Source organism: Dermacentor andersoni, chromosome 3 (assembly GCF_023375885.2).
Source record: "Dermacentor andersoni chromosome 3, qqDerAnde1_hic_scaffold, whole genome shotgun sequence".
NCBI lineage: Eukaryota > Metazoa > Arthropoda > Arachnida > Ixodida > Ixodidae > Dermacentor > Dermacentor andersoni.
In genome coordinates, this window is record NC_092816.1 from 141,154,910 (window position 1) to 141,226,998 (window position 72,089).

General features: G+C 47.8%; 1 long non-coding RNA gene across 1 annotated transcript; it reads right to left on the reverse strand.

The window, feature by feature from the left end:
* Positions 1-12,620: 12,620 nt before the first annotated feature.
* LOC129383197 (uncharacterized) lies at positions 12,621-56,488 on the reverse strand. Its single transcript, XR_011893101.1, has 2 exons — positions 55,371-56,488; positions 12,621-12,794 (listed from the first exon to the last, which is right to left on the reverse strand). It is a non-coding gene; the product is annotated as an uncharacterized lncRNA (long non-coding RNA).
* Positions 56,489-72,089: the final 15,601 nt, after the last annotated feature.

A 72,089-nucleotide genomic window follows, 5' to 3' on the forward strand; every position in this document is an offset into this window, starting at 1 on the left:
CTGCAGTAAAAAAGGGCCCAGGCACATTGAGACTGCTTACGTGTCGGAACGTGACAGCAGCTTTGGTCAACCAGATGGCTGCAATGGCGGAAATGGCACATGCACTAGGCACACCTAAGGACAGCCAGAACCAAACAGCCACTGTGACATCACGGGAGCGTGCTCGTTTCCCATCCCAGGTTCTATTCCCACCCAGTCCACCAAACTTCCTTATTAAAACAGTTAATTTCTTTTCTTTACAGAAACCTACTTGAGAAATATAATATGTATCCAAGGACTTTTTACGCCTTTGTATTGTTTGCGCAAGCGGCCATTGGTTTTATGTCATTCAGTGCTAGTAGAAAAAAGAAGTATGCCTAACTGTGCGATAAATGTAACCGGAAAGAGCAGGCACGTCAGGTGGCATTAGTGTAGGGACTGCACACAAAATTATATGGCTTACCTCTATTTGCAAATAACTTACAAATAGACTATGCAAACAATACATAAGCAGTTTCAGTGAGCCCAAGTCGAGTCTTTCAGCTGTGTGAAGTGGAGAAATTGATAAAGATTGTACCAGCCAACCAGAAGAACAGTTCTCCTAGTATCCGCCTTTAATCACCTTCTGAGTAATTAGTGGTAGCCAAATGCAGCTTGTATCTCGAGAACTCTTTGATTGTGCTATGAAGTTATCATTACATAAACCATAAATGCAGAAGGATATATTAGCATCTTTTATAGAAAGCCAGGTTAGTACTATACTGACTGCAAGTGACACAACTAATAAGAATGTTCTGGCTGAAAACATTTCGATTTTATAAGTAACGACTGACGACTAACTGAGAAAGTTGTTGCATGTTCATGCTTAACTTTTGAGTGTGACATAATAAAGGACAGAAGGGATACCACAGGGCCCAAAAGCTATCAATTCAATGCTAATTTTAACGGAAGGAATAAACAAAATATTTACACTGCATGTAGATTTGTATTGCACAAACGTTCTCTAAGAAAGAGAGAAAAAGTTACAATGCGAGTGTACTTGCATAAAAAGAAAATAAAGAAGAACAGAGTGATTGCTATTCCAGGCCATTTAGAGACTGTTCTTCTTTGTCATACAATAATGGGGAGCACGGACTGACGCATGTTGCCCAATTCGTTTATGCGGTCTTTCTCACTATGTTTGTTGGTCAGTCGGTTGCTGTAGATGATCAAAAGATATAAACAATATAAATCTGACGCACAGCACCAGTTATGTCAAGGCATTGCCAAGTGGGACGAGCATACTTGTCCCTGGTTTGAATTATGCTGCTCTCCTGAGTGTATGTTTAGGCACCAGCCAGTCTTCCCAAAATACATATATACATATACCAAATATACATATGAATAGACTACACTACCCCTGGCAAACACAAAACAAATTAGGTGGTATCTTTAACTAATCAAGCCTCCCTTGCGTAGGTGCCTTTGTCAATTCGCTTGTGGAGTGCTAAGCATACACATTTTCGGTGAAATATAAAGTACGCAAGATATGCACAAATGTCCACAAGTGAACTGAGAAAGGCTAGCAGGCATTCGAGGTTTGTTTGGTTAAAGGTACCACCAAATTTGTCTAGTGTTTTTGTCTGTGTGCGATAGGCGGTGTACTACACTCCTTTGACATGTGGTTAAACGTACACAGGGCAGGGTGCCACTAACTTAATGTGCCAAATATATGCCAAAGAAATTACTATATTTCACTCAAAAGCCCAGTACGCTCGTCCAACTTGGCCGTGCATTACCACGATAGGGCTTCCGGGTTGAATAAGATTGTTCATCTGTTTTCCCCCACAGTGAAATATTGACAATAGAAATCAGTAAGGCAAACCACATAAATAAGATATGTGTCAGCCAGCCCTCATTATTACTGCAAGAAAAAAAACAAACGTCCTTTCTAGATCAAAAGGGATAGACATTAGTATGCACATATTTACTTTCTTTTTAAGCAAATACCTTTTATCGTGGTTTTATGCCTTTATATCATAACTTACGTCTTTCCTGAGAAAGAAATTGTGCACAATATAAGCAGACATCCAGTGTTATTGGTTATTCATTTCTTTCATCAAAATAAAGAGTCAGTTGTTAGCAGCAGTCCATGTTGTGTTGTCTCCCTTCCCTCACTGTGTAAATTTGTCCTGAAAAGTTACCTGAACTGACCGGCTAACTCATAAGGACTCAACTAATTTCACCTAGCGAACACGGCTGGTTCTAAAAAATGCCCAAGATGGCCATCGTTGGCATACAGTAGCAATAGTAGATGCAAGCTAGCTTAGGCATTGCTGCACTACTTCAGCTTTCACACCATTACAGTGCTTAAGAGACGGCAGAAGTGTAAGTGCGCAAAACAAGAACAAGCAGGCGCATCAACCATAAATTTGATTTCAGCAGTCACAACATAGGCTGTTTTGTGTAGCTAAACACTCGCTAATATGTAGAAAGTATGTGCACAGGCATAGTTAGCTATAGATACTTGCGTAGCTAACTTAAAGCTATGAGTTGTAGTGCATATGATGCTTGTTCTGGACACTCGTAGGTTTGTCAAAATTCGTTTAGAATGAGATAAAATGCTTTCAACTCATTTGCCCAGTAATCTAAGTCTTACTGATGGCATTGTAACTTGGGCCTGCTGGTTGAACATATTCTGATCTGAACAGAACCAAGCAGAACGAACAGAAGACTTGCCACTGTACTGAGCAAATACGTAGGATGAAACAGAACACATCGAAAGGGACCCAAATTATTAAAAATAATATTTAAAATTACGCTAGTGCCAATAAAAATGTTCTGTGTGGTGCTGTTGAAATCAAATTCGTTTGATGAGCAACATTACAACAACGAGCAAACGCCATAACAAGAGCAGGCAAATAATTTAGCACTATGTGCAAAATAGCGTTCTTATGCTATGGTTGAGCATCAACACAGTGAACTATCTATCAGCTAACTAGGTGGTCTATGCTTATTGACTTAAAGTGACAAATAATGTAATTGGACACGGAGTCGCAACTCCTACAATGCCTACTTGTATTAATGGCAATAGCTTGCGAAGAATGTAAATAAAATGGGAGAGAAAAATTGAGCTTAGTAGAAAACACCTTAGTATAGTAGTAATTGCAGCACAGCGAATAATGGCCTTCATGTATCATTCTAAGTTCAAGCTCATCAAATGTGTATTTGCCAGTGGCAGTTATTCTGGCAACAAGAGAGAAATAACTGTGAGTATGAATGTTAATCAATAGTGGGCACGCCGGACGATTAGACTTGCGACATATTTGGCCAACTACATTTTCAATTCTTACATGCGGAGAAACTGCACTAGCGTAAAGCATAGAAAAAAAATCGGAAATAATAGTTATAGCATAGGAAACTGTTTCAAAAGAATAAAATCAAAATAAAAAAGGATGCATACAGTGTTTACCAAGCAAGAATAACCTTTCACTTGGAGCCAAAGGATTGATGCAAGAAAAATAACCAATATTAGGACATGTCAGGTCTACTTTTATGTAGAAAACGACAATGTGTTAATAAAAGCTTTGAACACAAAGAAGCAACAAGTTGCATAAATATTGAACCTTATTTGTAAGTTGCGTTGAGTAATATGTTGATGAAGTTATCCACGAATGACATCGAGATCCTACTTTTCGGAACCCGTACGCTTCACATATCTGACCGAACGATCCAGCTTACACATTGTGCTAATGCAGCCATCGAAGGGTTCTCTGAACTCTGGTTGATCCTCCGTCATCTAGACACTGTTGTGAGTCATGGCCTTGGCACTATAAAAATAAATTCTGTGTTAATTCATAACAGTGGCACATCAAATTTGTCATGTTGTGAACTAATGCAAGGAGCATCTAAAGATAGTCATAAAAACAGTGTTTGTACTAGTGAAGGAAGGGAGAAGAGGGACCCCTTCATCGCACCAAAATTTTTAACAGACACCCAGCAGCAGCACATTACAAAGAAGTGTTTGTTTACATAACAATTCATTTTTTCATAACTAAATTTAAGCAACTTTCTCGTGTCATGTTTAGTTATATATAAGTTATGCCAACACATGTCTCAAAAAGTAAGATGTACTAGTAGCAAGCTTTGATTGCTAAAATTTTTTTTTTTATAAAACTGTTCGCATACCGAAAACATCATAAGCAGAGATTATTTACAGCATCGAATAATTTATAAGCGAGGAAATGTCATTGCAGTAAGATTCAGTGAAGAGGCAGATGAGTCGTTATTATGCAACTTCAGCAGAAAAGTGGAAGCGTGCACAGACGCACGCGATGAACACGATTATTTCCGAACGCAATATTTCTCATCGGAAGAAGACGCCTATCAAGATTTTCAACTTAACATTGAGGCAATAAACTTGTGTAACTAAACTCTGACAACCAGCGCTCAGCAATCATCAGCATAGGTTTCGCTGTTATCGTGGAAGTTCTATTTCCAACGTTCGCGCACTCTATGAACACACGAGAAGCATGCACAATACGCGTGTGGTTAGCAAGCACGATTACTTATCTTTCGAATGTTATGACGCGGTTGAAAAGGGCTCTCCAACTTACCGGGGCTCCGTCAACGATGTTACTCCCAGCATACAGGCCGATGCTCGGAGGTTTGCACGAGCAAAGAGTTAAAATACCGAAATGTTATGTGCTTTTCCTAGCTTCTTCTAGTCGACCCGACGTGGCGTTAGGCCGCAAAGGCGCCTTTCCATCGTATTGCAGACCGTTCCAGACGCGTTACATTACTTTTGGCTGTCTGCTGTCTCCTTAGCTGTTTCATAGGGTGTCTCTGATGCGGCCCTGAATTGGAATACACCCTAAACGCACTTTCAGTTAGAAAACTGCGTGTGCTTCCGAAGGTATTTTGGCCTTACCTTATGCTTTCCTGTATTTGTGCGCGATACCTTGCAGATATTAATAGTGTTTGGCTATCTGCAGTACAAGTTTTGAATGCTCTTCGTGCATTTATTGTTCATTGTTAATTTCGTTACTGTGTCTGTATATGTCTTAGGCATTATGGCGGGTTCGGGCCATTAGGGCAACAATTTGTTCTTTGGCGCCTTGTGTCGCCGGCTGCTGGGTGCAGCCGGCCCACGCTCACTTTTGATTGCGTGTCAATAATAAGTAACGAGAACCACCGCAAACGCGCATCGTGGCTGAGATATGATTTGGTAAATGTCTCGGAGGAGTCTCTGCAGGTTTCATTTGGCTGCTGTGCGGCCCTTAGTCGGGGGCAGGAACTAAAAAAAAGGAGAGAAGTATCACGATCCTTAGGATAATTCCTTACTGCTGCTGCAATTTTTGCTGCTTCACAATGAGCATCCCTAAAACCACAGTGGCACACCAGAAGCGTAGCATTAAAGTCCCTGCTCCATTCAAACTCCTCTTCGTTAGGTGTTTGAAGACTAAATATTCGGTGAATTACACTACATATGTGTTAATTATATGTTACGGACAATCCGATGCCGCATGCGCTACCTGTCCCGTGCTTTTAAGCCGAAAAATGATATTATGGGGTTTTACGTGCCAAAACCACTTTCTGATTATGAGGCACGCCGTAGTGGAGGACTCAGGAAATTTCGACCACCTGGCGTTCTTTAAAGTGCACCTAAATCTAAGTACACGGGTGTTTTCGCATTTCGCCCCCATCGAAATGCCGCCGCCGTGGCCGCGATTCGATCCCGCGACCTCGTGCTCAGCAGTCCAACACCATAGCCACTGAGCTTTAAGAGGAAGCTTTAGCTCGGGCACAACTCCGACGCGGCCTATTCAAATACATGTAAAATGCAAAAAAAAACGTTTTTGTGAGATAACCCCTATACCGATTTTAATGAAACTTGTTGCATTTGAAAGAGAAAGTTAAATTCTAGTGACTGTTTGAAGCGGAATTTCGATTTAGGGCTGGAATTTTGCTAAAGAGATTTTCAACTATATGACTGTTTGAAAAAAAATAGAAGCACGAAGTTTACAAACTCATAGCTCTGCATCAAGACCTGATATCGCGGTTCTCTAAACGGCATCCATTAGATCATTCAAAGCGGACAAATTCGATATGTCATTTTACATCTTTCGTGAATTTCTTGCGTTGGTTACAAGGGTTCTGCAAAAGTTGTATTTCCATATTACTAATTTTTTTTATATTTATGTGTAATAACAATTTTCTCCGCTTTAGATGTACTATTAGATGCAATTTGCAGAATAGTATTATTTTATTTCGTTCTTGAGTTACAGAGTTGTAAACTTGATAGTTTCGTTTTTTTTGAAAAATGTTCAATATTTGCCAATATTTAATAAAAATTTCACGACCTAACTGAAAAATTCCAAACCAACACTCACTAGATATTAAGTTTTTCTTTTAAATGCAACAAACCTCGTCAAATGTGGTGCAGTAGTTGCCGAGAAAAACGAATTCTCCTTTTACATGTATTAAGATAGGAGCACCCGAGCTAAAGCTTCCTCTTAAAGCCGAGAGCATTACTTGGCTCATCGTACGACACCGCCTTCATCAGAAAGCCGTGACAGAAAAACGGTGGTCAAATTACGTGATCTTCATCTAACTGAAACAAAAAGTCGCCACGGTAAGAATTCGATACTCCGTCCCACTGGCACTACTACAGCTTCGTAGCTGAGCACGCTAACCACTGCGCCACCGTTCCAACAGACGATGCGATGAATGTCTTCGAGGCTGTGCAGGTGATTGGGCTCTGTCTGGCGGGCGATTCACTAGATAGCGCATGATGGGCGTTGGGCTCTGTCAGTGCTATGGAGACTTCATCGTTATAAGTTTAGTCGCTCGCCTCCACTTCACCTTAGGCTCCAGTTCACTACCGACGAAGTCGGAGACCATCGCATCGCAGCAAAACGTGAGAAGCGAGCTCTTGCAGCAAAACAATGTTCACCAACCAAGACCCCGGCAGCGCGAAAGGCAGACCGAGCGGCTAAGGAGCGAGCACCGCGACCTGCAGCGGCTGCAGCGGCTGCAGCGAGGTAACCTCAGACATCATAGACGTCATAAGAATTTCTTATTTGGCACCCATATAGAATTTTTAAGCAGCACAGGCGCCGATTCAAATTTCCCGGCCTAGTGGTATATTTGTACGTTCGGGTGTCTCTTAGAGGGTCACGCTACGTGTACATTTGCCATATACTGCAATTAAAATGTGAGGGTAAATATAGTTTTCTCGGCAAAGTACTGAATTTTATTCGAGTGATTTCGTAAAAGGGTGCCGTTTTGAGGCGGGATAAAATTTTGTACATTTGAACCAAAGCGCGACACTTTGGGCCCTGTTTCTATAACAAAGGCTGATGTTTGCATTTTACCAGGGGACACACAGGCAGTTGTTCAAAAAGGAAGACGCAAGTATTTTGGGTTTGTCTCCTGTTATGTCTTCTGGGAACAGCATTGTCACTGTAGAGGAACGAGCGCCACCAAGATATAAGCACGCCAAGAGGCCACGTCCAAAACAAAACGAGTGTTCGCCTAAAATTAAATACCACACAACGCGCCAAAGAACAAACTATTGCCCTTATGGCCCGAACCCACCATAATAGCTAAGACATATACAGACACAATAACGGAATTAAAGCATACAAGATTTGCGCGTTTGTTCAAGCTCGCAATTTTTCTACCTTAAACATTGATATTATTGTGCACATACCCTTACACCGCATTCAATGTTTTGAGAGCTCTGTAATTACGCTTGCCAGTGCATTACAACTAAGTGCTTCCTAAAAACAGTTACGTTACAGACCTGAGAAGCCTGCAGCAGTTTTTTAGTGGGGTGCAACGGGTAGACTTGTAGAACGTGTAGAATATTTAGTCAGTGATAAACATAAAAGGCTGTTTCTGAGCAACTTGATGACACTTGACTTGCTATATGTTAGCACAGCACCACGCAGAATGCAAATGTGCTCAGTCCAATAGTTCTCTTTGCTTATTTGGATATTTCGTTGTTCGTTAATCATCGGACCTTTAGCCCAACTATTCACTTGCGCCGGAAGTTAGTTACTCTGGGACACAAAGTAAGGTATACACGCTATGCGACTCTGGCACTTGCCAGTGTGCTTGCTCTGTTATCTTAACGATTCAGGATACCCGCACGCCCTCAGCGCGCGCCGCACGGCGCCATGCCACCGCACCTCAACCTCTCCACAAGAGGCCTCCCCTTCTCCTTCAGGCTGCCAGTACAAATAGAGCGTGGCATTTGCCGTCGCAATGACATAAAAGACATACCGCTTGAGAATCTGCTTTTACACGGCCGAAGGGGAAGTTGCGTAGCATAGACAAGAAACGGCGAATTCGCATGCCACCGATTGCAAAAAACTCGTTGTGCATTGCTCGCTTCATTGCTATTGCGCTATGCGCAGCCCACACTAACGGCGACAAGATGGGCACTGTTTGGGAATGAAGACGCCAACTGACACGAAGAAAAACTGACACGCGCAATACTAAACGTGCACAAACTAGCACAATTCATCTCTATGTTAATTGCCCGGTTGTTTGAAAAGTGCTGCAGACTTATAGAGTTACTTCCATTTCATACCGGCTTGTCTCCAGCATCTGTCATGCTACACAATTGTCGCTGTGCGCTGCATTGTTTCAGTCGTGGGTGGAGTCATATGCTAACGCACCTTGGTTTCCATATGTATTGTTAAACTCAAAGGTGACTTCTCCTCGTATTCTTCTTCCTGCCACCTCCGATTCAAGGGTTGTTCAGTGAGCCTAGCACGAGTTTTACAACACTTGCTACTACATCCTTAGGAAAAGAGCTGCCAAACGCAATTTAGATAAAGATTCATTTGCTGCTGATAGCGTGAGCAATCTGTGGGCCGGAAATAAAGAGCGCATTGTGAGTAATAGTTAGCGAGGAGTGAAATGAATCTAACTTGCGGAGTAAAGGCAATGAAATTCATGGAGCTGTTGTCAAGCGTGAACGTTTATTGAGGATAACTGTGGAAAGCGAACGTCGACAGGGAGCGTTAGCTGAAACAGGCGATTATAATTTATGGTCATCGATATCGGTCATCGTTTCATAAATCAGGTGCAATGCTGTGGAAGCTACGCAAGTAGTGCGGTCTCCAAATTTTATCACTCCATGCGTTCCGTCTATATTTCGCTGCGCGCCAGCGGCGTTTGCTCGCGCAAGCATGCACGTGAGGCTGCCGCTACGAGCTGCAAATAAAAATGAACTAAAAGCAAATTGATATAAAAACGTGTTGTTAGCAGCCGCCTGATTTGTTTGTTTCTAAGGGTAAATTCTTATTTTCATTCAGAACCGACCTTATACACAGAACATTTTCACAAAAATCCGTCAAAAGACACCGAACTGTTTGTAAGTGCGAACGCAACCACTGCAAAAAGTATTTCAAACCTCCACAACGTTGCGCCTTATATATAAAACGGAGCATGGTACGATCTTCAGCAGACGACAGAGGCCGCGACTGCGGCTGCGTACACAGCGCTGAAAGAAACGTGCAAACCTTGTGGCTGCAGAGTAACGCAAAGCTTGCAAAATTGGCGAAAGTGCTGCGTCACTACATGAAAAAAAAAAGAACAGTGCTATCAGATCAGTCAGATCTACGCTATGTCCTACTCCGTGCTCTGGGATCAGTGAATTCAAAACGGTTTAAATGAGAAATAGCCACACTGCCAGACTCACAACATACGCGTGAGGCTTCCCGGCCAGCTTTCTGGTGCTATGCGTGAAGCACGGTCAAAGTAAGTATATGGAACTGTTGCTATTGGAGGTGTTGTGCCTGCTTATCGCTAAGACGCTGATTTTGGACTCTCTCTTCTCGTGACTATTTACAATAAAAAAAAGCGGTAGCTTAGAACAGTACGGCATACAGCGGTACGTCCCTCAAAAAGGACGTGTGGCTGCGGCAAAAACTGCAACTGCATGTAGAGAGCTGCCGCGCAGCGGAAATGCTCAACGTGGCGAGCGTGTTCCTGGAGCATTTCAGCAATTTACTACGCTCGGCTACCTACCATGTGAGGGACTGACAACACATACTCTAAACATTGTCACGGCGCTCTCGTCATTCAAAAATGCAACTGCTCCTGCAATGGCCTCTCGCTCACGCTCAAATGCAGAAGCCTCTATTTATTAAGGCGATAGCATTAAAGGCGTAATTCACCCACTTCGTTGTAATCTCTCTAACAGAAAACGTGGACCAATCGTGGAAACAGTGCAATAGAAGTGCACTGAATAGAGATACAAAATTAATGTTGGGGTTTTGCCTACCAGAACGACAAAATAATGTGGAGGCACACCGTAGATGGGATGCAGGTTAATATTGAACAGTTGGGTTTATTTGATGTGCACCCAAACCACACTCATTCTTGAAGTCCCTGTTTTTCTCGACAGGCAATGTGTAAGTGTACATGCTGTTTCCTTGGACCTTTCTCCTGCGGGCTTCTTCAATGCAGCTTGAATACATAGCCTAACTATTTGTTGACAATGTGCGAAATGAACAAAAAAGTGCGTGTAGAACTGGGTGATCAGGTGTGGAGCAGGTCATTGAATCGAAAGGCTTTGAGAGACTGCTCGACTGAAAATTGGTGCGCGAGACATTGGTTCATGTAGTTCATATGGGAGATTGGGTCATGCATTGGGTCATTGGAGATGATACGATGTCTTACTGAGTGTTCTTCTTAACACGTGGAATAGGGCAAAACTCGGCACTGAGGCCATGGTATGGTGGCGTACAGCTTCAAGGCCCGCATCTGGCACTGCACTGCTGAAGCTGGGCGGCTTTGCTGGTGAGAAGGTTCCCACTTTGGTTGTTTCTTAATCGCGCTACAAGACTATAGTGACTGCAGTTCTGCACAATATTCGTTTATCTCCGTCAGGCATCCGGGCTGAGTGTGCCGTTATGCTGACTCTGATCGGGGTCTGATTCTCGTTTTTCCTGATGGCAAATCTTCAACCTTCTTTCCGCATGTTGACCAACTGTAGCTTCTTTTTTGAAGAGAATTTTTTTTTTTTTAGTTTTTAACCTCTTCAGGAATATCAGGTGAAGAGAGGACATATCTCCAGGGATCATTAAACAAAGGTTTAGGGAATAGAAAAAATAGATAATGAAGCTTTGCTCCTTTAGATAATTTTTGCTCAAACATTTTGCAAGAAGTCTTGCGCAATATTCAATAGCACTCCAAGAGATAGTCAATTGCAAATGAATAAAAAACTCCTAGCGACTTTTTTAAGGACACCCACCGACTCTGCAAATGTTCGGCACCTCTCCCTGATATGCTTGGAAGTTCGCAATGCAAACCGTCAGTTTTTCAGACCACCTAGTCTTTACGTCGTTGTGCTGTATTTACGCTTTCTGAAAGAGAAGCCATTGAACGAGCCGTAGGATCATTTAAATGCATGTATTATGAATTTTAGAACGAAGGTTGAACGCTTGTAATTACAACAATATTTTAAAAAGAATATATATTGTAGAAGTCGCGCGTGGGATCGACGTAAAGAAAACTGTCTGATGCCGAAAACGAACTGACCGTACGCTATCTCTGCCAGGCCGGCGTTGAACATAGCTTGATTTATTTTGTGTCGTTGTCATTTATATTTCTTTTCGTAAACACAATTGTTACCGGTTGTCATTAATAGCAGCCTTTTTGTTGTCCTTTCTATAAGCCGGAATGAACTGCTATCAGTCCGCGGTTTGTTTTGTGTTCTGAGTATTTTGAATGAGGGCCATTTATCCCCATAGTAAGGCGCCGGTCGGCCCAGTAGGTAAGAAATAAATTATCCGAGAAGTCAAAATTACGGTAAGAAAAATATATAATTGGTTCGGCTACATCACGTATTACTGGTTTTCTAGCGTTCGATCTGCAGCGGAACCCATGCGCTGACTGTTACTGACGGCTGGCCAGGAGACACTGTCGTTAAATGCAAGCGCCCGCCAATGGTAACTGCATACCTGCAGCGATCCAATGATAAGTAAGCTACGTGTGTGGCGCGTGCCAACGGGAACTGACAGTAGAGAGAGAACAATGAGTTCTGAGTTGAATAGGACAAGAGAAAAAATGGCTTTGGTGATTTTGTTAAAGTTCTTACAATTAGGCTACGCCATACTTGGGAAACTGAGTAGGAAACACCGGATGCTCGACCTAATGTAGTGTGTAATTCTTGTCGACAAAACTGTACCACTGAGTACAGCTATGGTTTGCGCAATTGAGCAAAAACTGTTGGTTTGAAGTATGTACATCAAACGATGGCACCTACATATCTAGAAAGTACGGACTTATATCTGTGGGAGAGCACGCGACAATGAACAGTTTATTTCATTTTTTCTGTTTTGGTTACCACTTTGCGTGTTCAATTGCTATGAACCCTATTTATTTCACAATCCATCAGAATTTATATGCACTCAAATGACATGCCGGGCATAGAAGAAAGCGTATTTATATTTAGGTCGTACTTTTAGTGCATAAATCTCATACTAGTATTGTTCTCTTGACAAACATAATCTGAGCGACATCGCCGCATCGTCGACAGAAGAAATAATAACCATCGCATTTAAATGCAGATCAATTTAATTAACAACTTGAGCGACGGCTCGCAGTGTTTGCAATGAAGATACAGTAAAAAAAAGCCGTGCTTTGTAAATCCTACACATGTATCACATTTCATTTATTGAGCCAAAAATAGCAGCTCGAAGCTGGGTTTTCTTTGGTCCACCACATCTGTCTGTCCTTGCCTTTGCGCAAACCAGGAGAGCGACGGTCATTGTGGTCATCCAGTCCTCGTTGTTAGGCCACCTCGCCATCCTCAGCTGCACATAAGGAGAAAAAGAGAGCTTTGTCTACGTTCTCAACAGCATTGCTCACACTTTAGATAAGGGAGGCCCCAGAAAATAGAATCCTACAAGATGTTCCAGCTAACGTGAACCAAGTTCTTTTTAGAAAAGAAAGGGCTACAGGATACGACGATAGGACGCACGATATTTTTTACGCGGTCACCTTGAGCGAACTTTTGTTTTTTTGTTGTCATTGATCAATGACCTAGTCAAAATAATTGCATAAATCGATAACTACACATGTAATTGCGGAAGTTTGACGGCCAAATTGTGCATTGCCTTCGTAAAAACAAAAATCAACACGCTACCTGCGTTTTCCATTAGTATATATTCTGTGCGTTCATAGCTATTGCAGAAATGGGGAAAAAAGCTAAATCAAAGCTGGGCCTCGCGTATCGCCTGGTAAGGCTACCCACGCACATGTAGCCATGTAGCTGTTTGCTGCTGCTACGAAGGATCTGCAGTGTGACACTGTTTGCTGGAGCATTGCGCATCGGTGCATGACCACGAAAAAAGGTATGGACGAAAGTAAGCAAAGAAAAACAATTTACTGTGATAGCAATTATATGGACACCCCAGGCGAATTTCTGCTGCCAGCGTGAGGTTCCGTGTGAGTGAAAGTATGTAACGGTGAGCCGCCGAATGCGGTTCAGTCTCGCGTGCGCGAGCGAGGAACGCGGCCCGGATGCGCGCCTTATCCTGTTGCGCGCGAGGCAAGGCAGTGACGCGAGGCAAGAGGGACGTTTTTCTCCGGCGGCTGCTACGGTGCTTCGATGTACTCCTCGCCTGCCGCTCCGTACAGAGTGGAGACAACCGCGGCGCCTACTATGGCGTTGGCCACGCGATTCGCGTACACCGTAGTTGACGCCTTTGGCCGACCTCGTAGGAACGCGTTGCGGCGCTTGTGTGTCTTGAAAGCGGTCTGCGACTTGGCTAAAGTGCATGCCCGTGCGGGCCTCATCTTCAAAGTCATCTGGAATGTTTGCATAATGTGCATAGTGCCGGTAGTTTCGTATGCGCTGAGCTTTCGACGTTTCGTCCGCGTTGAAGCGACATATGCACGGAGGTCAATTGGCTCGCGGTTGCTGCCGCGATTCCTAAGTCTAGAGTTTTCACAGACAGTTTCCGCTGTCATCGAGCGATGTGTATTCATGTTTACCTATGCGCGCGTGACACCATGATGATTAATTTTGTTAAAACACCTTGACGGGCTAGTTGTAGAATCCACGATAGAATGTGTGAGCGTGACTGAACAAAGACGTAGAAAGAAGCAGACACTCAAAGGCAGCGCTGTCCCTGTGTGTCTCTTTCTACGTCCTCGTTGAGTAACGCTTACGCAATCTATCACTGTTAATTTAGTTATTAAGCGAATGTTTACAAGCTTATACGGCCGATAAAATCACTATGCTAACTTCGTACAGCTATCTACTAATTTACTGTCGCAATCGGTGCTCGCCTTTCAGGAGGAACTGCGAATTATATTTAGGGGCACGAGCATCGATTGACACTCTTGTTCCTTGCGCAGCACTTTGGTTCACGTCCTGAGAAGACCAGGGTCGAGATTAAAATTAAAACAGAAAAAAATTTGAAACGAAAAGCACAGTACAAGGTTCGTGGGTGTCATTATAAATATGATATAAGCTCATTAGTTTACGTACTAGTTGAGTTGGTGAACTATTTAGAATAATTAGAATTAATTAGAAATACTAATTACTGCAGACTAAAGCACAGAATCGTAGACTTTAGAGAGAGAAGTGGTTCTTGAGGGGAAGGAGAAAAGGCTAGCGCTATATGTCATATGAGCATGACTTTGGCGAAAGTTCTGGAAACCCGCAAGGAGAAAGCAGTAGTAAAGACTTCACTAATGACGTCACGCATAAGATGGAGGCCTGATATTTAACCGGGTAATTAAAGGAGAACAGTTGCCGGGTATAAATTGAACATCCACCTAGCACAGTGGATGCGACGTCACTTGCTCCTTTCTCGCTTCCCTACCGGCGCTCACCTGCGTGCTCGCTTGCTTGCAACAGCTGCGCGGACGCTGTCGTTACATGCTCTGACGTCATCACCGGAGAGAGTGCGTAAGTTGCGTCTCGGGGGGTGCGCCGCTCGCTAGTGGGCTACGCCCCGCCAGGTGGCGCGTGCTGCGCATCCTCCTCGTCGTCCCTCGCTCCGCGCTCGCATATGCCAGGAGAAAAACGTTCGCTCGATTAACGTGAGGAGCACCAACGCCGAGGTGCGAGTGCCACTAAGAGGCACCTAAACCAAAGATTAGGGTGGCCTACCATCTTTCTTGAAAAAATTAAAGGGGAAGGGGAGAAGGAAGGCGGTTGGAGATGCTCTTCAAGTTGCGTTGCAAGACCAAGTTGCAAATATGAAAATCAATTAAATGCTGGGGCCTTACGCGCGAAAATTGACGTTTAATAAGAGCGACGTTGTAGTAGAAAATCTGGAGTCATTTTCACCACCTGTTTCTTTCTGTTGTACAGCCGATGCACGGTGCGACATCGTTTTTTATACCGGCCCCATCGGAATGCGGTCCCTGCGGCTGGGGTCGCACCCGCGACAGCATATCAAGCAGCGTAACGCTGCTACTTCGGGGCTACCGTGGCCAGTTGCTAGTAGAATTGAAACGGTTAAGTACATAAAATAATCTCCAGCAAATTATTGGAAGGGGTAGTATAGTATCAAAACTACCTATTTGACTTTGACTCCAATTCCTGTCGCCAATTACTCAAGCATGGGCTAAGGCCCGTTTCTGCTCCAGATAGATTGGCTGCACATTCATTTGGGGCCCGTTACTGGTGAAACAGACGTGTCGTACTCTCAAGAAGACAAAAAAACTTTCGCAGCTTGCGCTAGTCGTGTAAGGCTGGAGTGAACAGCGGAGCTTGTGACCACCTAGCTTTTACTTTGCTTGCCTAAGTTGTGTGTATGTGTTGTGAGGCTATGCTAGGCTTTGCTAAGTTGTTGGTAGGCTTGGCTAAGTCGTGTCTAGGTTTTGCGAGGTTCTGGTAGACTTGTCTAAGTTGTTTCTAGGTTTTGCTACTCTGTTGTCTCGGCGGGCTTGACGCTCGAAGTTTTCGAGCAGTCGCAAGCCGGGATCGCTTTACCTGCGACATCCAGTGTCCAGGCGCCGACTTTTGCGTTTCCTGGAATTTTATCGCCGAATTTTTATCGGCGGATAGTGCTAAAAAGTACCGATCACTGTTTTAGAGGGAGATTATTGAAGCTGGGGCCCTATAAGGTAAAACTATTCCAATGTGTTTTTATTCGAATCACCTGACGTCAAATATGCGTAACCGACTACGCAAGCATCGGGCGATCACCCGCAGGGTTGTCTCAGCAGACCATTCAAACGTTCTTCTCGTTCATAGGAGGTCACTTTTCTTTGCTTGAAAAACGAATAACATTGCCTACACTGAGCTTATCTAGTCTTATCTAATTGGCTCACAAGAGGCGAGGAGCACGCTCAAGTGGAGAGGAATTCCATGGGGCCGAGCCACTGCATTGAAAGTCGATAACCGGTTGAAAAGGGTGGTGCGGGCGTCTGCGATTGGTTTGCTTTCCGTTGCTTAGCTTGCTGTGGCTGTTCGAAAATCGCTGCGGCATGCAACGAAAGCTTAAGAATGAGGTTAAAACGGATCCTCAGCAAAGAAGAGTTGGCAGAACGAGGTCGCAAACGTGTTGAAAGTGCTAGAAAACGTTAACGGCCACGCAGAAAGTTTTATTACACGCAAATAAACCCATGCTCTCCGGCAGGAGCGAGTAGCCAGTTCCTGATCAATCGGTGGCAGCCACCAATTATTCCTTTCGGAACGGGGCAGCCTGCGGCTATTTAAAAGGAAATTCCGTTTTGTTCGGCGTATTAATGCATCTTTAACGCGTACACGTCACTTTGATGCGGTGAGTTTTTGCGGTTTTGTGACGTCGCGTGAAAGCAGGGGAAGTCGGTGCAGCCGGAAAACTTTTGACCAATAGCCGAGGGCTAATGGCGAAATGGGGTCGAATCAGAAATAACTATTATTATTTTGTTCGGTGAAAACATGCAATCAGTGCGTACATGTCATAGCAGATGGGGGGCTGTCGCGATTTTCGTGACGTCGCGTGAGAAACAGGTGAAGTGGGGGTGGTCCAAAAACGTTTTTCAGCAATCGCGCAGGGCTGTTTGCAGAATTGGAAAAGTTTGGAATAGTCTTACGTTATAGCGCCCCTGATGTCATAGCAAGGGCTGGCAGCGCGTGTGTTAGCGCGCCATCTTTGTGCCTATCTTCACCCGAAGTAAGATTTCTAGATCAGTTTAGCCGTGCATGACAGAATTGCGCGCCCTGTGACTCATGATGGTGGGACGTTTTGTGAAGTATTGTGACGGCATTTCGTGATGCTTTCTTGTAGCTATATATTGAGTGCAATTTTCCAATAAGCCAGTTGGAAGGCAGCGCTCTCTTCTTTTATCTGGCTGGTTTGGCTTGTGTCTTCCTTTATATGTCGCGCTGCACCAGTTTTCGAATGCAGCACCAACTCGCCCCATCCTCTTCCCCAGTGCACCACGGCAAAGCATCGCTCGAAAATATCCCCCTTGAGTGCAATTTACCTTTGAAAGTTTCCTTCAATTTTCTTGCGGCATCACGGCATATAGTACTTATAATCGACCCGGGAAAGCGTTTGCCAAGCAAATATTGATGGGTCAGTGACTGCGCTGTTGAAATGTAGCTTGTGCAGCTTCTTCGACTGTAGTTTCGTGCTTTGTGCTAGTTGGCTGGTCCAAAGCCCCTAATTAAAATAAATGTAGCACCACGCCACCTCTCTCCTCTTGCGATGGCGTTCGTTCTATGTTCCGTCGATCATGGCTCCCCCTACGCTGTGTTGAACTAGCAGACGTTCTCCAAAGACGCCCTCTGCAATCCCTGCGCTTCTCCAACCCTGAGTAAGCGGCGAGAACACATAGCGCGAAGCTATTCAGCAGTCGGCACTCTTTGTGGGCATTGCAAATCGCTTTCAAGGTACCGTCCCCGAAGCGGTACCGCTGCCTGAGTACGCTTGATCATGGTTCATAACGATTCGACGCCGATGAATAACGCTCTTGAGAGCGATAACGGCTTATTATGATCGGAACGTCATCGGCGCAACTATTTGCCTAGGTACCGCCGCTGCTCCATAGCGTAGCATACGGCACTTAGGAGAGTGAAAAGCTAACGAAGCCGCATACAACATGTGGCAGCATATGAGATTAGTGATGAGCGAAGATTCACTAGCTTACCTCACACAGGCCGGACCATCGCCTTGGGTTCAAATAAGCCCGGCTGATTCTTTAAAGCCAGACCTTCCTCCATGCCGTGTCTCGTGTCGCACATGGAACACGGAACAGTCACTTGCCGTCCATTTCACTTGCGGCGCACCCGAAGACATAGCAACGCGGCATCGCGAACAAGCAACTACGTTACAAAAGCACAAAGGAGGCGCGAAACGTACATCTTTATGCCATGCGCAATGTTTGGCACCACGATGGCGGGGGAAGCAAATAAACGTGCAAGAAAAAAGCGCGTGAGTGCACGCGCGCGAGAGTGCAGGAGAGGATGACGGAAGCAATGTTGGAAGGGTGGCACTGCTTTTCATTTTTGTTGAGGGATTTTCGGCTGGTCCGCTTCGCGCTTGCCTGCCGCGTGAAGGTGCACGCTTTCGCTCTGAAAGCTGGGACAGAACAGACGTGTTCGGCCTTAAAGCACTGAGCGTTGTCAACTGCACAGCCATTCGTTGTGCTAGAGTACGTATTCGAGCACCCCGTGCTCACGCAACTCATTGGCATTGTCAACGTAAAGCACTAGCGCAACAGGGAGAACACGCACCAAGAGACGCCCGTCAACTCGTAAATGATGAGCGAGCAATGCGACTGGCTGCCTATGCATTTTTATAGGCGCAAAATCGTGCAACTGAGAGATCAAAAGTTGCGTACGGTTCTTCAATGTTCGCCATATCTCCATCGCTGCCGCTTTGCCGCCAGGTGCCCGCGTCGTCTACATAGACGCTACTTGGTAGCTGATAATAACAAAATTAGGCAACTACTTGCCATGTGGCTGTTCCAAGAATACCTTAAGTGTATACGCTCCGCATTTATAGCCAGTTAAGCCCAAGTGAAATGTTGTTGCTGTTGACCTTTAGGGCTTTCGCCTTAAAACACCGCCGCGATCACTAAGTAATTCTTGAAGTGCTCCATGGTGTAAGATTACGTTATTAAGGATAAAACTGGCAACGTGTCTTGCTCTGGCAGATGACAACAACGAAGTTTCAACGTACCGTGTAAGGTGATCAATGACAAAAATACCCAGCAGTTGCCGTTTGTGGTTCTAGGAATGCGACAGTAAAGGTCAATGCCAAAGTGGTCGAATGCTCTGGGTGGACACTGCAATGGCTTCAATGGACTGGCGGCATAGTGTCGGGGACTTTCGCGTTATTGGCACTTGGGGCATGACGGGGTGTACTCGCTAACGAAACGGTGAATTCAGCGCTAGTCGTACCAATGCTGGTTTCGAAAGTATGTCTCTAACCTACCAAAGTGGTCGCATTGTGAATCATCATGCTAAGTAGCGCAAATGTCTTAGCGGGTGCGTCGGCGAATAACAAGCAGCCATTTACGGTAAAGCAGTGGATGCGGAACGGTTAAGTGGTTTTCTTGTCGCCGAAGCCTCCTAGAAGCGAGAGCTGGCGTCCGGTTAGAAATGAGGTCGGGAAGCAAAAGGACCGATGAATCCTTGTACGGCACCGGTGCCATATCGACGATATTGAGGGTGGAGGCACTACAGCGGGAAATAGACAAGCAGACACGCTCAAAAGGCACTAATGAACGGGGTAACTAGTCTGTGTCTGAATGCTCCTAGCACAAGCAATGAACGTCGCGGATTTGCATTTCTTGTAGGCATATTGCCCGATGAGCGAGTCGACTGCTTGTACCTTTTAGTAAAGATAACTAACGTAACGTACGAAGTTATCTCACCATTTCGAAAGGATGCCCATACAGGTTAGGCAAGAATTTTCCGATCACACAAATGATGGCCCCACATTCTTTTTCAATAACGAAGTAGTTCGCCTCATCTTTGGTAAGGGTGCAACCTGATACACGCCGCAGCGTACTCTTCAAAGCGATTTTTGCGATGGGCAACAATAGCACATAGCCCTACGCTACTGGCGTCTGCGTGGATCTCAGATGGTGCTGACTGATTTAAATGTTGCACTATTGGAGGTAAGGTGAGCGGGTGGTACAGTGCAGCATACCAGAGACCAGGCCGACAGCTCCGAACTGCAGCGAAGCTTAGTCAACGGGGCGATGAAGCAAGTGAAATTGAAAACGAAGCTTTGCAAACATGAGCATAGGCCTATAAAAATGAAAAACTCTGCCGGGGTAGTGATTTTTGGAAGCGCACAGATGGCACTAAGTTGTATAGAATCCGCCTGTCCGTTCAAACCACGTGATCAAGAAATATTTTCTTGCGAGTGCCGAAGTGGCATTTTTTAACATGCATTTGCAAACCTGTGGTAGACAGACACACAAGAACTTGCTCGAGAGGGCTAAAGTCGGTTGCAAAGAGGTAGTGAAGACGACAATGTCAAGTGAAAAACGAAAGTAGCAAAATCCCATATTCTATTTCAGAATACGGGAAGGGTATTCATTATTCATTCTAAAGTGACGGGTGCGTTGCATTAGCCGAAGAGTGTGACGGTGATTTCATTTAACCCTTTAGGCTACGGTAGAAAGGGCATTTGTGGACAAACGGCCTCTACCATCGACACCTGTGAGTACTGGGTGCGCGCATTCACCGAAGAAAATATTTCTGCTGTATGCTGGCAGTCTAAGACATCGTCATTGTTTAGGAGAGGATAAACAGCCTTGCGCGTTACTCTGTTGAGACGCCAATAATTGACGCAGAAAATGATGGAGCTGTCTGTTTCTTAACGGTCACACCCGGAGAAGCTGAGGCACTGTTAGAGGGTACAAATATGGATGCCACATTCCAGCATGTAGTCAACCTGTTGCTTGATGACATGACCTTCAGCGGCCGGCACATGGTATAGATGCTGGAGCAATGGAGCTTATTCTTCGGTAGAGATGAGGTAAACGACTGCTGTGGCGCCTAAGATGGCGTTCTTGGCATGGTATCCACCAAGCCCATCCACTACTACGTCAGGTTGTAGAAGGTGATGGAAACAGGGTTTACTAGCTCAGTTACACGGCGCCAGTTACGGAAGCCTATTTCATGCAGGAGCACGTTAAACGTCCAAGTTCACATCAGGAACTTATGCCCTCCCTCTCGAAAACCTGCATTTAATACCGTCTTCTTCCCTAGGTGAGTCGAGTAGGGAATGTGAAGGCTGTCCAGCAGCAAATCTCCATCGTACCACGCCCATGTTCGTAAAAACCAGAAATAACTCCAGCAACGAAGAAACTGGTTTGGAATCTGAGGAAAGAAATCAACCAGTGAGACCTAGTTCGTTCATCAGGCTGCCAGGTAAAGGGAGGTGTGAAGGCTTTGCGTGGAACACTGCAACCGCCGGTTTACACGCTGTCTTGACGGTTGGATAAGTGTTAAGGGATGGGTGGTGATTTGACTCGTCGGAAACTTCTAATGAACTGCTCCTCTCAATGCATTGTCGTGGTGCATTCGTTTTCATAATTTGCTCAGGTTTCCAGGTTATGGTGGGGTGAGCGCCGTTCAACCGTCAGTGGCCACCCTGCGTTTTTATCTGGATAGTAGGTGCACTGGTGCGCCATGTGGCGAACGTTAAATTACCACATTAGATATATATATTAATTACCACACACACACATATATATATATATATATATATATATATATATATATATATATATATATATATATATATATATATAAGGAGCACTGTGGCTGTGGCTATGAGACAGAGAACGACGACGAGAGAGCGAAACCTTGTTTCGGTGGTCGATCGGCTGTACTACCTCTCGCTGCTCTCTGGACAAGCTTGGTGCTCTCTGGTCAAGAAAAGGGTTTCTTGGACTTGTTGCTCCTGCATAACTCAAGGTAAAGTGCGATAGGGAGCGCAGGGCGCCAGCGCCAACGGCGGCAGTATTCTGGACAAAATCTCTCTCTGATACGCAGGTGTGAGAAGGGATCGCGGCACTGGATAAGCCACCCACAAGTGGCATTGTGGAGGATCAAGGAGGATCAGGTAGGGAGGAGGAGGAGGGGAGGATCAGGTAACAGCAGATTTGTTGAAGGATGGTGGGCAGATTGTTCTAGAAAAACTTGCCCCTCTGTATAGGCAATGACTCATGACTTCGAGCGTACCGGAATCTTGGAAGAACACTAACATAATCATAATCCATAGGAAAGAGGACGCCAAAAACAACTGGGACTCCGACGACAAGTTGCGGCATGTCTACTTCGCCTTAGAAGACGCCGCCAGAACTTGGTTTGAGAACAGGGAATCGACCTTGACAACGTGGGACCTGTTCCGTAGCGGCTTCCTGCGCACCTTTACAAGCGTCGTGCGCAAGGAAAGGGCTGAAGCTATACTGAACGCCCGAGTGCAGCTACCAAACGAGAACGTTGCCATCTTTACGGAAGAAATGAGCAGCCTATTCCGCGAAGCCGACTCGAAAATGCCTGAGGAAAAGAAAGTCCGGCTACTGATGCGTGGTGTAAAGGAGGAACTTTTCGCCGGTATGGTACAAAGCCCACCGAAGACCGTCGACGAGTTTCTTCGCGAGGCCACTAGCATCGAAAGTATGGGGTTTTACGTGCCAAAACCACTTTCTGATTATGAGGCACGCCGTAGTGGGGGACTCCGGAAATTTCGACTACCTGGGGTTCTTTAACGTGCACCTAAATCTAAGTACACGGGTGTTTTCGCATTTCGCCCCCATCGAAATGCGGCCGCCGTAGCGGGGATTCGATCCCGCGACCTCGTGCTCAGCAGCCTAACACCATAGCCACTGAGCAACCACGGCGGGTGCGACTAGCATCGAGAAGACACTCGAGATGCGAAACCGGCAATTCGACCGCCGCACCGACTCTACAAACTATGCCGGCGTTCAATCGCTGGCCTCCGACGACGTCCGCGAGGCTATCAGGGCAGTCGTACGAGAGGAGCTCCAGAAGCTCATCCCGTCGTCGCAGCCTCAAGTGGCCTCGATCGCTGACATCGTCAAAGATGAGGTTCAGCGGTCGCTAGGGGTTCCAGAGGTGCAACCTCAATTACCGCAACCCCAGCCAGAAGCGATGACCTACGCCGCCGTCGCACGCCGTCAAGGTCCTCCTCCGCGACCGCGACAGGGCGCTGTAACACCGCAATTCCGTCGACCACCCCCGCCGCCAGCACGCCCACCCGTCGCCCAGTGCAGCTACCCGAGGAAGACAGACGTATGGCGCGCTCCTGACCACCGCCCGCTGTGCTACCACTGCGGAGAAGCGGGTCACGTCTACCGACGATGTCCATACCGGGAGATGGGACTGCGAGGTTTCGCCGTCAACGCTCCGCGCCCACCGCAAGGTGAACGCCCTCGCGATATCGCTGACTACCTCGCGGCTACTCAGTGGAGCTCTCGACGACCGTCGCGTTCGCCATCACCAGGCGGCTACCTGTCGCCGCAGCGCCGACCATTCACTGGCCCAGCCCGGGGCCGGTCAGCGAGCCCATATCCGGAAAACTAAAAGCAGCAACCGATGGAGGTGCGGTTGCTGTCCGTCGAACTGACGAAGACCCTCCGCCGCCGACGAAGACGCCGAAGAAACTACCTCGACGACATAACGACACGCCGCCGTCCCGATGAAGTCTGGAAAGAAAGAATGCGACGACGAAAGACGACCTGACGACGTCACATACCAGCCACAGGTCAACGCGACGCAGCCGTGATCCGACGCCAAGACCTAGCTGCGACGCCAGACAAAGAATCACCGACCTCGAGGTGCTTCTGGACGGCCACGCAGTTACCGCCTTAGTGGACACAGGGGCTGATTACTCCGTAATGAGTGGACACATCGCCGCCCAGTTGAAGAAAGTTAAGACCGCATTGGAAAGCCCTCAAATTCTGACCGCTGGAGGACACCTCATCCCGCCGACAGGAATCTGCACGGCAAGAATAACCATTCATGACCGGACTTACCCTGCCACCTTCGTTATCCTCCAACAGTGTTCACGAGACGTCATTCTCGGTATGTACTTCCTGGACCAACACGGCGAAATCATCGACCTGAAGTCAAAATCGTCAACGCTGTCTGAAGATCAAGCGATGCCGCCGGAGAGCCCTCGTAGTCACCACGCCTTGAGTGTGCTCGAAGATCAAGTGAGCATCCCGCCTCGCTCCAGCATTGTTATTTCGGTCAGCACCGAAACACCCGCTGACGTAGAAGGCGTCATCGAAGGCGATCAACGTCTACTGCTAGACCGTGCAATTTGCGTCGCAAGAGGGATCGCTCGACTGCATAGAGGGAAAACTGAAATCTTGCTGACAAACTTCAGCCGGGAGTTCAAGCACATCAACAAGGGCACGACGATCGCGTACATCGAGGAAATTCTGGAAACCAGCAACGCGTTTGTCCTCTCAGATTCCGCCGCATCTACCCCGACAACCATGGTTCCCGAACCAGACTACGACATTATTTCCAAGTTTCCCCGTGATTAAGCAACAGCAGCTCAGATGTCTGCTCCGACGGTACAAAGGCTGCTTTTCGATGTCATCGAGGATTCGACAAACACCAGTCGCCAAGCATCGCATAATCACCGAGGAGTGCGCTCGACCACTCCGACAGAGCCTTTACCGAGTTTCGCCGCGAGAACGTGAAGCTATAAGAAAACAAGTCGACGAAATGCTGCGCCACGACATCATCCAGCCGTCGAAAAGCCCGTGGGCATCCCCTGCTGTCCTGGTGAAGAAAAAAGGCGGAACCCTACGTTTCTGAGTCGATTATGGTCGTCTGAACAAGATCACGAAGAAGGACGTATACCCCCTTCCACGGATAGACGACGCATTGGATCGGCTTTGCAACGCTAAATACTTCTCGTCGATGGACCTCAAGTCAGGCTATTGGCAAATAGAAGTCGACGAAAGAGATCGCGAAAAGACCGCCTTCATCACCCCAGACGGCCTCTACGAGTTCAAGGTTATGCCATTTGGACTGTGCTCGGCGCCTGCAACGTTCCAACGCGTGATGGACACGGTTTTAGCAGGATCGAAGTGGCTGACCTGTCTCGTATACTTGGATGACGTCGTCGTCTTCGCCGGAAATTTCGACGTTCACCTTAGGCGGGTTGCAACAGTACTAGAGGCCATCAGGTCATCAGGACTTACTCTGAAGCCGGAAAAGTGCCGCTTCGCTTACGAGGAGCTTCTATTTTTAGGCCACGTCATCAGCGAATCTGGAGTCCGCCCCGACCCGCAGAATACAGCTGCCATAGCAAAGTTCCCACAGCGTATCGACAAGAAGGCAGTGCGTAGATTTCTTGGCATGTGTGCCTACTACAGGCGATTTGTCAAGGACTTTTCACGCATCGCTGAGCCGCTGACGCAGCTAACAAAATGTGACGTCGAGTTCAAGTGGGAAACGCCGCACGCCGACGCATTTCAAGAACTCAAACGACGCATGCAGTCGCCGCCCGTACTTGCGCACTTCGACGAGCACGCCGATACCGAAATCCACATTGACGCCAGTAGCCTAGGCCTCGGTGCCGTCCTAGTCCAGAGAAAAGATGGACATGAACACGTGATATCTTACGGTAGCCGGTCGTTGTCAAAAGCGCAAGGCAATTATTCTACAACCGAAAAGGAATGCCTCGCCATCGTTTGGGCTACAGCGAAATTTCGCCCTTACCTATATGGCAGGCCATTCAAAGTCGTCAGCGACCATCACGCCTTGTGTTGGCTAGCGAATTTAAAGGATCCCTCAGTACGGCTGGCACGGTGGAGCCTCAGGCTACAAGAATACGGCATCACTGTAACATATAAGTCCGGACGAAAACACTCAGATGCCGATTGCCTATCACGCGCCCCCATTGACCCGCCGCCGCAAGATGACGAGGATGATGACGCCTTCCTTGGAATAATAAGCGCGAAAGACTTCGCCGAACAACAACAAGCGGACGCGGAGCTTAACGGCCTCGTCGATTATTTGGATGGGCACACCGACGCTGTCCCTAGGGCATTTAAGCGTGGATTATCTTCGTTCACGCTTCAAAACAACCTACTCGTGAAGAAGAACTTCTCACCAGTCCGCGCCAACTACCTTCTTGTTGTTCCGTCGGCGCTGCGTCCAGAAGTACTGCACGCCTTACACGGCGATCCTACCGCTGGGCACCTAGGATTCTCCCGGACGCTGTCAAGGATACAGGAAAGGTATTACTGGCCGCGTCTGACCGCCGACGTCGCCCGTTACGTCAAGACATGCCGAGACTGTCAACGACGCAAGACACCATCCACAAGGCCGGCGGGATTACTACAGCCGATCAAGCCTCCTCACCGACCTTTTCAGCAGATCGGGATGGACTTGCTAGGACCGTTTCCGACATCAACTTCCGGAAATAAGTGGATCGTCGTGGCGACGGACTATCTTACCCGCTTCGCTGAAACTAAAGCTCTACCGAAAGGCAGCGCATCCGAAGTGGCGAAATTTTTCGTCGAGAAGATCCTGCTGCGACATGGTGCTCCAGAAGTCCTCATCACAGACAGAGGAACGGCTTTTACAGCAGAGCTCACCCAAGCCATTCTGCAATACAGTCAGACAAGCCACAGGAGGACAACTGCCTACCACCCGCAGACAAATGGTCTCACGGAGCGCCTGAACAAGAGCCTCGCCGACATGCTAGCAATGTACGTCGACGTCGAACACAAGACCTGGGATGCTGTCCTGCCGTACGTAACATTCGCTTACAACACGGCGGTGCAAGAAACAACACAGATCACGCCGTTTAAGCTGGTTTACGGCAGGGACGCGACGACGATGCTCGACGCATTGCTGCCGCACGTCACTGACGAAGATAATCTTGACGTCGCTGCCTATCTCCAGCGCGCCGAAGAGGCTCGATAGCTTGCCCGCCTACGGATCAAGCACCAGCAGCGTACCGACAGCCGAAACTACAACCTCCGACGACGCTTCGTCGAGTACCAGCCCGGTAACCGTGTTTGGGTTTGGACCCCTATACGCCGACGAGGACTGAGCGAGAAGCTTTTGCGTCGCTATTTCGGACCGTACAAGATCACCCGACGTATTGGCGCACTGGACTATGAGGTCGTGCAAGACGGCATTTCGCTATCACAGCGGCGCCGCTCACGACCTGAAATAGTCCACGTTGTGCGACTCAAGCCTTACTACCAGCGTTAATGAACTTTGGGGCTTCGCGTAACTGACCTTTGGACTTCGTATCTTTTCGTTGTTTTGTTACTTATGTTTAATAAGTGTCCTTTTGTGTTTCCCTCTCTTATATTTGTAGCATCGGGACGATGCTTCTTAAGAGGGGGGTATTTACACGTGTACTTATCTTTATCGGGCAACCACGTTTCGCCGTCTAACAAATGTAATCGCACAGCGTGGGACGCGCCTGCATGTATCCGAAGTTTCTGGAAAGTTATCGATGCTTCTATCCGCTGTCTGTTGTCGTCGAACCTAATGTTATCTTATTTCATCACCTGACGCGAATGATGTAGAACTTTGTGGAAGGCACGCGGATGCGAACGATTAGTCTGGAACATTCGACGACTGCTCTATAAAAGCCGATGCACTTGACCCGCTGATCAGATTTTCGACGATCGCCGACCGTGTTCGCCGCTATCGTTGTGCTATAAGTGTAGCCTGTTTTTGTGGGCACAGGTTCGCCCAATAAAAGCTAGTTTTGTATTCCACCGTATTGCTGCTTTCTTCACCGTCACTACCACGTGACAACACTATCAATCAGATGATAGAGAAATGTGCGGAATACCACCAACCGTTATATATAGCTTTCATTGATTACGCGAAAGCGTTTGATTCACTCGAAACATCAGCAGTCATGGAGGCAATACGAAACCAGGCTGTAGACGAGCCGTATGTAAAACTACTGAAAGATATCTATAGCGGCTCCACAGCCACCGTAGTCCTCCATAAAGAAAGCAAAAAAACCCCAATAAAGAAAGGGGTCAGGCAGGGAGATACGATCTCTCCAATGCTATTCACAGCGCCTTTACAGGAGGTATTCAGAGACCTGGATTGGGAGGAATAAGGGATAAGAGTTAATGGAGTATACCTTAGTAACTTGCGATTCGCTGATTATATTGCCTTGCTTAGTAACTCGGGGTACCAATTGCAATGCATGCTCACTGATCTGAAGAGGCAAAGCAGAAGGGTGGGTCAAAAAATTAATCTGCAGATAACAGAAGTAATGTTTAACAGTCTCGGTAGAGGAGAGTAGTTTACGATAGGTAGCGAGGCACTGTAGGTGGTAAGGGAATACATCTACTTAGGGCAGGTAGTGACCCCGGATCCGGATCATGAGGCTGAAGTAATCAGAAGAATCAGAATGGGCTGGGGTGCGTTTGGCAGGCATTCTCAGATCACAACAGTAGGTTGCCATTATTCCCTCAAGAGAAAAGTGCATAACAGCTGTATCTTACCAGTACTCACGTACGGGGGAGAAACCTGGAGTCTTACGAAAAGCGTTCTACTTAAATTGAGGACGACGCATCGAGCTATGGAAAGACGAATGATGGGTGTAACTTTAAGAGATAAGAAAAGAGCAGATTGGGTGAGGGAACAAACGCGAGTTAATGATATCTTAGTTGAAATAAAGAAAAATGGCTGTGGCTTAGCTAAGGTTAAGCCCAGGATGCGAAGCATACTAGCCTTTATTTTAGTTTTAGCCCAGATGTGACCGAAGGTGACAAGGTCGAGAACATCTTGAAAGGCATAGAAGATGACGCATACCAAATGCTCTTGGCAAAGAATCCTCAGACGGTGAACGACCCCATAGTGCTTTGCCAGAGCTATGTGGAGCTACGCAAATAACGGTTTTCTACGCACCCAGCTCTCGCCCCGGAAGTCGCGCTTTCAGCTCTCAGTGATGGTGTTAGTGTTACCCCTTGCAGTTCAGCCATGTTTCACCAAATCAAGCAATTTGTACGAGAAGAACAGGCACGCCAAATCCCTCTTCTACCAGTCAGTCCAACGTCAGTAATAACGCTTCTTTTAACGAGGAGAGGAAGGTGTTTACCATTTTTGTCATGGACAATGAGGGCAGTGTCGTTAACGCTGCTACCGTTTCGACTGATAAGCCAGAGGTCGCGGAGCAAGCGGCCATTGCGCTCGCCCTGGTTGACAGGCGCAGGCCTTTTGTATATAGCGATTCAAAGTCGGCCGTAAGGGCCTTTGAAAAGGGCTCGGTGGTTAAGGTTCGTTTTAAAATTATGCAGGCATGTGAGACCTTTCAACACTACTTATGTTGGTTCCCTGCTCACCTGGGGATGATTGACGGAGCCCCTCAGGATGTCAATGAGTCGGCTCATGAGGCAGCGCGAGATCTTACCCTCCGCTCTGCCCCGCGCCACGGCGTGGCGGTACTCCCTGAGAACAGAGACTCCCCTTCCACATACAATGAAATCACAAAGTATTACATTCATAATCGCAGGGTTTACGGTTTGCCGCATCCTAAAGTAAACAGGGCTCAGGCACACTTACATTACGATTACTACAGACTGGTACTTATCCTTGCCCACGGATGCTGAACATGTTTTATTCGGAGACGTATACAGAGCCTTATTGCCAAGATTGTGGTGCTTTAGCCACGCTCGAACGCATGCTCTGGTCTTGTGAAAGAATTGAAGACTCGGCGATCAAGGACGCGTCTAGGTAAGAGGCTGCAATTCGCAGCCCGGACCTGCATGAACAATTCTGGGCTGTCCAGCAGGCTCAGGACGTGGCCGTGAGGCTTGGCCTTCCGGTCCTGACGTGGGAGTGGCCCGCTTAGTGGTTAATTATCAGTACTTGCTGGACCAAATAGTTTTACATCCATCCATCCCGATATCCGTCAGGTGATACAAGAACAAGTCGCTAACGCCGTACCAATTGCTCATCAACCGCCTCCTATGCCTGTCCCATTTACCGTTGTCGCGAATCCAAGGCCTCCGTCTGCAATTATTGTATCCAGACTTACCAGCACTTCCCTCACCTCCACAAGCAACTACAACATATGCACCTAGAAGCAGCTACTGGTCGCCACAGCAGCTCCTGCGCGCACCTCGCCAATATTTTCATCAGTCTCCGCCCGATGTTCTCAATGCATGGTGCACCCATGACAACCGACCTATCTGTTATTCGTGCGGCCTGCCTGGACATGTATTACAGCTTTGCCGCCGGTGCGGATAATAGCCTTCGAATTCTCCGAGGGCACAAAGCAACAGTTTCGACGCCCGTCCCGTACTGCTACTGCCGCTCAGCCCTTCGAAGCTTCCCAAACCTTCAATACCTGTTGGTCTCCGTCTTCCCGTAGGCGTCGTCTGTCGCCGCTTATCCGTCGCCCTGAGGCTATTCGAGATTGAAACTTAGGACCGCAGTTCCGGAGGCAAGAACTGCGATCTCAGCGAACTCCTCAAGACCTCATTTATTTCCTGCGAAGATCCTTCAAGTTTATGCAGAAGACATTGGCGTTCATGCGCTTGTAGACACGAGAGCAGCAATATCAGTGGTTTCGGACCAGCTTTGTCTTAACCTTAGAAAAGTCGTGACGCCATACTCTGCCATTTCATTACGTACAGCAAACGCTGCGCCGAATGAACCCTTAGGGAACTGTTTCGTGCATGTTGTTATAAGCCGCACTTTATACCATGTTGGGTTCGTTGTTCTGCCTCGCTGATCCCATGCCATGATTGTAGGATAGGACTTTCGGTCCTCTCATCATGCCGTTATAGATTGTGCCCGTGCTGAACTGAAGAACGTTTTTGAAGATACTGTTGACGCTTCCGGTGGTGTGTTCGTCACCGCCGACACCGAGATTCCTCCATAGTCTGCCGCACTTGTACCCATTTCCTGCGTTGGCTTTTCCAACTCCACATATCTTTTCACGCCGTCTAAGGTTGTGGCTCGCCGTCATCCCTTCTTTTTTCCTTTGCCTTTCTTGTAATTCGACAAGGTTCCAGCACACTTTATGTATCGAACCTGTTTCCTTGCCCTGCTAGTCTACTACACGATGAGTGTCTTGGTTATGCTGACGAAATCGAACCAAGGTTCCTCTACGATGTGACTGTGGACACCCGGCTTCTCCTCCGGTTGACGCTCTGGCCCTTCAAGTTTCTTCTCCCACGCCGCCGCGTGACGCAACATTGTCCCGGTGTATTGATCCCAACCTCACTCCAGGTCAGCACGCCCAGGTCGTCGATCTCCTTGACCGCTTTCGGACGTCACTCGACATACGACAATCTTGCTTAGGCCGTACATCTACTGTTGTCCATCACACCGACACCGGCAACCATGCACTTTTACGCCACAGGCCGTATCGTGTATCCGTAATGGAGCGTAGCATCATCACTGAGGAAGTTGGAGACATACTCAAACGCGGTGTCATACAACATTCGCACAATCCCTGGGCTTCTCCTGTAGTGGTGGTCAAAAGAAAGATGACACAATTCGCTTTTGCGTGGACTACCGGCGACTCAATAAGATTACCCGCAAGGACGTTTATCGACTACCCCGTATTGACGACGCGCTAGACTGCCTTCATGGCGCCGAATTTTTCTCATCTTTAGACTTGTGATCCGGGTTACTCGTATGTGCCAGTGGCTGAGACAGACCGTCCAAAACCGGCCTTCATCACACCTGACGGTTTATTTGTATTCATTCGCCGTGATGCCATTTGCCCTGTGTAACGTGCCTACCACATTTGAAAGAATGATGGACAACTTCTTGCGTGGCCTCAAATGGCTGATATGCCTGTGTTATCTGGAGGACATCGTTATCTTTTCACCGGACTTTCCTTCTCACTTACTCCGACTTGAACGTGTCCTCAAGTGCATCGCCGATGCTGGCCTCCAGCTTAACTTGAAGAAGTGTCGCTTTGCTGCCCGGCCGTTGGTCATCCTCGGCCACGTCGTGTCGAAAGAAGGTGTACTCTCTAATCCGGCGAAACTACAAGCTGTTGCCCAGTTTCCACGACCATCACGACCAACGACCTTGAAAGAACTGCGCAGCTTCATTGGGTTAGCGGCATACTTGCGCCGTTTCATCCACAATTTCACCACCGCAATACAACCTTTAACGCAGCTTCTTGGTGGTGGCCACAACCTTTCGACCTGGTCAACGGATTGCAATGCCGCATTCACAAAGCTGCGTCGTCTCTTAACTTCTAACACCAATCCGGCACCATTTCGACCCAAGCGCTCTAACTGAAATAGGCATGGATGCCGGTGCCGTCGGCCTTGGTGCCGTTCTCGCTCAGAGAAAGGCTGGCTTCCATGAGTACGTCGTCGCCTTTGCCAGTCGTGCACTCACTAAACCTGAATCGAACTCCTCTGTAACCGAAAAAGAATGCCTGGCTATAATGTGGTTTATAACCAAATTTCCTCCATATCTCTATGGCCGCCCATTTGACGTGATAACTGATCACCATTCGCTGTGATGGCTGTTGTCCTTAAAACAACCATCCGGTCGACTTGCTCGATGGGCCCTTCGATGACAGGAGTACGACATTCGAGTGCTGTACCATCCTGGCCGAAAACACTCGTATGCGAATGCCTTGTCTCGCTCGTCACTAACAGACGAGGTTAGCTCCCCGAAGGCCTCATTGTCTGAGTCTTCCCTTGCTGCCATGGACATTCTTGTGGAGCAGAAGAAAGACCCATGAATTGTGTCCATGCTGAGTATCTTGTCCACCCCATCAACATCCACTACCAGTCACGTATTACGTCGCCAAGCGCATCACTTCTCCACTCGCGACAGGCTCTTGTACGTCGTAACTACCTCCCGGATGGCCGCAAATGATTGCCTGTCATCCCTCGGCATCTGCGTTCGGATATTTGTGCAGCGTTCTACGACAACCCCCAGTGCGCGCATGCAGGTGTACTAAACAACTACGCCTGTTTGCGCCTTCGTTACTACTGGTGGGGCATATATCGATTCATCCGTCATTATGTCCGCTCCTGTCTCGTTCGTCAACGCCGCAAATATCCCCCTCATCGTCCAACCACCATATTGCAGCCTTTGCAATGCCCAGCGCATGCTTTTGAACGAGCAGGCACCGACATTTATGGACCTCTGCCAAACCAGATAAGGCGGCAATCACTGGGTAATAGTGGCCATCGATCATTTTACGCGCTATGCGGAAACTTCCCCTTTGTCCAGCGCCTCTTCACGTGACTTCGCCTGGTTTCTCCTGCGCCACATCATCTTTCGCCACGAAGCTCACAGGGAATTACTCAGTCAGATAGGCCGCGTCTTCCTCTCCGGCTTCATCGAGACTATCCTCAAACAATGCCGCATCATTCATCACACCACTACTGCATATCATCCGCAGACTAACGGCATGATAAACACCGGTAAACACCGTGCCCTGATCCAGTCAGATCAGGGCACGGTGTTTACGAGCGCTTTGACGACAGCCTTTCTCGAAAGGTGCGGGGTAAAGCTGTTAGACAGCTCAATGTACCACCCACAGTCGAATTCCGTTGAGAAGCTCCACTCCGTCATGAAGCGCGTGTTGAGAGCATTGTGTTTTGAACATCAAACTGACTGGGAGCTCTGTCTGCCTGGGGTGACGTTGGCATTAAAGACCGCGCCGCATGTGGCTACGGGGTTTTCGTCAGGTGAGCTAGTGTACGGTCGCTCGCTGCGATCTCCGCTTCGCATGCTTCGATGCGGATCACTGCCCTCTCCAATGGCTGCAGACCATCTCTTTCACAAATGGCCGCCTCCTGCGCTGGAGCCTCGCTTTGCAACAACATTCCTTTGAGGTGCGTTACAAAAAGGGGAGTCTCAACGGTAACGCCGATGGCTTAAGTCGAAGCCCCTAACGTGGGAATCAGCCTCAAAATTGTTTATTACTGATGTTTTTCTTCCTGAGGCAGGATTTTTAACATATTGCTTTTGTGTAGTGTTTCAAAGTGATGATGTGCTTTCTAGTGCAATTTTCCGATTTGTAGACGCGTTCTGAGTGCTGCTAGACTACTGTAAGGAACTAGGCAGTAGTATAAAAGGGGAAAGAGCCTGGCATGGCTTAGTGAGGGTTGTGCCGTGCTTGCTGACTGAGCGGCTGAGTTTCGGCGCATTTCTAACGCTTGCTGGGAACGAGAACAAAAATGGCAACTCTCCCGAAGTCACTTTGCAGTGTCCTGTGTGAACCTGAACGTGAGAACGAGGCCTTCTCCGTGCGCTGCGCTCAAGAAACGCCGAGGGACGACCGACTTCGGTTATGAGCATCATCGAGCGACATCCCTCCGGACAGCGGATGCAGTCCCCTGACCATCGGGATCTCCTTCCCCCGGCGGGGCGGTCTGTTACGTTTCGCCTACGACGCGCGGTATAGCCGGCGCGGATGCAACGGACGCCGGGGCTTCGTTCCAAGCGGCGGACATTTTGGCCCGTTCAGCGCCGCCGATACGCCTCCCCGCCAAGCGCGTCCAGGCGTGTTTCAGTGCCACGTGTCTTCGTGTGTGCGTGTGTGTGTGTGTGCCCACGCTTGTCAAAGCGCGGCAGCCGGGGAGAGGAGCTCCCCAAGTGTGAAGCGAGGAGGTCTGATCGGCGCCGGCTCGGCGATGCGTCACTACACTCGTCTCAACATGTCTCTCAGCCTGTCCGTGCCCAGAGTCACGTGGTCTCAGCCCGAGACGTTCCTTCTTGCCCTCAACTCCGAGAGTATAAGAGCAGCTGCCATCGGACGCCGAGAGAGAGGCTCCGATTTCTTCCGTTGAGTAACGTGCACTCCCGTCTCTCCACTTCGGTCGACCTGACCGGCCACTCTTTTGCGATGTTAGAATAAACAAGTTGTTCTGTTACCAGTCGACTCATGCTTTGCCGGGACCTTCGGATGCTTCCAGTTGTGCCCCAGGCCGCCAGGCCAACGCTACCCTTGTGGCTTGCGACCCATTTGCAATAGCGGGCGTCAGCACTGAGGTTCCAACAGCTATGAGAGAGAGAACAACAACGAGAGAGAAAAACCTTGTTTCGGTGCTCGATCGGCTGTAATACCTCTCGCTGCTCTATCGCTCTAGTCGCGAACGCTTACTGCCCAAAGTTAGTCGTGACACTATATATAATATAAAGAACTGTTTAATCCAGCCGAAGTCGAGCTACGACGAAGAGCAAGCTATGCGGCTGATGACACTTACATATGAGGAATGTGTACAAGTGATGATGATGTGTAGCAATGAAGAAGAGTCAGTCATGGGTAGCGCTCACACTAATTTCCTTTCGCGGTGGAGGCGGCCGCCTGGTCGGGCGGCATTATGATGAAATGCGGTGAGTGTATGGTTTTAAGCGCGATACATGCAGAATTTCTGTACCACGGCACCAGTGGTCGGAAGAAATTCTAAGGGGTGAGGCGCGATAATTAACCGGAGATGTCTGCTCAATGACCGTGTAGGGTCCAATAAAACGACTGGCGAATTTTTCGCATAAACCGGGGACGCGCACTGGAGTCCATAGAACTTCGTCACCAGAGGAAAGAGGGACAACACGGTGAGCCGAGTCGTAGCGATGCTTCCGCACATTCTGAGCGATGTCGGTGTTAATGCAGGCTCGATTACGGCAGTCTTCGAGGCGAGGCAAACATTGTTCAGAGAAGGGCGTTGCTGAAGACACGGGAGCCGTAAGGAACGAGGTGTCCAGCACGAAATTAGGTGAGCGGCCATAGACGAGGAAAAATGAAGAGAAGCCGGTGGTGCGTTGTGCAGTGGTATTGTAAGCAACTATCACAAACGGCGCGATGGCATCCCAGTTGGTCTGGTCGGGGCTGATGTACATTGCACTCATATGCGATAGAACACGATGAAAGCACTCCGTCAAGCCGTTGGCCTGTGGGTCGTAACTCGAATTGGTCTTGTGAATGGTGTTTCAGGCGCGCAGAACTTCAGTAAGAAGAGCCGAGAGGAAGGCTTTGCCGCGGTTGCTGAGGAGAACGCGTGGAGCTCCGTGACGTAAGACGATGTTGCGGAGAAAGAAATCGGCGACTTCAGCGGCCCTCTGAGATTGTATACAGGCTGCCTCACCATAGCGTGTCAGTTGGTCTACGGCCGTAACAATCCAGTGATTACCATTGGAGGTCTTGGGAAGAGGACCATACAAGTCTATTCCAACAACCTCGAAAGGCGAAGCGGGACAAGGAAGAGGTTGCAAAAGACCAGAAGGAAGAGTAGTAGGTCGTTTGCAAGGTTCACAAAGAGCGCATGATACGACGCACGTGGCAACGGCAGAAGAGACGCCAGGCCAACAGCACCGACTTCGCATTCTGTCGTATGTCCTGTGGTATCCGACGTGACGTGCGACGGATCATCATCAAAAACGGCAAGGACCTCACGTTGAAGAGAACATGGTATGATGGGTACCCATTTGTTGCCATTGACGTGATAAAATATAGCGATGCAAAGCACCGTCATGAAGCTTGAATTGTTTAAGTTGCGGACGGAGTCGGGCGTTCGGAGTTGAAGCAGAGCCTTGCATATGGTCGAGAATAGTTCGGCAATTTGGGTCAGCACATTAGCGGGAAACAAGGACAGATTGGTGAATAGGATTCAGCCAATCGAACGTTGAGATGGGCAAGGGCGATGAAGTAGGCTCGGGCTGTACATTAGTACGATTAGGCGATGCTTATTCAGTATTGCTCCGCAAAGGGCCGCGAGATAGAGCATCTGCGTCTTGGTGACTATTGCCGGGCCTGTAGGTAACATCCAAATCATACTCCTGGAAACGGATCACCCAGCGACCAAGGTGACCCGATGGGTTCTTTAGCGACGCACAGTGCGTTATGGTCGCTGGCGACTTTAATGTGACGGCCGTGGAAGTATGGCCGAAACTTTTGCACTGCCCAAACAACAGCAAGGCACTCTTTTTCGGTGATGGTGTATTTTTCTCAACAGCACTGAGCGTCCGACTGGCGTAAGCGACGACTCTTTCCCGCAAGGTGTTGTCACGTTGCAGGAGAACAGCACCGCGACCATCACTGCTGGCGTCAGTGTGAATGATAGTAGCAGCACTTTGGTCAAAGTGGCACAGGACCGGCTCGGACGTCAGCGTGTGCTTGAGCGCCAAAAGGGCACCTTCACAATCGGCGGACCAAACGAAGGGCGCATCATTTGAGCGAAGCTGATAGAGCGGAGACGCAAGCTCAGCGAAGTTGCGTATGAAGCGCCGGAAGTACGAATCCAGTCCGAGAAATACTGCGCAGGTCTTTTGGCCTTAGAGGACAAGGACACTTAAGGACGGCGGAAAGTTTCTCAAGGTCCGGTCGAATACCATCTTTGCTGGCTAAGTGCCCTATAACTTTGATAGTCTTTCCCGCGAAAGTATATTTTCGTGTTGAACTGTAGGCCATGGTTAGCGAGGCAGGTTAGCAGTTTTTGAAGACACTGCAGGTGTTCTGGGTACGTGGTTTAAAACACTACGATGTCGTCGAGATAGCGAAGACAAGTCTTCCATTTTAAACCATGCAGGGCAGTATCTATCATGCGTTGGAAGTTCGCAGGCGCATTGCAGAGCCCAAAGGGCATCACATTAAAATTGTATAGCCGATCTGGGGTGGCAAAAGATATTTTCTCCTTGTAGGACTCTGACGCCGCTATTTGCCAGTAGCCGGATCTAAGATCAAGACTGGAAAAATAATCCGCAACATGTAAAGAATCTAGTATATCGTCGATCCGTGGCAAAGAGTAAACATCATTGCGCGTGATTTTGTTCAGAGCACGGTAACCGCCACAAAAATGCACTGAACCATCTTTATTCTGCACCAGAACAACTGGAGAAAACCAGGGGCTCGAGGAAGGTCGTATTATATTCCGTCAGAGCATGCCCGGTACATTTTCCTTGATAATTTCGCGCTCCTTATGAGACACGCGGTATGACCGCCGGTGAACAATGCGGGAGCGTCAGTGTGTATGCGATGAGTCGCAGCAGCCGTCATAGCGATGGCTGGAGAATTGATGTAGAACAAGAAATTCTGAAGAATTCAGCGGCGTATTGGTAGGGGACGGAGGAGAGGGTGATCGGTGAAATGAAGTGCGGTAGGAGGTTCCCTGGTAGCTCGTTGCAGGAGGGACGCCTGTTCGCTCTTCGGATGCGTAACTACGTTGCTCATCCTGTTGACGCCGTCGACCGACCGGGAGATATGCCCACGGTAGCCACAGTAGTAGCAAATGGGTCGAGCAGGAAGTGGAGCGGAGCGCTAAGGCTCTACACGCACTGGTGGCGTCAATGAAGCTACCGGGACATAGTGATCCGTTTGTAGAAAAGCCGCGATGACCGCAGGAAGCGCCGCGACGTCAACGTATGTTGAGACCTGGCGAGCGCAGGGGCCGTCGGAGCACGTTAGACGCGACGCAGAGGCGATGTCTTGCTGGATTATCTTGCGTAAGCCGGTCGGAGAAGGGGCGACGCCAGGTTCTGGCGCACAGGAAGAGCACCGCCCGTGAAGTTCCTCCCGAGCGATATCACGTATGATCGCGCGCAATTCTACTGCTGAAGGCAAATGAAGGTATGTGCTATCCGTGCATAGCCGTAGAGATTGAAGTTCCTCTAGGCGCTCTCAAGTGGCTATTACATCTTCGATGGCGGCAGGATATTGTGTGGCGAGTGCTCTAAAGGCGACAGTGACAGTGTTTATGCCTTTAATAGTATGTCGTATGCGGTCGGTCTGGGACATGGTGGTGCTGACGCGTTTGCACAAAGCTAGCACGTCCTCACTGTAGGATATGAATGATTCTCCGGGGAAATGGACGTGCTCACCGAGCTCCTTCTTCGCGACCTCAGTGCGGACAGCGGAAGCGCCGAAGTTCTGGCGAAGTTGCTGCGTGAACATTTCTCAGTCGAGGAGATCAAGCTGATGGTTCCAAACCAGGTTTTCGCGACATCGTTGAGGTAGACGGGGACATGGCGCAACTTCTGTGAGTTATCCCACTTATTGAAGATGCTTGCCAGGTTGTAGTTTTGGAGCCATTCCTCGACCTCATCTCCCCGCAGACCAATTAAGATTAGTGGGTCACCGGGTTGTGGGTGGCCACGACGGATGGCGAAGGGTGTGCTGGGGGTAGTAGCGCACGTGCTCGGATTGTCTTGAGCAAGTATGGCAATCAGTGGTACGTGGCGACTGGTGCGGAGCTCCAGTGAGAAAGTCGAAAGGTCTCAGGGAATGAAAAGCACTTTCCACCACTTATGAGGAACCGCTTAATCCAGCCGAGCTTGAGCTACGACGAAGAAGAACAAGCTGTGCGGCTGATGATGATAATTACAGATGAGGAACTTGTGCAAGTGATGATGATGCGCAGAGACGAAGAACAGGCAGTCACGGGTCACGATCACAATATGTTCACACACACACACACACACACGCACACACACACACGTCTATATCTATATCTATATATATATATATATATATATATATATATATATATATATATATATATATATGTAGACAAGGCGCAGGCAGGGACGTCACGAGGGGCATGCAGTTATGAACTCATGAATGGGCTTCTACTAAGGCAACGACAGCAGCACTCTTTGGACCTTTTTCTCTTACAGCGAAGCTGTTACCCTCTAGTTTGCCGGGATTCTTCGTGGGCTTGTGCTACTAAAAACCGTACCGCGATCTAGTGCCCCAACCACTCAGACAGGCCTCAAATGGCAGCTGGAAAACGGCTTTATCCTTTAGTTAGGCAGAATTTTGTTTCTTCTTATCTTCTAATTACAATCCGAAGCTATCATGTCTGCAGCTGGTGTGTAAGTTCAACTTTATGTAATTTTTGACGCAATTTGCATGGAAAAATTTATTTAGTTCAATGAGGCACTTCCGCTTGGTGCTGGGTCTAGAAGAATGAGGGTGTATCGTAGCAGAGTGCGGGTGTAGGCCAGTTGGTGATGTTGGAGTTGGTGACATTATGCTTCATTGCGGCATACGCATGTGCGCGCGTAACGTACGTGTGGTCTCAATGTATCTGTGCTTGGCGTATGGGCACGCTGCCCGTTGTATCTGTCGCACAGCGTGTGCTGCGAGCATAATCGACATTATGGTAAAACATTTTCGAAAACAGTACTGCCACTTAGCGGCCGCGGCCATTCAGACAGACCTCAAACGGCAGCTGGAAAAGGAACTTTTGTCTTTTAGGGTCCGCTTATCAGAATTATGTTTCTCCGTGAAGTCGAATTAGAATTCGAAGCAATCATGTGTGCAGCTTGTATGTAAGTCGCACTTTACGAATTTTCTTACGCAATATTCTGAGAAAAGTCGCTGTTTCACCCGAAAGAGGAAGCATCGATTGCGATAGCAAATTAATAGACAGCCATACAAAGTAAGTATAGTGGATTTATCGCCCTTACAAACTTCTAAACATTCGCTTAATAACTAAATTAACCCCCATTGGGCCTGGCGTGCCAAGGAAGACGAGGCACTTCTTCCCCACTTTCCTCTCTTGCGTCCACGAGATTGAGCCTCGAGCGTAGGCTCACCTGGTTCACTCTCACTTGTACGTACAGCATGCAACGCCCGGCGTCGTTCTTATCACCCTTTGACTTTATCCGGAACATAACGGCGAAAGAAAAAGTGTGCCTGGAGTGAGCACATAATTTCTATCGCCATAATAAAGCATTTGCGCTTGGCGTAGCGCCTCGGACATGTACATGGAGCTTCCGCACACGAGCGTGGGCCCGTGGCGTACGGTGCACACAATGTATATGTCCTTGATGGGTGGGCGCTGTCCCCGTTGCATCTGCCGCACAGTGCGTGCCATAACCGGAATCGACATTATGGCAAACAATATCAAAAAAGAGTACCGCGACCTAGCGGCCGCGGCCACTTAGACAAAGCTAACAAGGTAGCTGGAAAACGGCTTTGTCGTTGAGTTTTCTCGTGTACTCGAATTACAGTCCGAAGGTATGATGTGTGCAGCTCTTGTGTAAGTCGTACTTTACGAATTTTCTTACACCATTTCTTGTGAAAATTGAAGTAGCCCAATGAGGCACTTGTGTTTGGCGTAGATCCTAGAAGAATGACAATAAAAATAAAGGGAAACTCAGACGTCCACCCATTCGTAGCAATTGCAACAAAGGAAACTCATACGGGTTCTTCGAAAGAAAAGCCTCACAGTTGAAGAAAAATTCGTCCTGGCCCGGGACTCGAACCCGGGACCCCCGCATTTCCGTGACAGCCGCTCTACCACCGAACCAGGCGGCTAGCCGTACTCACATACGTAGGGCAAAGTCGAATTTGTCGACAACACGAAGCGAACCATGCTGGTTTCCGCAGATGCATACCTAGCGGTTTTCCGCACAACTAGTACGCCATAACCCTAATCGATAAGGGGACGCCACAGACTTGAAAAATTATAGACCGATCAGCTTACTGTCCGTTGCCTACAAAATATTTACTAAGGTAATCGCAAACAGAATCAGGAACACCTTAGAATTCTGCCAAGCAAAGGACAAGGCAGGATTCCGTAAAGGCTATTCAACAGTAGACCATGTTCACACTATCAATCAGGGGATAGAGAAATGTGCCGAATATAACCAACCCTTATACATAGCTTTCATTGATTGCGAGAATCCGTTTGATTCAGTCGAAACCTCAGCAATCATGGAGGCATTACGGAATCACGGTGTAGACGAGCCGTATTTAAAAATGCTGAAAGATATCTATAGCGGCTCCACAGCCACCGTAGTCCTCCATAAAGAAAGCAACAAAATCCCAATAAAGAAAGACGTCAGGCAGGGAGATACGAACTCTCCAATGCTATTCACAGCGTGTTTACAGGAGGTATTCAGAGACCTGGATTGGAAGAATTGGGGATACGAGTTAATGGAGAATAACTTAGTAACTTACGATTCGCTGATGATATTGCCTTGCTTAGTAACTCAGGGGACCAATTGCAATGCATGCTCACTGACCTGGAGAGGCAAGGCAGAAGAGTGGGTCTAAAAATCAATCAGCAGAAAACTAAAGTAATGTTGAACAGTCTCGGAAGAGAACAGCAGTTTACGATAGGTAGCGAGGAACTGGAAGTGGTAAGGGAATACATCTACTTAGGGCAGGTGGTGACCGCTGATCCGGATCATGAGACTGATATAATTAGAATAAGAATGGGCTGGGGTGCGTTTGGCAGGCATTCTCAGATCATGAACCGCAGGTTGCCATTATTCCTCAAGAGAAAAGTGTATAACAGCAGTGTCTTACTAGTACTCACATACGGGACAGAAACCTGGAGGCTTACGAAAAGGGTTCTACTTAACTTGAGGATGACGCAACGAGCTATGGAAAGAAGAATGATAGGTGTAACGTTAAGGGATAAAAAAAGAGCAGATTGGGTGAGGGAACAAACTCGAGTTAGTAACATCTTAGTTGAAATCAAGAAAAAGAAATGGGCATGGGCAGGACATGTAAGGAGGAGGGAAGATAACCAATGGTTATTAAGGGTTACGGACTGGATTCCAAGGCGCGAGAAGCGTAGCAGGGGGCGGCAGAAGGTTACGTGGGCGGATGAGATTAAGAAGTTTGCAGGGACGACATGGCCACAATTAGTACATGACCGGATTAGTTGGAGAAGTATGGGAGACGCCTTCGCCCTGCAGTGGGCGTAACCAGGCTGATGATGATTATGATGATTACGTCGAGAAGGAGAATATATGCGGCACTTCACGCAAGTGTGCGCGCGTGACGGACTTCGCTTGTGGCCATAGTGTTTTTCTGACGTTGTTTGACGTCGGTTGGGGTTGTGTTAGTTGTCTAACGTATCCAACAGCTGCGCTGTACATTCACTTTCACAGGGTGAAATGGAGGCGGATATTCTTTTCACTTTTCTGTGTAAAATTGGCATAAAATTTTTATTCTGTAAAATATATCAGCGTCAGCTCCTTCCTTTTCTGAAAACGGTTATAAGCTCCTCGAATGGCGTACTTCAAGTCTTGCATTGAGACCAATCTCATGGCTCTTTTGTTTAGAAGCTAAAAACCCTAGTTTGCATAAGTGTTTCACCAATTTGCCACACACTCCATTTCGACATGGACTCTGTGCGAAATGTATTCGAGGGGAAATGATTTAAATATATGATCTTGCTCTATAGTAAGGGATTTTGAACGCATTATGTAAAACACATGATATACAGTCCGCTAAGGGGTATATGCAAGGAACGCATACCTCGTATAGAACGTCAAAATATATTCAACAGCTTCGTTACATTAGTGCTAGCCGAGGTTAGAACACATAAGTTGAATGCTGTCACAGAGGAAGGTCAGCAAAACGCGTGGAGTGTAGCCAGCAACAAAGAAAAAACACACAAAGTAAGCCTTTGCGCACCACACTATGCGAAATTGAACTGAATATTCTGGCGATAATGTAAAAGCTGAACTCGGTAACTAGTAAGTTTTAATGCGAATATAACGCAACGTATTGAGTCACACAGTCTTTGACATTAGTGGCGTATCTGAAATAAGTAGTGCTGTAGCCGGTGAGAACAAGGCTTAGGTAGGACTTGGAAGCTGCCAACTCTACTGTCAAAGGGCAACCTCTTCAAAAGCGGTTCAAAAGCGAGTACATAGATGGTAGGTGATAGAAGATTCCCCGGCCTCACACTACGTCCAATAATGAAAGCCACCGAGATGCGATCCTGTATGAGAAAAGAAGTCGGTCGAGAATACAAACTTGGACCATTCGGCGAAAACCCCCGCTGAAGTCAGTCTCTTCCGTAGCGCGCGAAATGTACCTGTGGTTAATGATATCGAAAGTCTTCGCCCACAGGACTAGTTAGTTCCTTACAGCGGAACTGTGAAGCTGAGTGGAATGCCTCATGACACAACATGCCTAGTATGATCCCAAAGCTGTGCTAAGCACTGGAGTGAACCGCATACAAAGGCACTTTGCTATGAGCTTGTAATAACGGTTAAGGAGTGTGATTGGACGCCCTTATCTTATGTTGAATTCCAATGGCAGATCGCGAGCGCTCGGCCGGATCACGAACGGAGCGCGTCGCTCCGACTGAGATCGCTCTCATGTGCGCACACCATATCTGCGAAGGGAATGCGTGCGCTCCCGCGGGGGCACTTAGTACACGAAAATCAAGTGAGAGGGCGCTAGGATAGAGAGAGGAACAAGCGCTTGGAAGGGCAACCCACCACCCCATTTCACTGTCCGTGTCAGAAGAATCATCACTCGACTTGGAAATTGTACAGTCTGAGTCGGAGCTGTCTAGGAGCGCGAACAAAATCACACGGCGCGAAGCGGCGTCCACGTTTCCCATGTCGTCCATAGCTGCCCGCGACCGGAAACAGGCTACCGTGACAGGAAGCAGAGGCGGGTGAAGGAAATACGTCACGAGCACTTCCGGTCAAATCTGCCGATTTCGGCGGAGCAAATATTTTTGCTCCACGGAGCAATCCGGGATCAGCGGCTGGTCCCAATCTGCCATTGGAACACACAGCTCACGCTCCCACTCTGCCATTGGGATAGGATTGCTCCATACAGAGCAGAAAATTTGATCTGGATCTGCCATTGGAATTCAACATTAGATCAGTGCTTCTAGACTCATATTCTTACAAAAGACCGTGACTAGCCCCTCTCTTTGAGACGCTGACAAGATCCCTCCACTGAGCAGCTTATTCACCAGTGACATGAACGGCTTTCTTCACAGTTTTCAAAACTTTACATAAAACTCTGCTGTCAATCCATTGGATCCTGGACTCCGATTACACTTCATAGACTTCAAAGCCGAACAAAGCTCCTCCTGAACTAACTCTGAGTCACAAAGTTCCGCTGGCTCAGCTGGTATAGCGAACAGGAAATAGGGCTGAAGTGGCAGCTGGCTAGGCATAAAAGTTGTAAAATAGCCTTGCTAGTGCAAGAACCCCTTCAGTTGAATCGAGTACGCTACCATTGCTTGGATCAAATAGGGAAGAGAGCGTTGTGCGCTTCGTCGAAAGATTCCTACATAAGACCTTTCTGCAGCGCACGCTTCCATTTCCCACAGCTGCACTCGGGTTATAGCTCTCAAGCCATCACGGCATTGCTGGACGAGAATTCGAAGTTCCTTTCGGATATAGGTCAGCGCTGGACTAACCCCTGACCCGCAGGACAGTGGTCTCGAGAGCAGGAGGATCGCGTCAAAGGCGATTTCAATCTCTTCCCGCTGCTCGCGCGCTCGACGCTTGCCCCAAGACTTGAAGCACTCACGCACATGGACCTTCACTTGATCCCATTCTGTACCGTCTATGATTTCCTTTTGTGGAACGAACGATACAGAATGAACGGTGCCTCTGCGGTCGCCTGCGTGTCGCTTAAGAACCCTGGGTTTAGACACCACAGGCTCTTCCCTTGCTTCACTAAGTTCGAATAGGCCAACTGCTGGATTAAAAGCCGCATGAGACCACCAAGAAGAATGCGTACTGGGGGCCAGTGACAATGAGACGTAAAACCGATCGATGAGGCTCCGTGCCATATGCCCTGTTCATGTCATTCCTGACTTCCAAGGGCAGAGTATGCGTCAAGGATCGAGCAGTCCGAGTCTATCACAAAAGCAGTCGCACTACTACGTCATAAGGGCTATCCTTGAACTTCGGAGTGCCTCGTAAGGAGACACGGTCGACCTGCTCTAATACGCAGTTGAAATCACTGAAGAGAATGATCCGCCATGGGCCTACCAAGTGGGCATCCAATGTAGCAAACAACTACGATATTTACCTCGACATGGAGCGCAGACGTCCACAATTCAATTTGTCAACAATTCTAATGACAGAATCAAGATCCATCGACAGGATATGGCCTTCGGAATGTATGGAATGGCGCAGTACAAGGCCACTGAAATTCAGCATCACAATGATAGCCGTACCTCGGCAGCTAAACTCGCCATAACTCCAGAAAGACCCGGTGCGAAAAATCTTGTCCAAGGGGCTGATCTGGCCTAGCCTGTGGACATACGTTTCTTGAAGCACGAGAAAATCTACGTTTATGAATTTAGCTAAGTTGACAACCTCTAGCTGTTTTGAAGCTCGAGACAAACCCCTACAGCTACAGTTGAAAGTAGCTATGGCAAGACCCAGGTTTACGCAGCTGCGAGAGCTGCGTATACCTCGTCGCCAGTCATTCTCCGCACGTTGTCGCGACAGACAGGGGAACGGGTGCATGGGAATCGTCGGAATCTTTGCCACCTGCAGTGTCTACAACGCTAAATGCAGCCTGGTTCCTCCATTCTTTGCGGCACCCGCTGGGCTATCTACCATTGAAGTAAAGGCTGTTCCTCCTACGTTGGTGTCTACTGCTGTGCCAGCACGGCTACTGACGAGTAGATGCGGACAGTGCACGCCAAGACCGTGTGGTCCCCGCTGTACCGCACGCATGTTATATTGCAGGCCACGTGGCCGAAGTGCTTGCAGTGTGTGTACATCGACATGCCACACGCAGAATCGTGGCGACCATCCAAGTTGCACTTACGACACACACAAACGACTCCGTCGTACTGGGCCTGCACTACCTTCTCGCCTACGCGAAGTTTCGGAACAGGCTGCATCATCTCTATACAGGTAAGTCGGTTTCCTGAAGCAAGCTCAGGAAACTCAGGTACGTTTTCGCCGGAGATCCCCTAGACCTTGACGGATACTTTCAGATCTTTTATGTGAGCTCGTCTTGTATGTCTCATTGGACAGCTATACACCTTCACAAACTTGGAGTGATCTCCGCAGTATTGAAAAAGAACCTGAACCACAGGAACTTTCAAGGCGGGGTCAGATAAGAAGCGATCAACCGCGGCCTGTGATGGTGTGCGTCGGGCATGAAATAGATGATAGCTGGCCCATGCCGTCGTCCAACTTATCAACGCTGAGGACGTTGTTGAAGGGAGAGACATGCTCTCATCGAGAACGAGGAATATGAGATTTATTTACAGTATTTATATCAGACCGTTACAGTTCATCCGTCTAGCATGACTGAGAGAGGAATGCACACTTAGCAGCCGCGCAACAGCTGGTTATAAACACTCTGTCCTCCCTAGATCCATAGGTGAGGGAAAACGGCCGTTCAGCCGTCGACCGATTCGGAGCGTCCAAAGTCACCGCAGCTGACCCGCCTTTGAGGGGGATGGTTTACACACTCGCTTCCGCACAGGTTTCACTGACCACACCGAAGTGAAAGTGTTATCGCAGACACGGGTCTTGCCTCGAGCAGGCGCCTCTTCGTCGTAGTATTGACTCTGCAGACAATGGCCGCCGCGTCTGTCCATTGACTGACGACTTCTAAGCCCCGTGAGACGGCCGCAAAACAACTTCTCCCAGGACTTCCACCGCTTCAAACAAGCCGTGGCGGTGACGGCGTATCCAGTAACAATATTTGGTCCGCCGACTGTGTCGTCTAGCCATCCCGGCGGCGCTCGCTTGGGGACGAGGCGCATTCTTGTGTTCCCAAAGCGAGTGATCGCCGCGGGCCGGGCGCGTTCCAAACTCTGCTTCTCCGTATATTGCCACCCCCGTAGCTGCGGCTGGTTGGGAAAATTTTGTAGGGCGATACCCTTGCAGGCCGTTAGTAACAGCGCCTCCATGGCCCGGAATATCTGGACTGGCCAGTGCTGATAAACGCTTGGCAGACAGATAATGGCTTATGGCAAAGGCGGGATGCCATGGCTTGCAGCGACCGGCTGTGAAATGATGACAACGCCCCAAAACATTCAGTAAGGACAGGTAACTGCAAAACCAACATGGCTCTGCGCCGAGATGACGTATTTTGGATCTCACTTTAGACCCGGTAGGCTTCACAGTAAACATAAGTGCAGAAACAACAAATGCTGCATTTCGCTATGCCAATTTTTGAAGGAATTTCGTGCTGAGAAATTGAGCAATCATGGATGGATTCCTGCTAAATGAGAGGGGATCTTCTTGGCTTAATAACATCAACAATAACAAACTCAAAATTTAGGCGGTATCCTTATACGCAGAATTCAAATTGGCCTGCTCAAACTATCCGCATTCTATGCAACTTTCCCTTCTTATATCTAACGGAGAAGTTGTACTCCTGGAGAGTGAGGCTGCATCGGAGCAAGCGGCCATTCTTGTGTGACATTTGATTGGGCCGCGTCAGAGGACAGTGGTCGGTCTCGAAGATAAACCTCCATCGTTATATTGCGCTCAGTTTTACACGGACGATATTAAGGAAGGACAGGACGTGGGCGGACGTTGCGCAAATTACCAACTGTTAATACTGTTAAAGAATAAGGGCGTTCTTTAACAGTGTTAAACAGTTGGTAATTTGCGCTACGTCCGTCCACGTCCTGTCCTTCCTTAATATCGTCTGTGTAAAACTGAGCGCAATATAACCATGAACGTTCGCCAACTAGCCCCTTCCATTGCTTTACTAGATGAACCTCGCTCCGTAAAAGTAACATGAAAACTTCTGGACTGCCAAAACTAAACATGCACATTCCTTCTCTGAAGCGCTGTAGGCTTCCTCTCTTACAGTTATTTTACGGCTGGTATAGAGGATAGGATGTTCCTCATTATCGTCGCCGACCTGACAGTACCACGCCCATACCCTTGTCGCTTGCGTCGCACTGAACTATGAATACTTTGCGTAGTCCAGAGCGCGAAGCACAGGACGAGAAACCCATAGCGTTTCGAAAATTTGGAAAGCGTTCTCTTTGTCCTTATCCCAGGGCAGGCTATTCGGGGCTACCTTTCGGAGGGCGTACGTTTGCGAGTAATTCGGAATGTATCGTTGATAATACCCCACAAGTCCCAAACAATGAACCAATGTCTGTTTTCGTGCGTGGCTGTGAAAATTCTCCAATCGCGGCTGTTTTCAGCTCGGCGTGCTGTCTCGTGCCCTGGCCGCCAACATGGCCCAGATAAGTAACCTGCGAAAAGCCAAATCTACACTTTTCCGCCTTCATTGTTAAGCTGGCTTTTCTCAACCGTGAGAACACCTGTTTGAGGTGTGATACGTGCTGTTCCCAGCTGTCCTGAAAAATTGCTACATCATCATAATATGGCAAGGCGAACTCCTGCAAGCGTTTTAGGACAATATCCATTAACTTAAAGAAGCGAAACGGCGCCTTCTTCAACCCGAAGCTGAGGGCAAGAGGCCGAGAAGTGCCTACAGGTGAGATAAATGGGGCATAGCGGCTGGCATTTTCTCAAAGGGGAACTTGCCAGACACTCTGTAAAGCTTTCATCTTACGGGTTCGGTTGATGCCAGCTCTATTTCATGCGTTATTAGTTCGGTCCTAGCTGGCCTATCACTGAATCTGTCGAGGTATTCCCCTAACATCTCTTTTAGCTCATCTTGCTGCTCGGGTCTAAGACCGTGCGCCTTACCGAATGTTTTACCACTTCTTCAGGCTGATTTCAGAGTTGGAGGTTGCGTTATACTCATTAAACTCGGTACTAGTGTGATCCTGCCGCTTGATGGTACAATAAACGACTCCACTCCGCTCTACATATGGCTTCATCAAATTGCAGCGGTATATCGTCACCTCCTTCCTGCTAACGGGCATTTTCCGAGCATAGTCGGTATCTGAAACGCTTTAACGGGCCCGTCTCAGTAAACTTCAAGCTTGTTCTTTCTTGAAGGTTTGAGGATCATTACCTGGTCCCCGGCGTCAAACGTACGAAGCTTCGCATTCTTGTCGTAATAGAATGTGGCGTTCTTTTGAGCTACTCCCATGTTCTTTTTGACTACTTCTTGGGTTGTACTTAGCCGTTAGAGGAGATTTAGCACGTATTCTACCACTGTTGGACTCTCTCCTCTTTCATCCCACATCTATCTTAACATTCTCAGTGGAGAACGGAGTGTCCTCCGTACACTAGTTCTGCTGGCGAGAACTCTGTAGCCTCATGAGGAACCGTTCGCAATGCAAACAAAGTGGCCAGAAGACGCTTCTCCCAGTCCTCCTTGTTTTCGTAACAGAGCGCCCGCATAACTCGCATAACCTCTCTACACTATTTAATTGAGGGTGATAGACGGAACTGTATATCAGCCATACCCCACACTTTTGTAAGAATGTGGAACTCAGTGCGCTGGTGAATACTGACTCTTGATCCGCCTCAATTTCAGCTGAAAGCCCAACTCATCCGAATACGGTAAAAAGCGCCTCTACTACTTCGGTGGTGCTGAGCCCTTTCAGAGGGATTGCTTCCGCAAACTTTGTAGCCGGACACAGCATGGTGGACAAGCACCCGACTTTCTCTTTGGTAGAGACCCTACTGTGTCTATCACAAGTCGCCTGAAAGGTTCTGTTATTAAGGGCACTACCTTTAGTGGAGCTTTCCAGGTTTCTTCTGCTTTACCCGAGTGCTGGCAGGCGTCGCATGATCTTACAAAGCTTTCTACGTCTTTGAAACAGCCAGGCTATTAGTATTCCATAAGAAATATTTCCTTCGACTTGTTTATGCCTAGGGGGCCAGACCACCCATTTCCATGACAGAGACTCAAAAGGTCCTCTCTATACTTAGTAGGTACGACTAACTTATCTAGAAGCATGCCCTTTCGGTCTCTCTTGTGCCGATACAACAATTCTCCTCTCACTTGCATCGTCACGTTGCGCCTAGCAATGCCTTCTTTAGCTGTGTGATGCAATTTAGCTTAGCTGGCATCATTCTTTTGCGCGGCTGCCAGTGACTCACTGTGCACAAGTAAGAGCCGATCAAAGTTCTTTGAGGCCGGTGATAGTAGCGACCCTGTCTCGCTTGCGAGTACGTCAGCTGGCTCTTCCAGCCGGCGTTACTTTGACACCCTAGTGTTACGCTCTCATTGAGCTGGTCAGCCGGCTGTGTTTCCTCAACCGTTGTTTCGTCCCTCGAGCCTAGCTCGGATTCGTTTACTGAAGTTACCACTTTTGCTACTTCGCTGGAGCAACTTTTGCAGTTTCATCTGAAAGCGATGCGATATTATAAGGTTGGCTTCGCGTCAACGCCTGTACTACGCCGTCTCCCAATTTAAGCTCTTTGTCACGCATTAAATGTTCTGACTGATTAGAAAAAAAAATGTAAGGGTACTGTAGCGACACAAATTTGGAAACTGCAGCCTCGGTCATGCTACTTCCCCAGTGAAGTCATCTACCGTCACGTAAGACGGAAGGACAATGTCCATCGTGGGGGCACTGTCTCGCAGCACCCGGCATGGCTTCTCATTAACGTGCAGTTCGTGAAGATATGGGCTGAACAGTTCCATAGTCTCGTCTTTTTCATCCACGTAGGAGAAAACTACGCTAGGCTTTCCGCAGTTTACAGCGATATGTCCGAGTTTGAGACACTTATAGCAGAAGATATGTCTAAAAGATTCGAGTTTTCTTTTCTGCTCTTTTTGTCGGTTTCCCCGTTTGATTTCTCCTGGCTCTTTTCTGAGGGCTTTTCCTCCTCGTCTACAGGCTCCGGTCATCTAGCCTGCGAACCCTTTTTGAACGAAAATGGTTTCCGCGGTCAATTTCGACCGTCCCAATTTCCATCCTCGGCGTTCAGCTTTCTACACGCTGCGTACTCTTCGGCTAATTTTAGTGCCCTTTCCACAGTGTTTACATTTCCTCTGTCTTGCAGATTCACAGATTGTGGGCTGCTTTTGTAAAACTGCTCTAGACGCATGCATTAAGCAATCATGTCTCTACCCTCGTACGCTTCCGCGCTTTTAAACCATTCGACTAGGTTGGCCTTTAAGCTATACGCAAACTCCAGGATATCCCTCGCAATCCGTCTTACCTGTGATTCTGAACCTCTGCCGAGAAGCTTCGCCTGAAAGGCGGTACTATTTAGAAAGACCAGCCTTGACCTTTGGATAATCATATGCATCCAGCGCATTGAGTCTGGCGATTACTTCCGCAGCCTCACACGGCAACATTGACCGCCGCCGCTGTGGCCGTGTACTCGGACCGAATTTCATCTCGAATGTCCTTTCAAAATTTCCTAGGGACAAGCCTATGTAGTTCCCTACCTCAAATGGCCTTAACAGCCTGTCCATTCGGTATGATCCTGCCTCACTTGATCGTCCTAGCGCCCCTTAACTTCCCTGAGACAACTCCAAACGTTTTCTTTCTAGCTCAAGTTGCATTTTTCTGAACCCGCGTTCCTCTCTGTCTCGTTCTCTCTCTCTCTCTCTGTCCCGTTTCTCTCTTTTCCTAAGAAGTTATAGCCCAAACTCAATGTTCTCTTCGCTGGCCTTTTCGGAAATCAGCTTCAATAATTCCCATTTTAGCATTTCCTTGTGTACCTCTAGGCCCAGTTTCCACCCAACAATCAAGAATTAGTCTCTCAGTAGTGTCCTTCACTCCATGATTGCTTTTGACTCCCTTGGTGCTGCTCGCTAAACATACCTAGGTAAACGCAACATAGCTATCAATCAACAATCCAGATTCCGTATTGTTCTAAACAAAACAGCCACGACATGAAGCCTACAGAGTCAAAGCAAGAACCAGTCACTCACCGCAGACACTGCACCACGTCGCCAAGTCCATCTCACCACTGTCAGCCAGTTGTGATGGTTGGGGTCGGGCATGAAATAGCTGATAGCTGCCCAATGCCATCTTCCAGCTTATCCTCGCTGAGGACGTTGTTGAAGGATGGAACTTGTTCTAATCGAGAACGAGTAATATAGGATTTATTTACAGTATCTACATGAGAGCGCTACAGTTCATCAGTCTAGCATGACTGAGAGAGGAATGCACACTGAGCAGCCGCGCAACTGCTGCTCAAAAACACTCTGTCCTCCCTAGATTCTTAGGGGAGGGAAAACGGCTGTTCAACTGTCGACCAATTCGGAGCGTCCAAAGTCATCGTAGCCACGCGCCTTTGAGGGGGAGGGCTTACACACTCACTTCCGCGCAAGTTCCATTGACCACGCCGAGGTGAGAGGGTTTTCGCAGACAGGTCTTGCCCCAAGCAGGCGCCTCTTAATCCCAGTGTTGACTCTGCAGAGAATGACCGCCACGTCTGTCAATTGATTGACGACTTCTAAGCCCCATGAGATGGCCGCAACACATCTTCTCCCAGGACTTCCACCGCTTCAAACAAGCCCTGATGCTGACGGCGAATCCAGAAACAATACTTGGTCCACTGACTGCGTCTAGCCATCCCGGCGGCAATCGCTTGGGGACGAGGCGCATTCTTGTTTTACCAAAGCAAGTCATCGCAGCAGGCCGGGCGCGTTCCAAGGTCCGGTTCTCCGAATATTGCCACCCTCACACCTGCGGCTAGCTGGGAAAATTTTGTAGGTTGGTACCCTTCAGGCCATTCGTAACAGGCTTTGGAGTTAAACATAATCTGAATCCTACCTGCTCCGAAATGCTACACTCCCTTAAGATCAGTGTGTGCGAATCGCTTCACTAGCTCTTTGCATACGTTAACATTGGTCGCGTCTTTTGGAACACGATCGAAAAAAGTCTGTGGCCGAAGTGCAAAGAGGCCACCATCGCGGTCAGCACCACGTGGCTGCCGCACCGATCCGAATTCATGCTAACACAGTATGACTGCAATATTAAAAAAAAAAACCTGAGCTAAACGCAAAAAGAATAGAAGGAAATCAGGAAGCTACCTCAGCAATGCAGGGACAGATGGATGGAAGCTTCAAGGACCTGCGCTGTACCCAGATATGCTTAGAGGCGACCACGTGGTGGACACCGACGCGGCAACACGACCCGAGTGGCCGAGAAAACGAGATCGGAATGTGGGCGTTCCGCGTGCAGTGTTGACCGTGGTTTCGGTGAAAACCACGCATGCCCAAGCACCCAGGCCTTCCACGTAGCGCATTTAATTTACGGAACTAACTCAAATTCTGAAATCGAAAATAGAAAAGTAGCACTTAAGCACCTCCTACAAACATCATATTGTTGTATTGTAATTTTATTGCACGAGAAGACATAATTCTGTTACGCGGAAACTGAAACAAAGGCCCATCTTCTAGCTCTTCTAAATTTCGCAGAGCAGCCATGACCTCAGATATTTGCGCGCTCAGGGGTTCGCTATCCTCAAAAGCCATAAAAACGCGTGTACGGTTCCTACCAACACCTACACATGGCGGACGCCTCCACCACTTCGTGACCCGCGAAGATCCCACGTTTCTACCAGAAAGTCCGTCTTCGTGCATAGCTTTCACCGCCAGCGTTTCCCGGTAAACATTACGCTTACTGAACCTGCAGTTGCCGGGAAACGTAGGAATACTGGGATCTTTGAATGCTATCGCGTTCCATTCTTAAAGGGAAGCTTTAGCGCCTTCCCAGATTTTCTTTTCATACCCTTGTTGAGCTAACCAAATGTTTTAATGGGAAGCAGTATGATAATAAAGAAAATTTATTACGATGAAAAGTACAAAAAGGTGACGTTTATTGTGGTATGACTGTGACAATTTGTACATGTGAGAACCCTTTAAAGTTTGCGAGTTGTAGTTGACGGACGGCTCGGACGGGAAGCTCGAGATCTTAGGATTTCGCAGTAAAGTACTTTGGTGCAATTTTCTTTAAAATACTGTTTACCAAGGACCAAAATGAACAGGTATGTCCTGCATGCGCTGCAGTAGTTTCGGATGATTGTTTCTCAGGCGCCAAAAGTGTATCGTTCACAGTCGCCCAGACAGTATTTTCTTGAGATACAGTGCTTTTAAAACCAATGTTTCGTATCTCACTGTTTTCTGCCTTTGCTGGCAAAGTGTTTGTTCCCTTTGTCTGCGTTAGAAATTCTGCACTAACCGAAGGTGCTCCTTCTGCTCGTTGTCGAGATTCTGAGATTATGGCGCCATTGTCCTGGTTCTTTTTTGAGTATATGTTAACTGAAACTGCTTGTAGCCCACCTCCTGTAACACTGAAAGTTGCGTCTGGAGAAATTGTTAGTGTGCCCCCAGTTGATGTCTCTTCTCCGGGCACAACGGTACCAGTGCCTATAATTATTGGCTTGGCGACTCCTTCGGCTGTTGTAAGTTGAGCATCTGCCCTCAAATCAGGTGGCGTCACCGCTTGCGCGACGATTTTGCGCGATCCGATGCTCGCGATGGCAGTCGCCGTTGTATGTGATGAGTCAATGTTTTCCGAAATCGTTCGCAGTCCACCTAATGTAACATTGACAGATTTGCCGGGAGAATTAGGGTACATTGGCGCAGTTTCAATATTTCTTCCATGTATAAGGAGACGGACTTTATCGCTCCCAGATTTAGCAGTTTCTGGCTTTCCTCCTTGTGGCTGCGTTGAAATTTCAGCACTAAAGCCAATTTTGAATGGTAGGAGTTTCTCCTTCAGTGATGTTTCCTGTGCTTGTTCTACTGATTTTGTGTTTGTGCTACGGTTGATTATGTCATTCGTTCGTTTTGTAGTTATAAAAGAAGCATTTACCGGACCCACTAAAATATTAACAGGCCCAGTATTGGAAACTCTTGGTGCTGCCATTTCTGGCACTATATTTTCAACACGTATCGCAACAAGCAGCTTACCTCGCTTTGTCTGTGCAGATGTTCCACCATGTAGTTCTGATGTAGCTTCTGTACCGAAGTTCCGTATATTTGCTCTTCCTGATGTGCTTCCTGAAAATATTGTGTTCACGTTGCCATTATTTAATTTTTTTCTCGATGGCAAGCTTTCTACATCTGCACCTAAGTTGCCTGCTAGCTCACTGCTAGATCCAGCAGGAAAAATTCGTAATCTTCCGGCAGTTGCTACTGACGATACTTGCTGCAGACCTGCTATTCCACTGGCAGGTACACTTTGCGAGAACCCTGTCTCATTCGTAGTGGCCGTGCCGCTTTCTGTGGTTTTTGTAACAGGCTGTTCTCCAGCTTTTTTCATTGTTGGTTCCTTGGTTCCACCTTCTCCTTGCGGTTTATTGTGTTTAACAGAGTCACGTAAAAGCGGTAAAAGTGGTAAATATTCACCTCCACTTTCTTCGGCACCACTTGTGGCACCACCCGTAGGATTAGTTGAAAATTTCATGTTTATTGAAGGTTCTTGCGGCGGGCCTGCTATTCTACTGGCAGGTACACTTCGCGAAGATCCTGGCTGATGTGTAGTTGCTGTGGCGTTTTCGGTGGTATATATAACAGGCTTTAGTGCAGTTGCTTCTGTTCTAGGCTTTGTGGTTCCTCCTTCTGCTTGCCATTTAGTTTCTTTAACAAATGGCGGCCATGCGGGCAAATGAGGCCCTTCTGTTTTATTTCCTGCTCCGCTTTCTTGAGAACCTGAGGCTAAGGTTGCACCGGTTGAATGCGTTCGCAATTGCTCATTTATTGAAGGATCTTGTTGCGAACCAGTAATTCCACTCGCAGATAGACTTTGCGAAGAGCCTGCATCATCAGTCGTTGCTGAGGCGTTTTCTGTGGTCTGCTTGACAGGCTTTGGTATCGTAGCTTTCTTTCTTGTCTCCGTGCTTCCTCCATCTGCTTGTCCTTTAGCTACTTTAGAAAAATATGGCAATAGCAGCAAATGCTCATTTATTGGAGGTACTTGTTGCGGGCGTGCTATTCTTTTGGCAGGTCCAATTTTCGAGATTACTTCCTCATGTGTAGTTGCTGTGGCGTTTTCTGCAGGCTCTGTCACATGCAGTTCGGGAGTTGCCTTTTGTGTGGGCTTCGTTATTCCTGTTTCTGTTGACCCTATAGTTACATTAACAAGTTGTGGCCATGGCGGCAAATGAGGCGCTTCTGTTATATTTCCTTCGGTTTCTTCAGAACCTGAGGTTAAGGTTGCACCCGTTGAATTATGTGGCAATTGCTCATTTATTGAAGGTACTTGCTGCGAACCAGGTATTCCACTAGAAGATACACTTTGCGAAGATCCTTGCCTATGTGTAGTTCCTGTGGCGTTTAGAGTGGTGTCTGGAACAGGATTTTGTGTAGTTTCCTTATTTGCTAGCTCCATGGTTGCTGCTTCTGCTTGCCCTTTAGTTTCTTTAACAAATTCTGGCAATGGCAGCAATTGAAGAACTTTTGTTGCATTTCTGATTCCGCGTTCTTGGCCCAATCCTGGCTCATGGTTACTGAGCGTGGTGTTTTCTGTCAAATCTATGAGGGGCTGCCCGGCAGTTAATTTCTTTGATGGCGTCGTACTTCTTCCATCAGCAGGACCTTTAGTTCGTTCAACATATGGTGGCAACAAAGGCAAGTGAGGCACTTCTGTCGCATATCGCGCTCCGCTTTCTGGGGAACTTGCGGTTAATGTTGCCCCCTTGAATTTGGTTGGTAATTGCTCATTCATTGGAGGTGCTTCTTCCTGTCCTACTGTTACATTGGGAGGCATGCTTTGCGACAATCGTGGCTCTTGGGTAGAGACCATAGTGTTTTCTTTTGTCTCTGGGACAGGCTGCTCGCCAGTTAAGTTTTTTGTTGGCTCCATGGTTCCTCCTTCAGAAGGCCCTTTACTTTGTTCAAAGAATGGTGGTAATGGCACCAGATTAGGCGCTTTGGTCCTATTTTCTGCTCCGCTTTCTTGAGAACTTGTGGTCAAGGTGGCACCCGTTGAATTGGTTGGTAATTGTTCATTTGCTGATGCTTCTTGTCGTGGGCCATTTATTGTACTGGAGGATGCATTTTGCAATACTCCTCGCTCCTGGGTAGTGAATGTCGAGTTTTCTTTCGTGTGTGTGACAGGCTGCTCACCAGTAAATTTTTTGGGTGGCGCTATGGTTTCTCCTACTGCAGGCCCTGTAGCCTCTTCAACAAATGTTGGTAACGTCGGCAAATGAGGCGCTTCTATTCTATTTCCTGCTCCACTTTCTTGAGAACTTGAGGTCAAGGTTGCGCCTATTGAACTGGTTGGTAATCTCCCAATTACTGGAGCTACTTGTTGTGGCCCATTTATTCCACTGGCAGACACACTTTGCGACAATCCTGGCTGATTGGTAAGGACTGTAGTGTTTTCTGGGGTCTCTGTGACAACCTTCTCGACAGTTATAATTTTCGTTGGTGCCATGGTTCCTAGCTCAGCAGGCCCTTTAGTGTGGTCAACTGTTGGTGACAATGGCGACAAATGAGGCTCTTCTGTTATAAATCCTGTTGCGCTTTCTTTAGAACTTGAGGTCAAGGTTGCAACGATTGATTTGGTGGGTAATTTTTCACTTGCAGAAGCTACTTGTCGTGGGCCATATATTCCAATGGCGGGTATATTTTGCGACAATCCTGGTTCCTGGCTGGTTACAGTGGTGTTTTCTTTTGTCTCTTTGACAGGCAGCTCGTTATTATATTTCTTTGTGGGTGCCAGGCTTCCTCCTTCCGCAGGCCCTTTAGTTTGTTCAACAGTGGGTGGCAATGGAGGGAAGTTAGGCAGTTCTGTTGTATTTCCTGCTCCACTTTCTTGAGAACTTGTGGTCAATGTTGAGCCTTTTGATTTGGTTAGTGATTGCTCATTCGTTGGAGGTGCTTCTTGCCGTCCTACAGCTACACTCGGAGGCTTGCTCGGCGGCAATTCTGAATCACGGGAAGAGACTGTAGTGTTTTCTGTGGTCGCTGAGACAGGCTGCTCGACAGTTAATTTCTTTGTTGGCGCCATAGTTCCTCTTTCACAAGGGCCTTGCACTTGGTCAACTGTTGTTGCAAATGGTGGGGGATGAGGCGCTTCTGGTATTTTTCCTGCTCCGCTTTGTTGAGTACTTTTGGTGATGGTTGCAACTGTTGAATTTGTTGGTGCTTTCTCACTTGCAGAAGCTATTTGTCCAGGGCCATTGATTCCACTGGCGCCTACATCTTGCGACAATCCTGGCTCCTGGGTGCTTACTGTGTTTTCTTTTGTCTCAGTGACATGCTGTTCGCTAGTAACTTTCTTTGTTGGCGCCGCGGTTCCTCCTTCAGCAAGCCCTATAGTTTGTTCAACATTTGCGGGCAATGAAGACAAGTGAGGCATTTCTGTGTTATTTCCTGCTCCACTTTCTTGTGAACTTGCCGTCAACGTTGCGCCCTTTGATTTGGATGGTAAATGGTCGTTCATTTGAGGTGCTTCTATCGGTCCTACTGCTACACTGGATGGCATGCTTTGCGATAATCTGGGCTCGTGGGTCGTGAATTCGGCGTTTTCTTTTCTCTTTGTGATTGGCTGCTCTCCAAAAGACTTCTTTAGTGGCGCTATGGTACCGCCTTCTGCCGGTCCCGCGATTTCTTCAACAAATGGTGGCATCGGCGACAAATGAGGCTCTTCTGTTTTATTTCCGGCACCGCGTTCTTGAGAAATTGCAGTCATGATTGCTTCCGTGAATTTGGTTGGCAATTTCTCACCTAAAGAAGGTACGTCTTGCAGACCATCTATTCCACTCACGGGCACACTTTTCGTCAGTCCTGCGTCATTGGTATAGACGGTGGTGTTTTCTGTGGTCTCTGTGACAGGCTCCTCGCCATTTAATTTTTTTGTTGGCACCATGGTTGCGCTTACAGCGGGCCCTTTAGTTTGGTCAACAGTTGGTGGCAATGGCGGCAAATGAGGCGCGTCTGTTCTAATTCCTGTTGCGCTTTCTTTAGAACTTGAGGTCAAGGTTGCAATGATTGATTTCGTGGGTAATTTTTCACTTGCAGAAGCTACTTGTCGTGGGCCATATATATTAATGGCGGGTATATTTTGCGACAATTGTGGCGGCTGGCTGGTTACTGTGGTGTTTTCTTTTGTCTCTTTGACAGGCAGCTCGTTATTATATTTCTTTGTTAGTTCCATGGTTCCTCCTTCAGCAGGCCCTCTAGTTTGTTCAACAGTTGGTCGCAATGAAGGCAAGTTAGGCAGTTCTGTTGTATTTCCTGCTCCACTTTCTTGAGGACTTGTGGTCAATGTTGAGCCTTTCGATTTCGTGAGTGATTGCTCATTTGTTGGAGGTGCTTCTTGTCGTCCTACGACTACACTGGGAGGCTTGCTTTGCGGCAATTCTGAATCATGGATAGAGACTGTGGTGTTTTCTGTGGTCGCTGAGACAGGCTGCTCGACGGTTAATTTCTTTGTTGGCGCCATATTTATTCTTTCAGAAGGGCCTTGCATTTGGTCAACTGTTGGTGCAAATGGCGGCGAATGAGGCGCGTCTGGTATTTTTCCTGCTCCGCTTTGTTGAGTACTTCTGCTGATGGTTGCAACCGTTGAATCGGTTGGTACTTTCTCGCTAGCAGAAGCTACTTCTCCTGGGCCATTTATTCCACTGGCGTATGCATCTTGTGACAATCTTGGCTGCTGGGTATTGACTTTGGCGTTTTCTTTTGTCTCTTTGGGAGGCTGCTTGCCAGTAAATTTCATTCTTGGTTCCATGGTTCCTTCTTCAGCTGGCCCTTTAATTTCTTCAACAAATATTGGGAATGCGGGGAAATGAGGCGCTTCTGCTCTATTTCCTATTCCGCTTTCTTGAGAACTTGCGATCAAGGTAGCACCCATTGATTCTGTTGGTAATTTCTCTCTTACGGAAGGTACTTCTTGAAGGCCATTTGTTTCACTGACGGGTGCATTTCTTGACAATCGTGGCTGATAGGTATTGGCGGTGGTGTTTTCTGTGGTCTCTTTGACAGGTTCCTCGCCAGTTAATTTCTTTGCTGGTGCCATGGTTACTCCTTCAGCGGGCCCTTTAATTTGGTCAATAGTTGGTGGAAATGAGGGCAAATGAGGCGCTTCTGATATTTTTCCGGCTCCGCTTTGTTGAGGACTTGTGGTGATGGTTGCAACTGTTGAATTGGTTGGAACTTTCGCTCTTGCAGAAGCTATTTGTCCTGGGCCATTTATTCCACTGGCGTGCACATCTTGCGACAATCCTGGTGCCTTGGTGGTTACTGCGGTGTTTTCTTTTGTCTCAGTGACATGCTGTTCGCTAGTAACTTTCTTTGTTGGCGCCACGGTTCCTCCTTTAGCAAGCCCTTTAGTTTGTTCAACATTTGGTGGCAATGGATTCAAGTGAGGCAGTTCTGTGTTATTTCCTGCTCCACTTTCTTGAGAACTTGCCGTCAACGTTGCACCCTTTGATTTGGTGGGTAAAAGCTCATTCATTGGAGGTGGTTCTAGCTGTCCTACTGATACAGTGGGAGGCACGCTTTGCGATAATCCTGGCTCTTGGGTAGAGACTGTAGTGTTTTCTGTAGTCTTTGTGACAGGCTCTTCGACCGTTAATTTCACCATTGGCGCCATGGGTCCTCGTTCAGCAGGCACATTAGATTGGTCAACAGGTGGTGGCAAGGGTGGCGAAAGAGGTACCTGTTTTGTATTTCCAGCTCTGCTTTCTAGAGAACTTGTGGTCATGGTTGCAATCATTGAATCAGTTGATGATTTCCCACTTGCAGAAGCGATTTGTCGTGAGTCATTTATTCCACTGGCGGGTAAATTTTGCGACCATCCTGGCCCCTGGGTAGTGACTGTGGCGTTTTCTTGCCTCTGTGTGACAGGCTGCTCGCCATTAACTTGCTTTGTTGGCGCCATAGTTCCTCCTTCTCCAGGTCCTTTAGTTTGGTCAACAGTTGGTGGCAATGGCGGCGAATGAGGTACATACACTCTATTTCCAGCTCCGCTTCCTTGATAAGTTGTGGTCATAGTTGCAGCCGCAGAACTGGTTGGTACTTTCTCACTTACAGATGTGATTTGCCGTGGGTCATTTATTCCACCGGCGTGTATATTTTGCGACAATGGCGACTCCTGGGGAGTGATTGCGGCGTTTACTTTGGTCGTTGTGAGGTGCTGCTCGCCTGCAAATTTCTTAGTTAGTGCAGAGGGTCCTTCTTCAGCTGGCCCTGTAGCTCCTATAACAATCATTGGGAATGGCGGCAAATGAGGTACTTCTTTTCTATTACCTGCTCCGCTGTCCTGAGAACTTGCGGTCAAGGTAGCGCCCATTGATTCTGTTGGTAATTTCTCTCTTACTGAAGGTACTTCTTGCAGGCCATTTGTTTCACTGACGGGTACATTTTTTGACAATCCTGGCTGATTGATATTGACGGTGGTGTCTTCTGTGGTCTTTTTGACCGGTTCCTCGCCAGTTAAGTTCTTTGTTGGTGCCATGGTTACTCCTTCAGCGGGCCCTTTAATTTGGTCAATAGTTGGTGGCAATAAGGGCAAATGAGGCGCTTCTGGTGTTTTTCCGGCTCCGCGTTGTTCAGGACTTGCGGTGATGGTTGCAACTATTGAATTGGTTGGAACTTTCGCACTTGCAGAAGCTATTTGTCCTGGGCCATTTATTCCACTGGCGTGCACATCTTGCGACAATCCTGGCTCCTTGGTGGTTACTGCGGTGTTTTCTTTTGTCTCAGTGACATGCTGTTCGCTAGTAACTGTTTTTGTTGGCGCCACGGTTCCTCCTTTAGCAAGCCCTTTAGTTTGTTCAACATTTGGTGGCAATGGATTCAAGTGAGACAGTTGTGTGTTATTTCCTGCTCCACTTTCTTGAGAACTTGCCGTCAACGTTGCGCCCTTTGATTCGGTGGGTAAAAGCTCATTCATTGGAGGTGGTTCTAGCTGTCCGACTGCTACAGTGGGAGGCGTCCTTTCCGATAATCCTGGCTCTTGGGTAAAGACTGTAGTGTTTTCTGTAGTCTTTGTGACAGGCTCTTCGACATTTAATTTCACCATTGGCGCCATGGGTCCTCGTTCAGCAGGCACTATAATTTGGTCAACAGGTGGTGTCAAGGGTGGCGAAAGAGGTACCTGTTTTGTATTTCCAGCTCTCCTTTCTAGAGTACTTGTGGTCATGGTTGCAATCATTGAATCGGTTGGTGGTTTCCCACTTGCAGAAGTGATTTGTTGTGAGTCATTTATTCCACTGGCGTGTAAATTTTGCGACCATCCTGGTTCCTGGGTAGTGACTGTGGCGTTTTCTTGCCTCTGTGTGACAGGCTGCTCGCCATTAACTTGCTTTGTTGGCGCCATAGTTCCTCCTTCTCCAGGTCCTTTAGTTTGGTCAACAGTTGGTGGCAATGGCGGCGAATTAGGTACATGCACTCTATTTGCATCTCCGCTTCCTTGATAAGTTGTGGTCATAGTTGCAACCGTAGAACTGGTTAGTACTTTCTCACTTACAGATGCGATTTGCCGTGGGTCATTTATTCCACCGCCGTGTATATTTTGCGACAATGGCGGCCCCTGGGGAGTGACAGCGGCACTTACTGTTCTCTCTGTGAGGTGCTGCTCGCCAGTAAATTTCTTAGTTAGTGCAGAGGGTGCTTCTTCAGCTGGCCCTGTAGCTCCTTCAACAATCATTGGGAATGGCGGCAAAAGAGGTACTTCTTTTCTATTACCTGCTCCGCTGTCCTGAGAACTTGCGGTCAAGGTAGCGCCCATTGATTCTCTTGGTAATTTCTCTCTTACTGAAGATACTTCTTGCAGGCCATTTGTTTCACTGACGGGTGCATTTTTTGACAATCCTGGCTGATAGGTATTGGCGGTGGTGTTTTCTGTGGTCTGTTTGACAGGTTCCTCGCCAGTTAATTTCTTTGCTGGTGCCATGGTTACTCCTTCAGCGGGCCCTTTAATTTGGTCAATAGTTGGTGGAAATGAGGGCAAATGAGGCGCTTCTGATATTTTTCCGGCTCCGCTTTGTTGAGGACTTGTGGTGATGGTTGCAACTGTTGAATTGGTTGGAACTTTCCCACTTGCAGAAGCTATTTGTCCTGGGCCATTTATTCCACTGGCGTGCACATCTTGCGACAATCCTGGTTCCTTGGTGGTTACTGCGGTGTTTTCTTTTGTCTCAGTGACATGCTGTTCGCTAGTAACTTTCTTTGTTGGCGCCACGGTTCCTCCTTTAGCAATCCCTTTAGTTTGTTCAACACTTGGTGGCAATGGATTCAAGTGAGGCAGTTCTGTGTTATTTCCTGCTCCACTTTCTTGAGAACTTGCCGTCAACGTTGCGCCCTTTGATTTGGTGGGTAAAAGCTCATTCATTGGAGGTTGTACTAGCTGTCCTACTGATACAGTGGGAGGCACGCTTTGCGATAATCCTGGCTCTTGGGTAGAGACTGTAGTGTTTTCTGTAGTCCTTTTGACCGGCTCTTCGACAGTTAATTTCACCATTGGCGCCCTGGGTCCTCGTTCAGCAGGCACATTAATTTGGTCAACAGGTGGTGTCAAGGGTGACGAAAGAGGTACCTGTTTTGCAGTTCCAGCTCTGCTTTCTAGAGAACTTGTGGTCATGGTTGCAATCATTGAATCAGTTGGTGATTTCCCACTTGCAGAAGCGATTTGTCGTGAGTCATTTATTCCACTGGCGGGGAAATTTTGCGACCATCCTGGCCCCAGGGTAGTGACTGTGGCGTTTTCTTGCCTCTGTGTGACAGGCTGCTCGCCATTAACTTGCTTTGTTGGCGCCATAGTTCCTCCTTCTCCAGGTCCTTTAGTTTGGTCAACAGTTGGTGGAAATGGTGGCGAATGAGGTACATGCACTCTATTTCCAGCTCCGCTTCCTTGATAAGTTGTGGTCATAGTTGCAACCGTAGAACTGGTTGGTACTTTCTCACTTACAGATGTGATTTGCCGTGGGTCATTTATTCCACCGGCGTGTATATTTTGCGACAATGGCGACTCCTGGGGAGTGACTGTGGCGTTTACTTTGGTATCTGTGAGGTGCTGCTCGCCTGTAAATTTCTTAGTTAGTGCAGAGGGTCCTTCTTCAGCTGGCCCTGTAGCTCCTATAACAATCATTGGAAATGGCGGCAAATGAGGTACTTCTTTTCTATTACCTGCTCCGCTGTCCTGAGAACTTGCGGTCAAGGTAGCGCCCATTGATTCTGTTGGTAATTTCTCTCTTACTGAAGGTACTTCTTGCAGGCCATTTGTTTCACTGACGGGTGCATTTTTTGACAATCCTGGCTGATAGGTATTGGCGGTGGTGTTTTCTGTGGTCTCTTTGACAGGTTCCTCCCCAGTTAATTTCTTTGCTGGTGCCATGGTTACTCCTTCAGCGGGCCCTTTAATTTGGTCAATAGATGGTGGCAATGAGGGCAAATGAGGCGCTTCTGATATTTTTCCGGCTCCGCTTTGTTGAGGACTTGTGGTGATGGTTGCAACTGTTGAATTGGTTGGAACTTTCGCACTTGCAGAAGCTGTTTGGCCTGGGCCATTTATTCCACTGGCGTGCACATCTTGCGACAATCCTGGCTCCTTGGTGGTTACTGCGGTGTTTTCTTTTGTCTCAGTGACATGCTGTTCGCTATTAACTGTCTTTCTTGTTGCCACGGTTCCTCCTTTAGCAAGCCCTTTAGTTTGTTCAACATTTGGTGGCAATGGATTCAAGTGAGTCAGTTCTGTGTTATTTCCTGCTCCACTTTCTTGAGAACTTGCCGTCAACGTTGCGCCCTTTGATTCGGTGGGTAAAAGCTCATTCATTGGAGGTAGTTCTAGCTGTCCGACTGCTACAGTGGGAGGCACACTTTGCGATAATCCTGGCTCTTGGGTAGAGACTGTAGTGTTGTCTGTAGTCTTTGTGACCGGCTCTTCGACAGTTAATTTCACCATTGGCGCCATGGGTCCTCGTTCAGCAGGCACATTAATTTGGTCAACAGGTGGTGTCAAGGGTGACGAAAGAGGTACCTGTTTTGCATTTCCAGCTGTGCTTTCTAGAGAACTTGTGGTCATGGTTGCAATCATTGAATCAGTTGGTGATTTCCCACTTGCAGAAGCGATTTGTCGTGAGTCATTTATTCCACTGGCGGGTAAGTTTTGCGACCATCCTGGCCCCTGGGTAGTGACTGTGGCGTTTTCTTGCCTCTGTGTGACAGGCTGCTCGCCATTAACTTGCTTTGTTGGCGCCATAGTTCCTCCTTCTCCAGGTCCTTTAGTTTGGTCAACAGTTCGTGGCAATGGCGGCGAATTAGGTACATGCACTCTATTTCCAGCTCCGCTTCCTTGATAAGTTGTGGTCATAGTTGCAACCGTAGAACTGGTTGGTACTTTCTCACTTACAGATGTGATTTGCCGTGGGTCATTTATTCCACCGGCGTGTATATTTTGCGACAATGGCGACTCCTGGGGAGTGACTGTGGCGTTTACTTTGGTCTCTGTGAGGTGCTGCTCGCCTGTAAATTTCTTAGTTAGTGCAGAGGGTGCTTCTTCAGCTGGCCCTGTAGCTCCTATATTAATCATTGGGAATGGCGGCAAATGAGGTACTTCTTTTCTATTACCTGCTCCGCTGTACTGAGAACTTGCGGTCAAGGTAGCGCCCATTGATTCTGTTGGTAATTTCTCTCTTACTAAAGGTACTTCTTGCAGGCCATTTGTTTCACTGACGGGTGCATTTTTTGACAATCCTGGCTGATAGGTATTGGCGGTGGTGTTTTCTGTGGTCTCTTTGACAGGTTCCTCCCCAGTTAATTTCTTTGCTGGTGCCATGGTTACTCCTTCAGCGGGCCCTTTAATTTGGTCAATAGATGGTGGCAATGAGGGCAAATGAGGCGCTTCTGATATTTTTCCGGCTCCGCTTTGTTGAGGACTTGTGGTGATGGTTGCAACTGTTGAATTGGTTGGAACTTTCGCACTTGCAGAAGCTGTTTGGCCTGGGCCATTTATTCCACTGGCGTGCACATCTTGCGACAATCCTGGCTCCTTGGTGGTTACTGCGGTGTTTTCTTTTGTCTCAGTGACATGCTGTTCGCTATTAACTGTCTTTCTTGTTGCCACGGTTCCTCCTTTAGCAAGCCCTTTAGTTTGTTCAACATTTGGTGGCAATGGATTCAAGGGAGTCAGTTCTGTGTTATTTCCTGCTCCACTTTCTTGAGAACTTGCCGTCAACGTTGCGCCCTTTGATTCGGTGGGTAAAAGCTCATTCATTGGAGGTAGTTCTAGCTGTCCGACTGCTACAGTGGGAGGCACACTTTGCGATAATCCTGGCTCTTGGGTAGAGACTGTAGTGTTGTCTGTAGTCTTTGTGACCGGCTCTTCGACAGTTAATTTCACCATTGGCGCCATGGGTCCTCGTTCAGCAGGCACATTAATTTGGTCAACAGGTGGTGTCAAGGGTGACGAAAGAGGTACCTGTTTTGCATTTCCAGCTGTGCTTTCTAGAGAACTTGTGGTCATGGTTGCAATCATTGAATCAGTTGGTGATTTCCCACTTGCAGAAGCGATTTGTCGTGAGTCATTTATTCCACTGGCGGGTAAGTTTTGCGACCATCCTGGCCCCTGGGTAGTGACTGTGGCGTTTTCTTGCCTCTGTGTGACAGGCTGCTCGCCATTAACTTGCTTTGTTGGCGCCATAGTTCCTCCTTCTCCAGGTCCTTTAGTTTGGTCAACAGTTCGTGGCAATGGCGGCGAATTAGGTACATGCACTCTATTTCCAGCTCCGCTTCCTTGATAAGTTGTGGTCATAGTTGCAACCGTAGAACTGGTTGGTACTTTCTCACTTACAGATGTGATTTGCCGTGGGTCATTTATTCCACCGGCGTGTATATTTTGCGACAATGGCGACTCCTGGGGAGTGACTGTGGCGTTTACTTTGGTCTCTGTGAGGTGCTGCTCGCCTGTAAATTTCTTAGTTAGTGCAGAGGGTGCTTCTTCAGCTGGCCCTGTAGCTCCTATATTAATCATTGGGAATGGCGGCAAATGAGGTACTTCTTTTCTATTACCTGCTCCGCTGTACTGAGAACTTGCGGTCAAGGTAGCGCCCATTGATTCTGTTGGTAATTTCTCTCTTACTAAAGGTACTTCTTGCAGGCCATTTGTTTCACTGACGGGTGCATTTTTTGACAATCCTGGCTGATAGGTATTGGCGGTGGTGTTTTCTGTGGTCTCTTTGACAGGTTCCTCCCCAGTTAATTTCTTTGCTGGTGCCATGGTTACTCCTTCAGCGGGCCCTTTAATTTGGTCAATAGTTGGTGGCAATGAGGGCAAATGAGGCGCTTCTGATATTTTTCCGGCTGCGCTTTGTTGAGGACTTGTGGTGATGGTTGCAACTGTTGAATTGGTTGGAACTTTCGCACTTGCAGAAGCTGTTTGTCCTGGGCCATTTATTCCACTGGCGTGCACATCTTGCGACAATCCTGGCTCCTTGGTGGTTACTGCGGTGTTTTCTTTTGTCTCAGTGACATGCTGTTCGCTATTAACCGTCTTTGTTGTTGCCACGGTTCCTCCTTTAGCAAGCCCTTTAGTTTGTTCAACATTTGGTGGCAATGGATTCAAGTGAGGCAGTTCTGTGTTATTTCCTGCTCCACTTTCTTGAGAACTTGCCGTCAACGTTGCGCCCTTTGATTTGGTGGGTAAAAGCTCATTCATTGGAGGTTGTTCTAGCTGTCCTACTGATACAGTGGGAGGCACGCTTTGCGATAATCCTGGCTCTTGGGTAGATAATGTAGTGTTTTCTGTAGTCTTTGTGACCGGCTCTTCGACAGTTAATTTCACCATTGGCGCCATGGGTCCTCGTTCAGCAGGCACATTAATTTGGTCAACAGGTGGTGTCAAGGGTGACGAAAGAGGTACCTGTTTTGCATTTCCAGCTGTGCTTTCTAGAGAACTTGTGGTCATGGTTGCAATCATTGAATCAGTTGGTGATTTCCCACTTGCAGAAGCGATTTGTCGTGAGTCATTTATTCTACTGGCGGGTAAATTTTGCGACCATCCTGGCCCCTGGGTAGTGACTGTGGCGTTTTCTTGCCTCTGTGTGACAGGCTGCTCGCCATTAACTTGCTTTGTTGGCGCCATAGTTCCTCCTTCTCCAGGTCCTTTAGTTTGGTCAACAGTTGGTGGCAATGGCGGCGAATTAGGTACATGCACTCTATTTCCAGCTCCGCTTCCTTGATAAGTTGTGGTCATAGTTGCAACCGTAGAACTGGTTGGTACTTTCTCACTTACAGATGTGATTTGCCGTGGGTCATTTATTCCACCGGCGTGTATATTTTGCGACAATGGCGACTCCTGGGGAGTGACTGTGGCGTTTACTTTGGTCTCTGTGAGGTGCTGCTCGCCTGTAAATTTCTTAGTTAGTGCAGAGGGTCCTTCTTCAGCTGGCCCTGTAGCTCCTATAATAATCATTGGGAATGGCGGCAAATGAGGTACTTCTTTTCTATTACCTGCTCCGCTGTCCTGAGAACTTGCGGTCAAGGTAGCGGCCATTGATTCTGTTGTAAATTTCTCTCTTACTGAAGGTACTTCTTGCAGGCCATTTGTTTCACTGACGGGTGCATTTTTTGACAATCCTGGCTGATAGGTATTGGCGGTGGTGTTTTCTGTGGTCTCTTTGACAAGTTCCTCCCCAGTTAATTTCTTTGCTGGTGCCATGGTTACTCCTTCAGCGGGCCCTTTAATTTGGTCAATAGTTGGTGGCAATGAGGGCAAATGAGGCGCTTCTGATATTTTTCCGGCTCCGCTTTGTTCAGGACTTGCGCTGATGGTTGTAACTGTTGAATTAGTTGGAACTTTCACACTTGCAGAAGATATTTGTCCTGGGCCATTTATTCCACTGGCGTGCACATCTTGCGACAATCCTGGCTCCTTGGTGGTTACTGCGGTTTTTTCTTTTGTCTCAGTGACATGCTGTTCGCTATTAACTGTCTTTGTTGGCGCCACGGTTCCTCCTTTAGCAAGCCCTTTAGTTTGTTCAACATTTGGTGGCAACGGATTCAAGTGAGTCAGTTCTGTGTTATTTCCTGCTCCACTTTCTTGAGAACTTGCCGTCAACGTTGCGCCCTTTGATTCGGTGGGTAAAAGCTCATTCATTGGAGGTGGTTCCAGCTGTCCGACTGCTACAGTGGGAGGCGTGCTTTCCGGTAATCCTGGCTCTTGGGTAGAGACTGTATTGTTTTCTGTAGTCTTTGTGACAGGCTCTTCGACAGTTAATTTCACCATTGGCGCCATGGGTCCTCGTTCAGCAGGCACATTAATTTGGTCAACAGGTGGTGTCGAGGGTGACGAAAGAGGTACCTGTTTTGCATTTCCAGCTGTGCTTTCTAGAGAACTTGTGTTCATGGTTGCAATCATTGAATCAGTTGGTGATTTTCCACTTGCAGAAGCGATTTGTCGTGAGTCATTTATTCCACTGGCGGGTAAATTTTGCGACCATCCTGGCCCCTGGGTAGTGACTGTGGCGTTTTCTTGCCTCTGTGTGACAGGCTGCTCGCCATTAACTTGCTTTGTTGGCGCCATAGTTCCTCCTTCTCCATGTCCTTTAGTTTGGTCAACAGTTGGTGGCAATGGCGGCGAATGAAGTACATGCACTCTATTTCCAGCTCCGCTTCCTTGATAAGTTGTGGTCATAGTTGCAACCGTAGAACTGGTTGGTACTTTCTCACTTACAGATGTGATTTGCCGTTGGTCATTTATTCCACCGGCGTGTATATTTTGCGACAATGGCGACTCCTGGGGAGTGACTGTGGCGTTTACTTTGGTCTCTGTGAGGTGCTGCTCGCCTGTAAATTTCTTAGTTAATGCAGCGGGTCCTTCTTCAGCTGGCCCTCTAGCTCCTATAATAATCATTGGGAATGGCGGTAAATGAGGTACTTCTTTTCTATTACCTGCTCCGCTGTCCTGAGAACTTGCGGTCAAGGTAGCGCCCATTGATTCTGTTGGTAAGTTCTCTCTTACTGAAGGTACTTCTTGCAGGCCATTTGTTTCACTGGCGGGTACATTTTTTGACAATCCTGGCTGATCGATATTGACGGTGGTGTCTTCTGTGGTCTCTTTGACAGGTTCCTCACTAGTTAAGTTTTTTGTTGGTGCCATGGTTACTCCTTCAGCGGGCCCTTTAATTTGGTCAATAGTTGGTGGCAATATGGTCAAATGAGGCGCTTCTGGTGTTTTTCCGGCTCCGCTTTGTTCAGGACTTGCGCTGATGGTTGTAACTGTTGAATTAGTTGGAACTTTCACACTTGCAGAAGATATTTGTCCTGGGCCATTTATTCCACTGGCGTGCACATCTTGCGACAATCCTGGCTCCTTGGTGGTTACTGCGGTTTTTTCTTTTGTCTCAGTGACATGCTGTTCGCTATTAACTGTCTTTGTTGGCGCCACGGTTCCTCCTTTAGCAAGCCCTTTAGTTTGTTCAACATTTGGTGGCAATGGATTCAAGTGAGTCAGTTCTGTGTTATTTCCTGCTCCACTTTCTTGAGAACTTGCCGTCAACGTTGCGCCCTTTGATTCGGTGGGTAAAAGCTCATTCATTGGAGGTGGTTCTAGCTGTCCGACTGCTGCAGTAGGAGGCGTGCTTTCCGGTAATCCTGGCTCTTGGGTAGAGACTGTAGTGTTTTCTGTAGTCTTTGTGACGGCCTCTTCGACAGTTAATTTCACCATTGGCGCCATGGGTCCTCGTTCAGCAGGCACATTAATTTGGTCAACAGGTGGCGTCAAGGGTGACGAAAGAGGTACTTGTTTTGCATTTCCAGCTCTGCTTTCTAGAGAACTTGTGGTCATGGTTGCAATCATTGAATCAGTTGGTGATTTCCCACTTGCAGAAGCGATTTGTCGTGAGTCATTTATTGCACTGGCGGGTAAATTTTGCGACCATCCTGGCCCCTGGGTAGTGACTGTGGCGTTTTCTTGCCTCTGTGTGACAGGCTGCTCGCCATTAACTTGCTTTGGTGGCGCCATAGTTCCTCCTTCTCCAGGTCCTTTAGTTTGGTCAACAGTTGGTGGCAATGGCGGCGAATGAGGTACATGCACTCTATTTCCAGCTCCGCTTCCTTGATAAGTTGTGGTCATAGTTGCAACCGTAGACCTGGTTGGTACTTTCTCACTTACAGATGTGATTTGTCGTGGGTCATTTATTCCACGGGCGTGTATATTTTGCGACAATGGCGACTCCTGGGGAGTGAGTGTGGCGTTTACTTTGGTCTCTGTGAGGTGCTGCTCGCCAGTAAATTTCTTAGTTAGTGCAGAGGGTCCTTCTTCAGATGGCCCTGTAGCTCCTATATTAATCATTGGGAATGGCGGCAAATGAGGTACTTCTTTTGTATTACCTGCTCCGCTGTCCTGAGAACTTGCGGTCAAGGTAGCGCCCATTGATTCTCTTGGTAAGTTCTCTCTTACTGAAGGTACTTCTTGCAGGCCATTTGTTTCACTGGCGGGTACATTTTTTGACAATCCTGGCTCCTGGGTGGTTACTCTGGTGTTTTCTTTTGTTTCTGTGACAGGCGGCTCTCTAGTAAATTTTTTTATTTGCACCATGGTTCCTCCTTCAGCAGGCCCTTTAGTTTGTTCAATAATTGGTGGCGATGGAGGCAAGTGAGGCAGTTCTATGTTATTTCCTGCTCCACTTACTGGAGAACTTGTCATCAATGTTGCGCCTTTTGATTTGATTGGTAATT